This window comes from Haliotis rufescens, unplaced genomic scaffold (genome assembly GCF_023055435.1).
Source record: "Haliotis rufescens isolate VD_foot unplaced genomic scaffold, xgHalRufe1.0.p SCAF_18, whole genome shotgun sequence".
Classification (NCBI taxonomy): Eukaryota; Metazoa; Mollusca; class Gastropoda; order Lepetellida; family Haliotidae; genus Haliotis; species Haliotis rufescens.
Genome location: NW_025963868.1, coordinates 14,052,404 through 14,113,351, shown reverse-complemented (window position 1 = coordinate 14,113,351; position 60,948 = coordinate 14,052,404). Strand labels below are relative to the sequence as shown.

The following is a 60,948-nucleotide window of genomic DNA, read 5'->3' as shown; positions in this document are numbered from 1 at the left end:
CCCAACTCCCGTCATAAAATATCCCCAAACAAAACCTATTCAAGTCCTTCACCCACAACTAGTACTGATCTCAAAATTATCCCAGAAAACTAGAAGTCAATGACAATGAAAGGTGTTGACGCAAGATACGGGAGTCGACTCAACTCGACTGCTGGATGAAGGACGTCAGATGATTCCCTGATGAGGATGGTTTGGAGATTTTACGTGCGCTTTCTACCATTATGCGTATTTCGCACACGGGCCCGCAAGGCTATTTAGAGTGGTTCGTCAAAGATATAAGGAGGTTTGTTCGAAATAAGAAGCAACCTGAGAGGGCGTTACGGTTGTTTATTTATATTTTGAAGAATTTAGAATTTAGAATTTTGCCGGAGGTGGAGGGGCGAAGGGAGATCTGAGGTGGTGTGATATGTTTTTTAAATTTTGTTTTATAGATTGGTGGTGGTGGTGGTGGTGGTGTGTGTGTGTGTGTGTGTGTGTGTGTGAGTGTGTGTGTGTGCCCTTCTTAGCGGATGTTTGTAATGTTAGGTGTGTTTTGATGAGAGAGAAAGAGAGAGAGAGAGAGAGAGAGAGAGAGAGAGAGAGTGAGATTGGGATTTTATGTGCGTTTTCCGACATAATGCGTATTTCGTACACGGTGACGATTCCCTTCCCAGGGTTGGCTGACACACGGACCATGTGACTAGGAGTACGCGGACACAACCAATGAACACGCTCCTTACATCTCGGCCCTCTCAAACATGGCTGCCGTCTAGCCGAGCATTCACGGGGCGTCTTCCCAGTCACTACGGCCGCCTGGACAAATGCTTCCACAATACACGACTTAATAGTAGGTACGACGTCAGCCGCCCATACACATTCCCTTAAATTAACCCACCCACTACGTTTCTAGTTGTATAAATTTACCCCAAAATCTCGAGTCGACCACACACATAAAGCGACATTAAAACTCATCTGTGACGCCATTCTATTGTTCGAACGCTCCATTACTTTTCAGTAATGGAGAGTTGTTTGTCAACTGTACATTATCTTGAACCAACCTCTGAATTAATTTCCACTTGGAATAGACGGTACTATTTTTTACATTTATTTACAAGTAAATAATTTCAATTTCTTTTCGAAATCGTGTCGCCAGCGGGGTTCGAAACTGCATCGTTGATTTGGAACGTGTCATCGTCAACCTCAGCTGCTGCGGCACATGAAGGAATCGTGTGAAAATAACTATTGAATATTTTCATAATTTTGCATAATGCTTAAAAGCTCAAAATAATATGAAAAAATATTGTCTTAGAGCAGGTTACCTACAACAATGTTCATATTTACAGCCATTAGATAAAACTTGGACGAGAAATACAAATTAGGTAATATATATATCCTTGTTCGGGGCTCTATATTTCCTATTATTCCCGTCAGCATGTATTGACAATATGCAAGCGATTGATAAATACTAGTTTAGGGCCCAACTAAATTATGAAGAGCCATGTACCTTGAATTGTAAATGTCAGCTCGCGACGGAACTTGGCGCACGTGCAACAGCGGCAGAGAACGCATTCCTCGTGCATCACGCAAGGGCGACTCACGCAGTATTAACACAGACAACAAAGAGTTCTGGTTTATTTTTCAAGTATTTTCCACAACAGAATATTTTGTCAACGTGTAAAAGTTCCTTAAAAATAATGGGCCTCGGCCCCTGCGGGGCTCCATTATGTAGAGGGGAATGTCCGAGTAACTCTCCATTCCTTGAAATAAAAACACATCTGTGACGTCATTCTATTGTTTGAACGCTCCATTATTTTTCAGGAATGGAGTGTTGCTTGCCAACTGTATATTATCTTGAAGCAGCATTTGAATTTTTCAAATATTTTCAACTACAGAATATTTTGTCAAAGTGTAAAAGTAGGAATGAGTAACTCCAGCGGGGCCTCTGCTCCATTAATTTAAAGGAATGGAGAGTTACTCGGACATTCCCCTCTACGTAATTCTTTCGAACGCTTTGTTGCACTGATACATGTTCACTCAGAGGCGAGAGTGTAGTTTGGACCGAGCTCATAACAGACCAGCCTCATCAGTTCAGTTTATTTCTCAAAATCCACCAGCGGTTGTGCAGGAATATATACATAGATACAACACAAGGGCGGCATACCGGCGTGAGCAGGCACTTGATAATAAGTTGTTACAGGGTCCACAGAATTACATCATGTTTTTATGCATCTAATATCTGTCGACACATTTTAAATACTTCTTTGCTTTTTGAACGGAGAAAAAACTTTTAATTGATACAGATTTGGCCAATGTGACACTTATTCTGGAAAATACAATATCCGCAATTGGTGAAGAGCTTCACCTGGAAATAGATAGTGAAACTTGTCCCCAACAGCAGGCGACTCACATAAATTACCTAAAGGTTGTAACGTTAAGTAATACTCCAGCGAACGGTTTCGGTTGACCACAGTCTTCAGCAACCCAGACTTGCCGTGAGGGGCGACTAACGGGATCGGGTGGTCAGGCTTGGTTGACGCATGTCATCGTATCCCATGGCCAATTGCGTAGATCGATGCTCATGATGTCAATCACTGGATTTCCGGTCCAGACTAGATTATGTACACACCGTCGTCATACAGCTGCGATATTTCTGTGTGCGGCGTTAAACAAGAAACAAATATACTCACACGCAAAAGAAACGCACGTCGAGTATGCAGTATACATGTTATTTGTTTTGAACAGTAAATACAAGAAATACAAATAGGGCAAGATTGACAAAAATTTGACTGAAGACAGTTTAATGGATTAAAAGGCAGATGACATAATTGTTTTGGTTTTTCAAATGTTCAGGGCTTACACAGTTTCAGGTCAATACCCAAAATGTCAGTCAATACCTGGTGCATTGATCACTGCCACACATCTCCTGTACATTGAGTGGATCAAACGATTTGTGAAGGCCCTAGGGATCCTCCTGCACACATCCAGAGCAACCGTGCGTAGTTCATCGGCAGTTGTAGGGACTGGGCGCACATTGTGCAGGCGCCTTTGAAACTCATCCCACAAGTGTTCGATGGGGTTCAGATCAGGGCTGAGGGCTGGCCACGGTAGAACAAGGATGTTGTGTTGTTGCAGGCCATGGTGGCTCTGGCAACATGGGAACGAGCGTTGTCCTGCTGGAAAATGTGTTGTTGATGTTCTGCAAAAAATGGAACAACGTGGGGTCTGATCACTTGGTCGATATACCGCTGAGCAGTGACGCCGTGTCCCCGACCTTGACCAACATTCAGAAAGCACATGGGTCCAAGACTCGCATTAAGTCCAATCCCTGCCCATATCATGACGCTAGGTCCACCCCATGGATCCCTTTCCACAACGTTTCTGTCAGCGAAACGATCACCTCGACGCCGCCAAATTCTGACTCTTCCGTCTGCATGGGAGACACAAAAGCGACTTTCATCAGAGAAGATGACACGCTTCCACTCACGATGACGCCAATTGCGATGACCCTCTGCCCAATGAAGTCGTGCTTGTCGATGCCGTGGTTGGAGAACAGGACGACGTGCGGGTCGGCGACATCTGAGGTTGTTGGAACGGAGACGTCGGATTTGTCCCGGCAAATGTGTCGATTATGTGTTCCTATGGTCTGTCGAGCACTTTCACTTGCAGTTAGGAACGGATGTCGCTGGTGTTGACGGGTATTCTGCCGATCTTGTCGAGGTGTGGTGACCCTAGGACGACAGCTCCGAGGAAGGTCATCTGTGGTCTGTGTAGCATTGTATCGATGCAGGAGACGGTAAATTATGGCTATGTTAACATTGAAATGACGGGCAACATCTTGGACAGACTCTCCAGGTCCAAACGTCCGATAGCCTGATTTCTCTGAATTTGAGTTAGGCGTGGTATTGTTGACCAAGGAGTGGTATGTCCAAGAATCGGCCACAGTTTTATACCCGCTACAGTTCATGACAGTTCGATTTCGCGAGAAATGTGTGCATGATACCCACATATTCATTGAAATGGTGCGTTTTGGCGATTCGTTTTTTATGTTGCGTTTTTACTTGGGGCTTCCAAAATGCAACCAAAAATATTGATAACACCATCAGGCTTCACTACATGCTAAAACTCGTATCAATTTATGGTTCCGTGTTTGTTACCTAATTGCTTAAAACAACTTGCGTTTCTTTTGCGTGTGAGTATAAATACACATACACACACACACACACACACACACACACACACACAGCCGTATTTCCAGTACGCACACCCACACCAGAAAACCTTCAGAAACTGAGATTTTATCAAAGTAAAAATATACATTATGTCAGAAACTATGCATTCCATTAAAGTAACAAAATCATTGGAAATCTTATACTTTCTACCTTTAGGAAAACAAGATGTGTAAATAAATATGATGTCCTGGCAATTTACTCGCATGCTGATCTATAATGGATTTCTAGATAGTTAACTTTGCATATTTAAAAAAATGTGGGAATTTAAAATTGTAAAGTGCCGATCAAACGAATGTGTACGTTGTTAGATTGTGATTAGGTTTCAGTACTTGGGCTAAAGGAAACTGAATTCAGGCTGGAAACGATTGCCCAAACACAACCAACATCATTTGATGTGAGAAGTCCGTGCATTGTGAGAAACATGATCTTTCGTGAATTTTGTAATCAATTTTTTAATGAGTGAGTGAATAAGTGAGTGAGAGTGAGCGAGTGCGTGAGTATGGTTTGACGTCGCTTTTAGCAATATTCCATCAATGTCATGACCGGGGACACCAGAAATGGGCTTCGCACATTGTACCCATGTGCTGTGTTTGTGTATGATAGCACGAGATGAAAATGCATAGTGTTTATAAAAATAGTTGGATCTAAAGTTATCAGCAGACCTGAGAGAGGGAACGCAGGTTCATAGCTATAGAACTCTCGGGGCAGTAGTTTCATTCGACGCCTACTGTCACTGGTGATTTGCAAGTCGTGGTTTCGAGGGAAATAATTGATTTTCCATTGTACTGAGACCAAATTTAACCGAAAAGCCCCTGGATATTGAATCAACTAAATGCAACAAAAGAAGATCCATTTCCAGTTTAGATTTGTTTATCTTATTCTACGCTACTTCTGCCTTTTACGAAATATCCATTTCCTGGTGATTCGTTATATTAAGCCACTTTTATGTACTGAACTGACCCCAAACTACGGGATCACTCTAAGTAGTCGTTCAGATAATGGTCACCACTATGGAATCCATTGCAGCAGATCGAGACTAATTGCTCTCTGGCGTTGACGTTTTAGATTTAACGAAACAGACATTATAAAAGTAAAGAAATACAACATATGACGGATGCAGTCATGTCAGTTTTATCTGTTGGCGTACTGTCTTTATTTCCGCAGCATCTCGAGCATCGAGAACACCCACTGCGTCCATAAGATGTAGATTACAACAATGGCGCCCCTTGGAGATTCTAGGTTTACATCGGTCCCCAGCAACCACATGCTCACAGGTGGCCCAGTCGTCTAAGGCACCACGATTTGCTGTGCAGAGTTGCGTCCCTTGGGCACGCCAGCAACATATGATTGTGGGTTCGAATCCCGGATCGCCTCGATTATGTTTCTAGGTTTGTAAGCACCATTGGTCGTTTCACCGAAGTGGTAAACGTCTGAGACCTGCATCACTTCGGGCTTTCCCCGAGCTGACACGCCGTGATATAACTGGAATAATATTAAAAGTGGCGTTAAACCCAACTCACTCACTCACTCACTCCCAAAGAATAACCACTCTCAAAAATCTCGGTAGATGATAATATCATAATAAATACAAGACATGACACTATTTTTAAAACACCAATAATTAATTAGCACAAACATTATTGAAAAGATCCTGTTAAGAAGGTGAATGATAACAACTGATAAGCAGGATTGGGGGAACGCAATTCGGTAACGTATGGAAGAAAAGATTTAATATGGCGTTGCTTTAAGGATCATCAAAACAACATAGAGGCTATCAACAGGAGGTGTTCGAAAGGCACCAAGACATTGGCCAAGCCCTTGGTGGTGGTTTGTTTGTTATTTCTTAATTACTATGCATGGTCCAGCATACACACTGGAGCAATAGTTCAATTCATGATCGATGTAAGTGAAGGATCCATTCCAAACTTTAAATTTTAGACCACTTCCAACAAATATAGATCCTCTAGGCATTTTGTCTTTAGATATTAAATATGTGCAAACATGTCAAATGATGGTCGAAAATGTATATCCCAAGCTTTGGCTTCTTTACATTGGGATGTACTCATGAGATGGCTCAGTGCATTGTAGTTGCAAAATGAATGACGTCTCGCTATTTTTTATGAATGAAAAAGGTAGTCCCGGTGTCACAGAGGTCACGGTTATCCAATCAAAACGAATTAAACAAGGTCAACCTTGGACGACACACGTTTGACGTACGGAATAAGTATCTTACCACATGTTTCTTCACCACGTGGATAATAAATGGTTTTGCAAACGCAGCTGTCAATGAAATTGGTCTATAATTTGATGGATGCGCATGATCTCGTCCATGATGACAGAAAGTTTCCATGTGTCCATATTTCGTCAACATTTATAGAAGGGTTTTTAAACATGTTTCTGATAAGTGTTTTAAGAGCTCATGTTATCTGTATGTTATCAGCCCTGTATGAAGGGCTGTATGAAGCATAAAATTTGAAAATATTTCATTATAATCTTCCCCATTATCTGATTTAAGTTAATAGTTTTCGTTTCTTGCTGCTTTGATACTTTTTAAATTGAGGTACATAGTTAGATGAGGAAGAATGTTTAGCCAAAGTGTCACCAGGGCTACATGGGTCTTAAACTCCGGAAATAAGGACATGAAAAGCTATGAAAACTAAAAGAATTATTGTCAGGCTGGTTCGGCCAATGACGATATTTCCAAGAACCACAGATTTCAGAGTTCTGTATCACCAGATTGGCCCAAGAGCCACCGTTTACTGGCAATGTTGCTGCAAAATGGTGCCAAGGTCTTGCAAATTCTGTGGTTGGTTCTGGAGAGTGCGCAGACTTCTGCCAAGAGCATACCAGACGTGTCCGATGGGATTGAGGTCGGGAGACCTTGACGGCCAGTCCATGACGTTGACTCCCGCATTCTGAAGGAAATTCCTTGTCAAAATTGCTGTGTTGGCACGTTCACGTTGCACATTTGAAAGGCGTGGCATGACAAATGTCCGTAAAGACTTTTGTTTTCTTGTGTTTTTCTTTTTTTGTTAATGACTGCTAACAAGTATGGCTGAAAACACGTGCGGTATTATGGCCACATGACCAGTTGCACGTGAAAAAACACTTTTGCCACTATAGTGCTGTGCACATGATTTTGATCGATTCACCTGCACAAAAACGGGTGTTATCTGAAGACAATACGTGGCCATTACTGTTTAAATACACAATAAGGGCCCACAATGATAACTGGTCAAAATGTTATAATTTTAGGATTGTGAAGTTTTTAATTTGGTTCAGTATATATGTTTTCAACTGTAATATACTTTACTGTTTAACTGTCCTTTGTCGATTGATATCTCATTCACTCACTCACTCACGCACTCACTCAATAACACATCACACAGACCATTTCTTGAAAGGAGCGTAACTTTCTGTGTTATGTATGAAACTCTAAAACATGAAAAGGAACTGTTGTGAAGCAACAAAACCTGTATCTATTTTATGTGTGTTTTTGTATTCTAAACCATGTCTCATTCTAATCATCTTGTGTTCAGCCCAGCAAAAATGTACAAGAAATGAAAATTGCAACATACGTTTATTTCGGCATAGAGTAGCGTCAGCATAGAACAGTCACACTTTACAACAGATGGTATTGATAGTTCTGTGTTTTCTTGTTCATGTGTTCTGATTGTTAACATTGTGAAGATTTTTAAATCACAACAATAAACATGTTCGTAATCTTGTACATGTGTTCTGTATCAAGTTGACACCATGAACACGTGACACGTGTTTGTTGAGATTTCAAGACTGAAGCTTATGCTTTGACCATCTTTATCATAAGGTTGGGTGGAACTAAATGGAAGAGCTATTGCATTTCAAATTCACTGTATCATGAACACAGCACTAAAACAGCAATAGTTTCCAAGTCTGAGAATGGGGATTCTAGGAGATTACTATATTTGATAATATATATTTGATATTTGACATAAGATAACATGATTTCCAACTCATAGGTATTGACATAAAGCGCACACTAACCACCATCTTTTTCAAAATACTTTGTAATCTTTATGTAACGTTTTCTTTTCATTAGTGGTCACGCCTAATATATATATCACCCAGCAATCAAACATGTCCACGGTATTTAAATATAATTGATAACTGTCCACGCAAAAGCTGACAATAGCAGTACCTTTAGCACATGAATACACAAAACAAGATAATGGATAAATAACGAGAGAAGAAAACTACAACAGATGTCAAAGAAGCAGGGGAGGGGAAACCAGGCGCTCCTAAAGGTATCGGGGGGAACATTTCCAAACTAACGTTCAGCTGGGTGTGGGTGTGAATAGGGATGTGAGTGTGGATGTGAGTGGATGTGGGTGTGTGTGTGAGTGTGTGTGTGGGTGATGTTGCGAGTGTGTGTGCGTGTGAGTGTGCGTGCGTGCGTGCGCGTGTGGGTGCGTGTGTGCGTGCGTGTGTGTGTGCGTGTGTGTGTGTGTGCGTGTGTATGGGTGTGGATGTAGGTGTGGGCATGGGTGTGGATGTTGTTGTTGGTTTGGGTCTGGATGAAGGTGTAGGTGTGGATGTGACTGTGAATGTGGTTGTTCTAGTGGCTGTGGATGTAGGTGTGGGTATGGGTGCTGGCATGGATGTGGATGGGGGTAATGGCGTTGTTCTTGTGTAGGTGCAGGTGTAATCAGGTGCTTATTTTAATCATACATGGATACACACCATTTGCATTGTACAGAGGCAAAACACAATATTTATTGCAACTGAGTTCTCAATCTGATTGGTGTTTCTCACGCCTGAGATACCCTTAAAATAGTATTTAACGCAAATAGGTAGATGCAAACTGTCACAATCATATTGTGATTAGTCCAAGTCGAAGCCCTTCTTCCAATCCTTCTATCTTCCTATATGGAGTAGAGAGCATATGTCAACGCTTAAACGACCATGACACTTAGTCTGGTTGCAAGTACTAAACGTGTTACCAAGGCCTCTCAAGTCATATTGACCTACGAGCAAACTTGGTGTGCTGCTTGTCACACCATGGAGCAGATATGAGCAGCTGATGGAATTAATACCATTGATTTGTACTTGCATCATGAAAGGTCAAGGAGGAACATCTGTAGACATTTCCCCCATTTTCACACCTGTTATGTTATGCACAGTTTCTAACTGCAAGGATCCATCCTTGTTGTCCCGTCTCTCTGTTGATGAAGAGTACATCATAGTACCCGATTTTGGACAGGTTGCACTGTTTAGTACTGTATTTGTACTCGTAGGTAATACATCTATATCTCTCCGCTCTAATGCACAGGTCACAACACTCTTCTTTAGTTACACCAGTTAGTTTTTTATCATTGTGTCCGGTGATACCCAGGTTATGGTATGTCGTGAATCCGTTACCATATCTTTTGCAGCCTGGTAAACATATTTTCCCAGCATCAATATTGAAAATAACATATGGGATACATGTATACATTATATATGAATATAGATTATTGAACATAATTATCTTTTGTACACAAGACATTAATACTTTCTTGCTGCGTGGTTCAACACGTTTTCATTATGATTTTAGCGTTGTATATTATCAGTAAATTGAAGAGTGGGTGAGCGAGTGAGATTGGTTTTACGCCGCTTTTAGCAACATTCCAGCAATATCACGATTCGTGACACCAGAAAAGGGCCTCACGCATATCACCCATGTCGGGATTCGCACCCGGGTCTTCGGCGTGACGAGCGAACGCTTTAACCACTAGGCTACCCGACCGCCCCAGTAAATTGAAGATGAAACAATAGACTAACATTGATACTAAACCTATAAATGAAAGATTTGCCTTTGACTGACAAAGTTAGCTAAGACAATACGCACGTTTGAATAACACCTTGTCAAATTAGATGACCCGAAAAAAATGACTTACGTCTTTCACAGTTGTTGGTTGCAGGGTTGAAACTGTATCCCGCCACACACTTCCTGGCTGGACAATCCGTTAGGCATCTCGATTCCAAGGCGCTGATGACAGTGTGACCTGTGCATGTTAGCTGATATTTCGGGCTGACGTTTATATTAACGACACAGGAGACAGTTAAATCGGTGAGTAAATTAAACTGTTGAGTGCAATAATTTTCCTGTTCAAAATAAGTTAAAACGGACAATACTTGATTTGTTAAAATGTTACATCCTCAACATCAGCTTACCTTCATGCCCATCTACATCCTCACCTCCAGCTTCTCCATCATCCTCAATTATATTGTCAACCTCAGTTTCACCATCACACTCATTTGCACTTTGAGCCCCATCAACAGACTCAGCTTACCCTTAATCCTCGTCATCCAACCATCACCCAAAGATACATTCTTAACCTCAACTTCAAAGATCACCCTCATCCCGAGCTTGACCATCACAGTCAGCTTAAACATCACCATCAGTTTCACCCTTACCCTCACCCGCATCACCACTCTCACCCTTAGCGTCAACACCACCCTCAGCTTCATCATCACCCTTACCCTCACCCGCATCACCACTCTCACCCTTAGCGTCAACACCACCCTCAGCTTCATCATCACCCTCACCCGCATCACCACTCTCACCCTTAGCATCAACACCACCCTTAGCTTCATCATCACCCTCACCCGCATCACCACTCTCACCCTTAGCGTCAACACCACCCTCAGCTTCATCATCACCCTTACCCTCACCCGCATCACCACTCTCACCCTTAGCGTCAACACCACCCTCAGCTTCACCCTTACCCGCACCCGCATCACCACTCTCACCCTTAGAGTCAACACCACCCTCAGCTTCATCATCACCCACACCCTCATCCGTATCACCACTCTCACCCTTAGCATCAACACCACCCTCAGCTTCATCATCACCCTCACCCTCACCTGCATCACCACTCTCACCCTCAGCGTCAACACCACCCTCAGCTTCATCATCACCCTTACCCGCACTCGCATCACCACTCTCACCCTTAGCATCAACACCACCCTCAGCTTCATCATCACCCTTACCCTCACCCGCATCACCACTCTCACCCTTAGCGTCAACACCACCCTCAGCTTCATCATCACCCTTACCCTCACCCGCATCACCACTCTCACCCTTAGAGTCAACACCACCCTCAGCTTCATCATCACCCTCACCCGCATCACCACTCTCACCCTTAGCGTCAACACCACCTTTAGCTTCATCATCACCCTCACCATCACCCGCATCACCACTCTCACCCTTAGCGTCAACACCACCCTCAGCTTCACCCTTATCCTCACCCGCATCACCACTCTCACCCTTAGCATCAACACCACCCTCAGCTTCATCATCACCCTCACCATCACCCGCATCACCACTCTCACCCTTAGCGCCAACACCACCCTCAGCTTCACCCTTAACCTCACCCGCATCACCACTCTCACCCTCAGCGTCAACACCACCCTCAACTTCATCATCACCCTCACCCGCATCACCACTCTCAACCTTAGCGCCAACACCACCCTCAACTTCATCATCACCCTTACCCTCATCCGCATCACCACTCTCACCCTCAGCGTCAACACCACCCTCAACTTCATCATCACCCTCACCCGCATCACCACTCTCAACCTTAGCGCCAACACCACCCTCAGCTTCACCCTTACCCTCACCCGCATCAACACTCTCACCCTTAGCGCCAACACCACCCTCAACTTCACCCTTACCCTCACCCGCATCACCACTCTCAACCTTAGCATCAACACCACCCTCAGCTTCATCATCACCCACACCCTCACCCGCATCACCACTCTCACCCTTAGCGTCAACACCACCCTCAGCTTCACCCTTACCCTCACCCGCATCACCACTCTCACCCTTAGCGTCAACACCACCCTCAGCTTCATCATCACCCTTACCCTCACCCGCATCACCACTCTCACCCTTAGCGTCAACACCACCCTCAGCTTCATCATCACCCACACCCTCACCCGCATCACCACTCTCACCCTTAGCGTCAACACCACCCTCAGCTTCACCCTTACCCTCACCCGCATCACCACTCTCACCCTTAGCGTCAACACCACCCTCAGCTTCATCATCACCCTTACCCGCACCTGCATCACCACTCTCACCTTAAGCGTCAACACCACCCTCAGCTTCATCATCACCCTTACCCTCATCCGCATCACCACTCTCACCCTTAGCGTCAACACCACCCTCAGCTTCACCCTTATCCTCACCCGCATCACCACTCTCACCCTTAGCGTCAACACCACCCTCAGCTTCATCATCACCCTTACCCGCACCCGCATCACCACTCTCACCTTAAGCGTCAACACCACCCTCAGCTTCATCATCACCCTTACCCTCATCCGCATCACCACTCTCACCCTTAGCGTCAACACCACCCTCAGCTTCATCATCACCCTTACCCGCACCCGCATCACCACTCTCACCCTTAGCGTCAACACCACCCTCAGCTTCATCATCACCCACACCCTCACCCGCATCACCACTCTCACCCTTAGCATCAACACCACCCTCAGCTTCATCATCACCCTCACCATCACCTTTGCCATGACTCTCTACACATTCAAACTCATCTTTGCCATCATATCCAGTTTCACCACCACCTTCAACTTTACCATCGCAATCAGCTTCAGCATCACCTTAACCCTCAGCTTGTCTCAACATCAGCTTTATCACCAGACACAGCTTCTTCACCACATACAATTTTACGTTCACCCTCAGCTTCAGCTTCAACCTCACTTCACCCTCACCTCAGTTTCGTCATCACCCTCAGATACACTCTCACCAACGGCTTCACCATAACCCTCAGACCGCCTCCGTGATCAAGTAGTAGAGCGTCCGCCCGGAGAGCGGAAGGTCCGGGGTTCGATCCCCGGCCGCGTCATACCAAAAGACGTTGAAAGATGGTACTACTTGTTACCCTTTCTGGCGCTCGGCATTGAGGGGCTAAAACAAGGACTGGTCGGCTCGGAGTCAGTATACGGTGTCTGAGCGGGGTATTCGTGTTAAACTGCGGTATGGTATCTCAGTGGGCTAGCACTATAAATCGGCATCAGTCCGGACTAGCATAAACAGACACACACACGCACGCACGCACGCACGCACGCACGCACGCACGCACGCATAGAAACACACGTCACAATATAAGTGTTATAATCTTGGACGCGACGTTGAACCCCATTTCACCTCACCTCATCATCATCTCAGCTGCACTCTCACCTGGGATTCAAGGTTTTGAGGGTTATTTTTTACGTTAAATCATCTCCTTCCCTTGGGATAACTTATATCATTATATTATTATCATCGTCATTGCCATTGACACTAGTCACCAAACAGTGTTGACACTGATACTGTAAAAATCACAGTCGGACATTGCAAACATCTACGCAGTGACACAGAGTCCGGATTGTGTGTTTCCTAAGAACTTTCAACTAAATTCAAGAAACTGTTGATCTGTTGATCTGAAATTATACCCAAAGCGGCAATGCTATCAGCTGATTGCAAACATATGTGTCTCTTGCTCTTGGACTTAAAAAACCTAAATGTTCATTCACTCTTACACGAATGCTTGTCAAGACTATTCAGTCGACAGTCGACAGTCGGGCAAAAAGCATTATCAGACAGAGCACATCCTATTTTAATAATCCAATAATGATAAGGTCTTAACTTGGTAAAAAAACGCCTTACCCTCAACGCAGGCTGCGCCACCACGACGTGTCTCCACACAGCGAGTTTTCCATTTACAGTTCATGAGGGAGCACGCACCTGCTGAAAACTAAAACAAACATATCATAAAATCATTCCCAGTAATGATAAGGATCTGATGTGGCTTTTAAGGGAGGCGAAGCATGGAAATACCATGTTTTTTTAATATAACCTTTCATTTCATAATTCTGATTTTTAAAAAGGAATATTTGAATACCGCATGTAATGTGGACTATTATGGATGCAATTTAGCACACATGAAGTTCCATATAATCATTGAATCATTCCTGTGGCAAACAAGACGATGAATGAATAAAAAGTGCATAAACATGATTAAAATTACACACATGTGCAACATCACAACATTTGGAGAAGCAGTATACTGTCTTTCTACATCATCAACCACTCCATTACCTTGTGATTTGTTATATATTCAACTTTTAGCTGCCCTGCAGTAAACATTTGGTTATATATGCACAAATGAGAGTCATATTGTAGTGCTAGACATCCTATTGCAGTGCTAGACATCCTATTGTAGTGCCAGACATCCTATTGTAGTGCTAGACATCCTATTGTAGTGCAAGACATCATATTGTAGTGCCAGACATCCTATTGTAGTGCCAGACATCCTATTGTAGTGCAAGACATCCTATTGTAGTGCTAGACATCCTATTGTAGTGCCAGACATCCTATTGTAGTGCTAGACATCCTACTGTAGTGCAAGACATCCTATTGTAGTGCCAGACATCCTATTGTGGTGCAAGACATCCTATTGTAGTGCCAGACATCCTATTGTAGTGCTAGACATCCTACTGTAGTGCAAGACATCCTATTGTAGTGCCAGACATCCTATTGTGGTGCTAGACATCCTATTGTAGTGCCAGACATCCTATTGTAGTGCCAGACATCCTATTGTAGTGCTAGACATCCTACTGTAGTGCAAGACATCCTATTGTAGTGCCAGACATCCTATTGTGGTGCAAGACATCCTATTGTAGTGCCAGACATCCTATTGTAGTGCTAGACATCCTACTGTAGTGCAAGACATCCTATTGTAGTGCCAGACATCCTATTGTGGTGCTAGACATCCTATTGTAGTGCCAGACATCCTATTGTAGTGCTAGACATCCTATTGTAGTGCCAGACATCCTATTGTAGTGCCAGACATCCTATTGTAGTGCCAGACATCCTATTGTGGTGCAAGACATCCTATTGTAGTGCCAGACATCCTATTGTAGTGCTAGACATCCTACTGTAGTGCAAGACGTCCTATTGTAGTGCCAGACATCCTATTGTGGTGCTAGACATCCTATTGTAGTGCCAGACATCCTATTGTAGTGCTAGACATCCTATTGTAGTGCAAGACATCCTATTGTAGTGCCAGACATCCTATTGTAGTGCCAGACATCCTATTGTAGTGCTAGACATCCTACTGTAGTGCAAGACATCCTATTGTAGTGCCAGACATCCTATTGTAGTGCTAGACATCCTACTGTAATGCTAGACATCCTATTGTAGTGCCAGACATCCTATTGTAGTGCCAGACATCCTATTGTAGTGCTAGACATCCTATTGTAGTGCCAGACATCCTTTTGTTCTGCTTGACACCCATTTATAGTTTCAGGAGGAAAGTCGGAAGGACGGAGATACAACAGAAAACACATCTGATGAATTGATAATTAAGATCTTATCTGTCTGAATAAAGAGTTGGAAGATAATGAGATCTGCCTTGCTAACTAAAAATCATATTTCATCTCCTAATTTCACATATTGGGCTTACAATATGAATGTCGCATGATTTTAACTACCATTAAAAGTACATTGATTTCACACATTGATACATCAATGAGGATAACGCTCCTCACATCAAAATAAACGTTTTACTTTGTTTCTGTGCTTTGGATGAACACTGTTTCCCTCTTTCACTGTCCAATGTGTGCAAAAGATGACACGCAAGTCTGTCAATGTTGTATGCAAAACTCATACAGTCTTGTCTTTTAATACCTTTTGCATAGCTTTATTCCAATACCATAAACCACTTCCTGGTCTGTCGCTTGTCAACTTCAGTTGTACATGGATGTAATCAACAATTCCTTGGATGACTTAAAAAGACAATGAGATGGCCCTTGATGTCCTAAATCCCAGATGTAATATGACAGCTCCCAGGGTGTCTCGATGGATGCAAACCACTGGTACCTTAGTCTCATAGTATACAAGAGCCCCTTTGATGACCAAATGAAGCAAGTTGGTGGAGCTTGACGTCAGAGAAGCCTGTTGTACTTTAGTCACAGAATGGATGAAAGCTCCCTGGATGTCTTGATGGATGCAAGCTGCAGGCGCTTAACGTCAGAGAAGCCAGTTGTGCTTTAGTCTCAGAATGGATGAATGCTCCCTGGATGTCTCGATGGGTGCAAGGTGGAGGCGCTTGACGTCAGAGAAGCCAGTTGTTCTTTAGTCTCAGAATGGATGAAAGCTCCCTGGATGTCTCGATGGATGCAAGCTGCAGGCGCTTTATGTCAGAGAAGCCAGTTGTACTTTAGTCTCAGACTGGATGAAAGCTCCCTGGATGTCTGGATGGATGTGAGTTGGTGGCGCTTGATGTCAGAGAAGCCAGTTGTACTTTAGTCTCAGAATGGATGAAAGCTCCCTGGATGTCTGGATGGATGCAAGCTGGTGGTGCTTGATGTCAGAGAAGCCAGTTGTACTTTAGTCTCAGAATGGATGAAAGCTCCCTGGATGTCTGGATGGATGCAAGCTGGTGGTGCTTGATGTCAGAGAAGCCAGTTGTACTTTAGTCTCAGAATGGATAAAAGCTTCCTGGATGTCTCGATTGATGCGAGTTGGTGGCGCTTGACGTCAGTGAAGCCAGTTGTACTTTAGTCTCAGACTGGATGAAAGCTCCCTGGATGTCTTGATGGATGCAAGCTGGTGGCGCTTGGTGTTAGGGAAGCCAGTTGTACTTTAGTCCGAGAATGTATGAAAGCCTCGATAGTGCAAGCTGATGGCGCTTGATGTCCTGCAGCCCAGATATATTTCAGTTGGTAGCGCTTGACGTCAGAGAAGCTAGTTGTGCTTTAGTCTAAAAATGTATGAAAGCTCCCTGGATGTCTGGATGGATGTGAGTTGGTGGCGCTTGATGTCAGAGATGCCAGTTTTGCTTTAGTCTCAGAATAGGATGAAAGCTCCCTGGATGTCTCGATGGATGGAAGCTGGTGGCGCTTGATGTCAGAGATGCCAGTTTTGCTTTAGTCTCAGAATGTATGAAAGCTCCTTGAAAGTCTGGATGGATGGAAGCTGGTGGCGCTTGATGTCAGAGATGCCAGTTTTGCTTTAGTCTCAGAATGTATGAAAGCTCCCTGAAAGTCTGGATGGATGCGAGTTGGTGGCGCTTGACGTCAGAGAAGCCAGTTGTACTTTAGTCTCAGACTGGATGAAAGCTCCCTGGATGTCTGGGTGGATGGAAGTTGGTGGCGCTTAATATCAGAGATGCCAGTTGTACTTTAGTCTCACAATGTATGAAAGCTCCTAGGATGTATCGATGGATGCGAGTTGGTGGCGCTTGACGTCAGAGAAGCCAGTTGTGCTTTAGTCTCAGAATGGATGAATGCTCCTAGGATGTCTGGATGGATGCAAGCTGGTGGCGCTTGATGTCAGAGAAGCCAGTTGTACTTTAGTCTCAGAATGGATGAAAACTCCCTGGATGTCTGGATGGATGCAAGCTGGTGGTGCTTAATGTCAGAGAAGCCAGTTGTGTTTTAGTCTCAGAATGAATGAAAGCTCCCTGGATGTCTCGATGGGTGCAAGGTGGAGGCGCTTGACGTCAGAGAAGCCAGTTGTACTTTAGTCTCAGAATGGATGAAAGCTCCCTGGATGTCTCGATGGATGCAAGCTGCAGGCGCTTTATGTCAGAGAAGCCAGTTGTACTTTAGTCTCAGACTGGATGAAAGCTCCCTGGATGTCTGGATGGATGTGAGTTGGTGGCGCTTGATGTCAGAGAAGCCAGTTGTACTTTAGTCTCAGAATGGATGAAAGCTCCTAGGATGTCTCAATGGATGCGAGTTGGTGGCGCTTGATGTCAGAGAAGCCAGTTGTACTTTAGTCTCAGAATGGATGAAAGCTCCTAGGATGTATCGATGGATGCGAGTTGGTGGCGCTTGACGTCAGAGAAGCCAGTTTTGCTTTAGTCTCAGAATGGATGAAAGCTCCTAGGATGTCTTGATAGATGCAAGCTGGTGGCGCTTGATGTCAGAGAAGCCAGTTGTACTTTAGTCTCAGAATGGATGAAAGCTCCCTGGATGTCTGGATGGATGCAAGCTGGTGGCGCTTCATGTCAGAGACGCCAGTTGTACTTTAGTCTCAGAATGTATGAAAGCTCCCTGAAAGTCTGGATGGATGCGAGTTGGTGGCGCTTGACGTCAGAGAAGCCAGTTGTGCTTTAGTCTCAGAATGTATGAAAGCTCCCTGAAAGTCTGGATGGATGCGAGTTGGTGGCGCTTGACGTCAGAGAAGCCAGTTGTGCTTTAGTCTCAGAATGGATGAAAGCTCCCTGGATGCCTCGATGGATGGAAGCTGGTGGCGCTTGATGTCAGAGATGCCAGTTTTGCTTTAGTCTCAGAATGTATGAAAGCTCCCTGGATGTCTGGATGGATGCAAGCTGTTGGCGCTTGATATCAGAGAAGCCAGGTGTACTTTAGTCTCAGAATGTATGAAAGCTCCTAGGATGTATCGATGGATGCGAGTTGGTGGCGCTTGACGTCAGAGAAGCCAGTTGTACTTTAGTCTCAGAATGTATGAGAGCTCCTAGGATGTATCGATGGATGCGAGTTGGTGGCGCTTGACGTCAGAGAAGCCAGTTGTGCTTTAGTCTCAGAATGGATGAAAGCTCCTAGGATGTCTGGATGGATGCAAGCTGGTGGTGCTTGATGTCAGAGAAGCCAGTTGTACTTTAGTCTCACAATGTATGAAAGCTCCCTGGATGTCTCAATGGATGCGAGTTGGTGGCGCTTGATGTCAGAGAAGCCAGTTGTACTTTAGTCTCAGAATGGATGAAAGCTCCCTGGATGTCTGGATGGATGCAAGCTGGTGGTGCTTGATGTCAGAGAAGCCAGTTGTACTTTAGTCTCAGAATGGATGAAAGCTTCCTGGATGTCTCGATTGATGCGAGTTGGTGGCGCTTGACGTCAGTGAAGCCAGTTGTACTTTAGTCTCAGACTTGATGAAAGCTCCCTGGATGTCTTGATGGATGCAAGCTGGTGGCGCTTGGTGTTAGGGAAGCCAGTTGTACTTTAGTCCGAGAATGTATGAAAGCCTCGATAGTGCAAGCTGATGGCGCTTGATGTCCTGCAGCCCAGATATATTTCAGCCCCAGAATGTATATGAGTCTTTGGATGGTGCAATGAATAGAAAGTTAATGACCCTGGTGTCAGTTAACCCAGATGCACCTCAGTCTCTGAATGTATCCAAGCTCTTTGAAATACTTTGGATGAATAAAGGCAAGATAGTTGCTCTCGATGCTCAACAACCCAGTTAGCCTACCTTCACAATATGTCTCTGGCCACCAAATGTGGCTCTTTTATACCATGATATGATGTGGCTTGGTTAAAGTATCTTCTTACTTTTAAGAGAGTTCATTGGGTGGCTTAATGCCAAGTTAATAAGTGGTTTCAGTTTGCCTATGTTTGTACGTCAATATAATGGATCAATTTACCCCTTATACATACCTACATGTAAATATTATTACCTAAACCTATGATTGATTTATATGTTTGGACGTTGAAAGGTTTGATTCAATGTTTTCAGTATTTTAGCATTAAGCGTTAATATATTTCCTTTCCTGGGCATTTCATATATCACGCGAAGCCATTGCCACTGATGATGACACCGAAACAACAACACAGTGAGGACACTGATGCAATTGTAATTAATGCCGGAGACAGCGAAAATTAAATTCTACTATACTGATCGGACCTGCTCCCTCGACAGAATCCGCACTAGACCCGGGTAGAAAAGGTCTTCAACAACCCATGCTTGTCGTAAAAGATGACTATGCTTGTCGTAGGCGACTAACGGGATCGGGCGGTCAGGCTCGCTGACTTGGTTGATGCTTATCATCGTAGTCCAATTGTGTGGATCGATGCTCATGATGTCAATCACTGGATTGCCTGGTCAAGACTCGATTATTTACAGGCTGCCGTCATGTAAACTCTTTAAATTGTCGATCCTCAAAAGAAGTTGTATTGTGGTAGGCATCGGAATGACCAATGCGATTAGACGGTTAGATTGGGTACGGTGGCAGCGCGTCAGTGGTTTAATTTACGTTCCTTTTAGAACATTCATTTTAAATTACTATTTTCACTACAAACATGCATGTTAATTATCACAATATTTGGATTGGTATCTGAGCCGCAAGATACTGTAAATTCACAACACAGCTTTACCTTGTGGTTCCTAATATACAGACTCTTCAATAAAGGAGTTAAACTTTGCGTATATGCCATGCACAATATGAGTCCTAATTTTTGTGCTAGAGATCCATTTATAGTTTCAAGACAAAGGTCTTAGGGATGGCGAGACAACGAAAAATACACCTTGTGACTTATAGCGTAAGATGTATAAATAAAAGGAAATAATAATAATTAAACAATTAAGTTCTAAGCTGTCTGAATAAAGAAAAAAGAAGGTAAAGAATCTGCCTTGATAACTCAAAATCAAGTTTCACCTCCTAATTTCAAATATTTGTTTCAAAACAGGAATTGTGCATGATTTAATCCCTGTTCAATTGCTTGATTTTACACACTGATACCTCAATAAGGACTATTATCTTCACATCAAATTAAAGTATTACTTGGTTTCCTTGTTTAGGGAGAATAATACATCCCTCCTTCACGGTCCACTTCCTTGCATCCATGTGCAAAAGATGACACGCTAGTCTGTCAATGGAGTATGCAAAACTCACACATGAGCCACATTCGATACACTTTTGGTTGCATAGCTTGATTCCAACATCATACACAACTTCTTCTTCGGCCGCGTGACCACGTGAGTAATACATGCGCGTAAATAACACAAATAGTAGTAACATCTTCCCAAAATTCCTAGGTTCAAGACAGAATGTACGAGGGCAGCTTGGATTAATCAAAAGAAGCAAGCCAGCATTCCTTGATGTCACACAACCAAGAAAGATATACTTGTCTCAGAATCTATCCAAGCTCTTTGAAAGACTCTTGATCAACTTGGGTAAGATGATGCTCCGCCACCTAGCTGCCTGTTCTCCCACCACCCAGATATACTTCAGTCTTAGAATGTATCCAAACTCTTTGAAAAAAATGATGTGGTTGAGACTGCTCTTGGTTCTCCACATTCCAGATTGTCTACCTTCACAGTTTGTTATAGATCTCCTTATATGGCGCGATGGAAAGTCAGTTTTATGTAGCTCCAGGCAAGTCAGCAATGGAATGTCTATAACATACTCAGAACTGGCATGACAGCCCAGTGGAAACACACCGATATCTACCCCAAAGCCATTTAGTGATGGGTGTCAGTATTCAGATAAATTCGTAACGCTATGATTTATGAACGTGATCAATACATTCTACTTACACCGCTTAAACATATCTCCATAATTCAAACTCCGTTCATGTATGGGAGACAGATAGTCATAGTTTGCATAAGATGCCACTATATACACTCGTAAAAAACAAAACGCACAGGTAGATTTTTAGTAAGTTTATTGTATCTAATCAAGTCGATATGTTTAATTTATTATCATAGATACAAATAAGAAAGTTTGGAGCTCGATAGTCATATGTTGTCGTGGTACTGAAAACTTTCATTGTCATGTCATATAAGGACACAAGGCATCTCGTGTGACCGCCCCGGGCAGCAATCACGGCTCTGCATCTCCTCGGCACTGACTGGATACGAATTCTTTCCTCGGAATTCTTTGCCATTCACCTTGTAACGCGTTGATGTACACGTCGATCGAGTTCATTCCAGAGGTGTTCGATTGGGTTGAGATCTGGAGATCTCGACGGCCAGGGCAAAGCGTTGATGCTGGCATTATGAAAGTAGTCTACCGCAACACGAGCCCTGTGCGGTAGAGCCTTGTCCTGTTGAAACAGCTCCCTCTGGCGGTCAATGATTGGAAGAAGTTGATATGATTCATGTAGCAATTGCTGTCAAATGTCTCTGAACCACAACCACGTCAGATCTCGTGGTGTAGGATATGGCCCACCATACCATAACACTACCGCCACCGAAATTGTCGAATTCACGTACACAATGTGGGGCAAAACGCTCATTTCGACGACGATGAACACGTTGTCTTCCATTTCGCCGGTGAGAAAGAAATCGTGTTAAATCGCTAGACCACGCCCGTCTCCAGTTTCTCAAATTCCAAGGCTGTAGTGAGTGAGTGAGTGAGTATGGTTTTACGCCGCTTTTAGCAATATTCCAGCAATATCACGGCGGGGGACACCAGAAATGGGCTTCACACATTGAACCCATGTCGGGAATCGAACCCGGGTCTTCGGCGTGACGAGCGAACGCTTTAACTAAGCTACCCGACCGCCCCTCCAAGGCTGTAGAGTAGGGCACCAACGGAAGCGTCGCTGCCGATGGGTATTTTGCAAAACAGGGACGATAATTGGTCTTCTGGGTCGGATTCCAGCCTCGCGAAGATGGTTCCTGACAGTCTGGTCCCATATCCTCCTCAAACCAGGGCTCCGTAGCTGTGGCATTGCGATGACGTAGGTAGAACAGTCGCGTGAAGCGATCCTGTGCAGGGGTCGGCCGGTTCTCGGACGGTCTGCAGTGGAATTCATCTATGTGTATAGGTCACAAAGGCATAAAATCGTGCTGTGGTGGACGTTGAAGTGGCGTGCAACAGAAGACTGCGATTCCGCTGTTTCGATACGTCCTATGGCGATGTTCCGATCGGCAGCGCTGAGGTTGGCATTTTCGAACTTGAAACATGTTGACAATTGAATGACAAATGATTGGCTTATGCTTGCTTTTTTTTTAGCCACTACCACGAGTTACTTGCACGTGCATTTTGCTTAACTGTTTTCCTCCATGACATTTTTGAACAAGTGTGAAAACAATGCCGTTTGAGACATTGCAAATCGACAATGGCTGCGTTTTGACGCACGGTTTGTCGAAGATGAGGCCACCAACATTTTCCAATAACATCTATCAAATTTATATACAGGATTTTTGTGTAGTCATGGTTAATGATCAACATACTACCTGTGCATTTCTTTTTTGGAAGAGTGTAGGTGTTCACTACCTTATCAACAGTTTGATGTGGACCTTATTTTTTTCTGCAATATCACGAGTTTGATTTAACACGTGGACACAAAAAAGGGAAATATGAAGACACAGCTCAATACTTTTCGAGTTCACAATATTGTTACGTGTCGATTCCTATATTGATTCCTACAGTATGTTAACCCAGAAATCATGAACTTTGTGTGAAACCCACCAACAGCCAACAGGCGGTTTACAATCAACAAATGCATTACACAATTCACTAAATTTACAAATCAAGGCAAATAACAACACAACAATTACAATGGCAGTACACAATAGAATGGAAGTACATAATTCAATGACAGTGTTTAATATGATGGCAAAGGTCAGTATACAAATACAGTGGTGATAACAAAATTTAGTGATAATACTATATTCAACCAGCGGCGACAGTTTTAAAGCTTCCTAGATGAGCCAAGGCAGTGAATCCGGGGTGATGAATGATCTCCACATGAAAGCTGGTCTTGATGCAATGAAATGTGTGAGAAATACGAGAGGTGCGCTCTTGTCCTCTTATATACAGTCTAACCAGCTACAGTGCTCTCACAACATAAACTATTCTACACGTTTCTCTATCACAGTTCATGGTATTCCGGAAGTTTACATCTCACACTAGCATCTAAATATAGTAAGTTCTTTAAAACTGCTAACATTAAATACTACTACTTTCCTGAGATCTAATTATTGTCCAAATACAATGCAATGAGCTTCTACCGAATCTCAACAGAAACAATGAAATACAGTTCCAGTCAAGGTTTAACAAGAAAATACACTTCCATATAACAATAAGTATAATTCACACAAGTTGGACGTAAGACACCTTGAAGACTCAGGTTAGAATTTGTCTTTAGCAACACATGCTTGTCATAAGAGGCGACTAACGGTATCGCGTGGTCAGACTCGCAGACTTGGTTGATGCATGAAATTGAATCGCAAGTGCGCAGATGGATGCTAATGTCGAGGTAGGGTGCTTTCCCCTTGGTGATAAGAAACCCAGATAGTCTTCTTCAGTGTGTTTCAGATGTCCTTATATGGCTGAACGGAAACACTTTGATAAGTACCTCGAGACCAGTCAGGAAAATCTATCGTCTATGCTATATTAAGCACTTGTATGAGAGCTTATTGGATGGTTCAGTGAAAACACTATGGTATGAGTCCACACGTCTTGAATTTTCCACTTAAATACATAATACATACGCCATTATTGCACGGGAGACAGATTGGATATTTCAAAATGAGCCACTTTCTCGGTGTTTACTCTATTATTCAAAGCATCCCAGTTAGTATCTGCTAAGAGTATGATACGGATGATGAATAAATGATGTTTGCTGAAACGTTTCCAAAAGTCAACTTTCTCTTTACGTCGAGCAATATTGCAGCTGCTTCAGCATTTCAAAACTTTTGAGGTACTTGAGAATGTTCTACGAATATTTCAAAGAGCGTCATATAACCCTTGCTCAAAAGTTCTTTAGATCAGGGTTACAACATTCAAGGCCTCAGTAAAGCTTTCAAAAGTCTGATGGTAGACACGTGGAGGACATTTCAAATATGACGCAGGATACCACCACCTGAATTCATAAACACATGCTTATAATGTAGTCGGAATCGTATTATGGACTCTGTTTTGGGCAGAGGTTTATCGGTTTTTGTTTACACACATGGAGTTTCTTTAACTGTGACTTGTCACTCAAAGGATATAAGTGATCATTCAAGAACATGACCGTGTTTCACAAATGGCAGTCTCTGTGTAGATGTAAAGACGGGTTAAATTGCATGCCTCTAAATTGGTGTTCAAATGAGCGATGTGCGATATCATTAGGTGAGTTCTTCCTGCTGTGTTTGGATATAGGGTAGATCAACAACAAAACACATTGCCATATAATGATATAGGGTAGATCAACAACAAAACACATTGCCATATAATGATATAGAGTAGATCAACCACAAAACACATTGCCATATAATGATATAGGGTAGTTCAACAACAAAGCACATTGCCATATAATGATATAGGGTAGATCAACAAGAAAACACATTGCCATATAATGATATAGGGTAGATCAACAACAAAGCACATTGCCATATAATGATATAGGGTAGATCAACAACAAAACACATTGCCATATAATGATATGGCGGTCGGGTAGCCTAGTGGTAAAAGCGTTCGATCGCCACGCCGAAGACCCGGGTTCGATTCCCGACATGGGTACAATGTGTGAAGCCCATTTCTGGTGTCCCCCGCCGTAATATTGCTGGAATATTGCTAAAAGCGGCGTAAAACCATACTCACTCACATACTATATAAAAGCATGTGTTCTTCTCTGTTCTTGTATATTCATCACAAACTGAAATGTGCAATCGCATTAGACAGAAACGCTCAGGCGCTCGTTGCTTCAGTCTTTGGAAGCATGGTTGCAATTGTAATTGAGTAGGCGGAAAAAAGCTAGCGATATTTGTTTTTTGATGAAATTTGACATATCGTCTCAATTTGTGTTGGCATATGCGGTCATAGGGTCTTTGAGCAGGATTACGCACTACCCGTATTCCTTGGTAATGCTTAGGGGTGTGCATCCTCAGCGAGTCGTGTTGTAACCAACGAAAGACAGTAACACATGGCAAGCTACCACTAATTATGTAACTGACATAAAAAGATCAAAGTTCACAGTTATTTATAATTAAAATGAGGTCAAGTGATGTTGAATAGATGCGCGTGATAGACCAGGAAGGTGACTGTGTGATGTCAGTTTCGTCAAGTCGTTCTCCAACAGCGAAGGTATGTAACAGCTTGTCCCGTTGTGTTTCTTGGGCAGAGATGTAAACCGCATGTCCCCATGCGTTCTAACATATTTATTATATGTATAAATTGTAATTATTATTTGTTTTATAAACAGAAAAAATGGTATTTTAATTTCAAACGAATATCCATATGTTGTAGCGCTCTTTTCAGTTGCACATTTTTGTTAATGCTCTTGAACCGTTTGTGATAGTACTGGGATGAATGTAGGTGAGGTGAGGTGAAATTGGGTTTAACGTCGCGTCCAAGATTATTGCACTTACATAGCGACGTGCATGCACGTGTGTGTTTGTGTGTGGCTGCTTGTACTAGGCCGGACTGATGCCGATTATAGTACTAGCTCACTGAGATACCATGCCGCAGTTTAACATGAATACCCCACTCAGACACAGTATACTGACTCCGAGCCGACCAGTCCTTGTTTTAGCCCCTTAATGCGGAGCGCAAGACAGGGTCACAACAAGTACCATCTTTTAACGTCTTTTGGTATATATAATTATTAACTCCTCGGCCTCGAAGGGTTGGATTTTTTTATCAACTCTTATTTATAAATATAATATCATAACGCACTCGGGATAAATTTTGTATTTATTAAAGCCTGATCTCTACCATTATTAACGAGGAGCGGTGGGGTAGCATTGTGGTTAAAGTGCTTTTGGTATGAATGCAAATCAAAGTGAAACCAAAATAATGACATTCCTCTTCGCGAATATAGGAAGTGATATATCAAGAACAAAATGTGTATAGAAATTTATGTGTGTTTGTTTCCTGTTTATTCTCTGGAATCCACCACATGTTTGTTTCACTGTTCAAGCGCATAATGTATACATGTCCCTGCATCATTATCATCAAAGGAAATATGGAAATATTACAATATACCGTATTCGACGTAATAAGCGCCCCGCTCCAATAAGCGCCCACGGCGATATTTGCTAATATATTGGCTAGTGAACAATCCCAATTAGCACCCCTTCCGATTGATCAATGTTCACAAGACTTTTTTGTTCGTGTATAATACGCACTCGTGTGTTATATGCACCCTTAATTATGGCCAATTAAATTCTGGAAATATATATCTGTCGTATATAAACATTTCAGGCTGTCAGCATAAACCACGAACTTTCAACTCTGTTTTTTTTCACCAAAATAATATTCTAAGAAGAGCCCCCTATTTCTAATTTTGAGACCGCCCTGGGTGCCTATGACGTCGAATACGGTATGTACATTTGTTATAAGGTAGGTGTACCTAAATTGTACCTTGTGCCTAAATGCTGAATATATTCTGTTTATCCGCCTGGTAATTGGCATGTCGATCCGTGTTGGGTGCAGAGGGTGTGTGCATTTTAAATGTGTCTCGATAAATATACCAATATGTCCCAATTAAAAATGTAATGTTTTCCTTAACTTCACTGTTGAAGACATTTAGTAACTTTTCTTTTCAGATGTTCTGTTCTAAACCGAGAAGGTTATTGGTGTATGGAACCGTGCTGCTGTGTCTGGTGGTGATATTGCCATGTTGTACGTAATGTAACGTTCTTTATTGGAATGCCTTCTATCAATTTTATATGCAAAAATTAGTTTATATTTCATGTTAGGATATTTTTCACTTAATTATATACTTTAAAACCATTTAAACAAATATCAACGACAGCATGACATTGAAGTACATGTATGTCAGTAATACAAAAGAATAAACATGTTTACAAAGAACAGAAACACAGCTACTTAAACAAGTCTGGTCAGGTCCACACAGAACAGGGACACCGTTATTTACACACTGTCTGGTCAGGTCCACACAGAACAGGGACACCGTTATTTACACACTGTCTGGTCAGGTCCACACAGAACAGGGACACCGTTATTTACACACTGTCTCGTCATGTCTACACAGAACAGGGACACAGTTATTTATACACTGTCTGGTCAGGTCCACACAGAACAGGGACACTGTTATTTACACACTGTCTGGTCAGGTCCACACAGAACAGGGACACCGTTATTTACACACTGTCTGGTCATGTCCACACAGAACAGGGACACCGTTATTTACACACTGTCTGGTCAGGTCCACACAGAACAGGGACACCGTTATTTACACACTGTCTGGTCAGATCCACACAGAACAGGGACTCCGTTATTTACACACTGTCTGGTCATGTCCACACAGAACAGGGACACCGTTATTTACACACTGTCTGGTCAGGTCCACACAGAACAGGAACACCGTTATTTACACACTGTCTGGTCAGGTCCACACAGAACAGGAACACCGTTATTTACACACTGTCTCGTCATGTCCACACAGAACAGGGACACCGTTATTTACACACTGTCTCGTCATGTCTACACAGAACAGGGACACCGTTATTTACACACTGTCTGGTCAGGTCCACACAGAACAGGGACACCGTTATTTACACACTGTCTCGTCATGTCTACACAGAACAGGGACACCGTTATTTACACACTGTCTGGTCAGGTCCACACAGAACAGGGACACCGTTATTTACACACTGTCTGGCCATGTCTACACAGAACAGGGACACCGTTATTTATACACTGTCTGGTCAGGTCCACACAGAACAGGGACACCGTTATTTACACACTGTCTGGTCAGGTCCACACAGAACAACAGGGACACCGTTATTTATACACTGTCTGGTCAGGTCCACACAGAACAGGGACACCGTTATTTATACACTGTCTGGTCAGGTCCACACAGAACAGGGACACCGTTATTTATACACTGTCTGGTCAGGTCCACACAGAACAGGGACACCGTTATTTACACACTGTCTGGTCAGGTCCACACAGAACAGGGACACCGTTATTTACACACTGTCTCGTCATGTCTACACAGAACAGGGACACCGTTATTTACACACTGTCTGGTCATGTCTACACAGAACAGGGACACAGTTATTTACACACTGTCTGGTCATGTCCACACAGAACAGGGACACCGTTATTTATACACTGTCTGATCAGGTCCACACAGAACAGGGACACCGTTATTTACACACTGTCTCGTCATGTCTACACAGAACAGGGACACCGTTATTTACACACTGTCTGATCATGTCTACACAGAACAGGGACACCGTTATTTACACACTGTCTGGTCATGTCTACACAGAACAGGGACACTGTTATTTACACACTGTCTGGTCATGTCTACACAGAACAGGGACACAGTTATTTATACACTGTCTGGCCATGTCTACACAGAACAGGGACACCGTTATTTACACACTGTCTGGTCATGTCTACACAGAACAGGGACACCGTTATTTACACACTGTCTGGTCATGTCTACACAGAACAGGGACACAGTTATTTATACACTGTCTGGCCATGTCTACACAGAACAGGGACACCGTTATTTATACACTGTCTGGCCATGTCTACACAAAACAGGGACACTGTTATTTACACAATGTCTGGTCATGTTTACACAGAACAGGGACATTGTTATTTACACACTGTCTGATCATGTTTATACAGAACAGGGACACTCTTATTTACACACTGTCTTGTCATGTTGATACAGAACAGGGACACTGTTATTTACACACTGTCTGATCATGTTGATACAGAACAGGGACACTGCTATTTACACACTGTCTGTCGATGTTTATACAGAACAGGGACACTGCTATTTACACAATGTCTGGTCATGTTTATACAGAACAGGGACACTGCTATTTACACACTGTCTGTCCATGTTTATACAGAACAGGGACACTGCTATTTACACAATGTCTGGTCATGTTTATACAGAACAGGGACACTGCTATTTACATTATGTTTAACCATGTCTACATCGATTATGTACTATGCTATTTACACACTGTCTGGTCATGTCTACACAGAACAGGGACACTGTTAATTACACACTGTCTGATCATGTCTACACAGAACAGGGACACTGTTATTTACACACTGTCTGATCATGTCCACACAGAACAGGGACACTGCTATTTACACACTGTCTGACCATGTCTACACAGAACAGGGACACTGTTAATTACACACTATCTGATCATGTCTACACAGAACAGGGGCACTGCTATTTACACACTGTCTGACCATGTCTACACAGAACAGGGACACTGCTATTTACGCACTGTCTGATCATGTTTATACAGAACAGGGACACTGCTATCTACACACTTTCTGACCATGTCTACACAGAACAGGGACACTGCTATATACACAATGTCTGATTATGTTTATGCAGTACAGGGACACTGTTATGTACACACTGTCTGATCATGATTATACAGAACAGGGACACTGTTATTTACAAACTGTCTGATCATGTTTATACAGAACAGGGACACTGCTATTTACACACTGTCTGATCATGTCTACACAGAACAGGGACACTGTTAATTACCCACTGTCTGACAATGTCTACACAGAACAGGGGCACTGCTATTTACACACTGTCTGATCATGTTTATACAGAACAGGGACACTGTTAATTACACACTGTCTGACCATGTCTACACAGAACAGGGACACTGTTATTTACACACTGTCTGATCATGTTTATACAGAACAGGGACACTGTTAATTACACACTGTCTGACCATGTCTACACAGAACAGGGACACTGCTATTTACACACTGTCTGATCATGTTTATACAGAACAGGGACACTGCTATTTACACACTGTCTGATCATGTCTACACAGAACAGGGACACTGCTATTTACACACTGTCTGATCATGTTTATACAGAACAGGGACACTGCTATTTACATAATGTGTAACCATGTCTACATGGAATATGTACCCTGCTATTTCGTAATGTTTCACTATGTGTGCAATGAACAGAATCACCCCTCCGGTGTGTGTCCATGACTACCATGCCTACTATAACGACTTGCTGCAGGTGCTGGAGACTTCATTTGTCCCGAGGTCACGGAACTTGGCTCCCCTGTCAATCTGACGTGTATTCAAGCAAGCGGCACACGTGCTCATTCCTACTCAACTCCCAGTGGAACTACTGCTGCGTCTTGTCATTTGTCAGACAGAAAATGCATACCACTTGGTGATTTTTCAGCATCTGTCCTGAATGAGTCCTGCAGTGTCCTCGCTATACCACACCTACTGCAGACACACGCTGGTGACTGGAAATGTGTTGTAGATGCAAATGACCCAGACCCAGAGACGTGTCATATAAGTGTTGAAAGTAAGCAGTCTGTTATCATTAACGGATATTTCCGATCAATTATCACTCTCATGACGTCTCCATCTTCACCGTAATTCCATTGAATGATGGCAAGTTTCCAATGTTAATGTTAAACTGTACCAGGTCAAATGTGTTGGAGATGTTGCTGGGGGCACGGGTGGCCCAGTCGTCAAACGAGCGGCGTTTCGCTGTGCAGAGTTGCATCCCTTAGGCACGCCAGAAACCTATGATTGAGGGTTCGAATCCCGTTTCGCCCCGGTTATGTTTCTTGGTTTGTCAGCTCCATACCCGTGCTCGTGGGTTTCACCGAAGTGGTAAACGTCTGAGACCTGCATCACTTCGGGCTTTCCTCCCATATTAAGCTGATACGCCGTGATATAATTGGAATATTGTTAAAAGCGGCGTTAACCCAACTCACTCACTCACTCACTCACTGGAGATGTTGTGAAGTAGTTGTACACATTGTACATAACGCCTAACTGTAAACTTTAATACTTCCAGAAACATTTGTAAAGATATCTGTATTGCACCAACCCCTTGCTTGAAGACCCTCATAAGCAATATACGAAATGAAATGTCCCATTTCAAATTGCAAAGCAATTATTCCGTATACAGTAAAACATATCTAACCTAGCTACAATGGAAATATACAAGAGCTGACATCTGGACCCCAGTCAGCGTAATCCTAGATCCCCCACACGTGTCCACCCGTCTCGAATTTAAGTCATGTCAAAGTATGTATTTTTTCAGAGAGTCCATCATGTCGTATACTGAGCCACAACAACATGAGAACACACCGAGTTGGTGAAGAACTATCACTGACAGTCAACGTGACGGGATATTACTGCTCTGAGTCTGTCCTCGTTCAACTGAAGACGGGCGATATCACAAGTTCTCTTCTCAATGAAACCGTTACCATGGTGAAGGACAGCACTGTCAATATAACATTTAACATGACAGCATCCCACTTTGGCGACGTGGTCCTTGTATTTTCCTGTGGCAGCAACAGTCGGCACGTGCTCTGTGAGGGACTACAGGCGCTGGATCAGAGTAAGAGTCAATACTACACATTCAGACGATGTAGATGTACATATCGACAGAATTAACAGATAATCAATATGTCATATCTTTTAGTTTTGTAATTTAAACAGAGCTAGTGTATGTACAAACGTCATGAACGTTTCAGTAAGCCATGTTAGGCCTTTAATGGGTATAATATAAACACAAACACTCCTTTAATCTCATTAAAAGACAAAGGGGTAGAATAGGTCTTCAGCAACCCATGCTTGTCGTAAAAGGCGACTACCGGGATCGGGTGGTCAGGCTCGCTGACTTGGTTGATGTATGTCATCGATCTCAATTGCGTGGATCGGTGTTCATGATGTCAATCACTGGATTGTCTGGTCCAGACTAGACTATTTACAGACCGCCGTTATATAGCTGGAATAATGCTGAGTGCGGCGTAAAAGAAACCAACCAACCAACCATTAAGAAAAACAACACACGTTTCTTTGTGTAAAGTCATACATCAGTTTCACTTTACCGTATTTTGTACTGTGTACTTAACCAGCCTTATGACCGTCCCGCAGGTATTTCTACAGTTCCAACCACCCAAACAGCCGTCACAAACAGAACCACAACGCAGAGAGCGTCATCTGATGATGATCAAACAACTGTCGTCATTGTGGTGATTTGTGTCATTACAATCATCATCCTGATGATCATCCTAGTATTTTTGTGGAGGAGACTATGGATCAACAAGACGTCTCAATCATCAAAGAAGTATGTTGACGTTCACTACGTGTCGAAAGAAGAGTACGAAGATGCTGGGAGGACCAAGCGCGAGGCAGACCCTCGGGTAGACGAAGATGCTGGGAGGACCAAGCGCGAGGCAGACCCTCGGGTAGATGAAGATGCTGGGAAGGCCTAGCACGAGGCCGACCCTCAGGTAGACGAAGATGCTGGGAGGACCAAGCGCGAGGCAGACCCTCGGGTAGATGAAGATGCTGGGAAGGCCTAGCGCGAGGCAGACCCTCGGGTAGACGAAGATGCTGGGAGAACCAAGCGCGAGGCAGACCCTCGGGTAGACGAAGATGCTGGGAGAACCAAGCGCGAGGCAGACCCTCGGGTAGACGAAGATGCTGGGAAGGCCTAGCACGAGGCCGACCCTCAGGTAGACAGGGATGCTGAGGGTTAGAAAGACGTAAAAGCAGCAAACCCTTTGCTGTCAAAGATGATGCCTAAACGACTTATCCATACTGTTAGACACAAGAGGTGCGTAGAATAGCCACCTATAGACTGAATTATCCTGAATACAATTTTTTTTGTGATGCATGGTTAAACTGTATATATTTGTTTACAAAGACAACAATCTTGTGGTTCGCAGTTATACTTGCAGAAGTTGTAAATATTCAGAATTTATCATCCAAAGCTGGCCTCCTCAGCAGAAATGGCTTATTTGAGATCATGATCAAGCGATGAAATTGCATCTCACTGCTTTGAGGCCAGTCGGTTACCATGACGCCACTACGAAATGACATCATTAATACTCGTATCTGTGCCACAAAAAGCAGGTTGTATGGTTTAAACTCAAGACATCAGTTTTTGCTATTAACAAACTGAACAGGTTGTCGCATTGATTTTGTATGATAAATAATTAGAATCTTTTAGTATGAATACATGTGTATGTGTATAAAATTATTAGGTGAGGTGAATTTGGGTTTAACGTCGCGTCCAAGATTATTGCAATAATATAGCGACGTGCATGCACGTGTGTGTGTGGCTGCTTGTACTAAGCCAGACTGATGCCGATTTATAGTGCAAGCTCACTGAGATGCCATGCCGCAGTTTAACATGAATACCCCACTAAGACACAGTATACTGACTCCTAGCCGACCAGTCCTTGTTTTAGCCCCTTAATGCGGAGCGCAAGACAGGGTCACAACAAGTACCATCTTTTAACGTCTTTTGTTATATATAATTATTAACTCCTCGGCCTCGAAGGGTTGAAACTTTTATCAACTCTTATTTATAAATATAATATCATAACGCACTCGGGATAAATTCTGTATTCATTAAAGCCTGATCTTTACCATTATTAACGAGGAGCGGTGGGGTAGCATTGTAGTTAAAGTGCTTACTCGTCACGCCGAAGACCCGTGTTCGATTCTCCACATGGGTACAATGTGTGAAGCCCATTTCTGGTGTCCACCGTCGGGATATTGCTGGAATATTGCTTAGCATCACACAAGTCTTTTCATGTGAGTGCTATATCTGTAATTACAGCATTCCATTTTTACGCTGTCGGACAATATTACGCTGTTTGAGACAACATAGTATTTTCCCTATTAATGTGCCATTGATGACGGCTTACTAACTCGCGTTTTAAACAGATAGTTGAAACAATGTTTGGCTTCAGCAAACTCCCCCAGGGAGAGATTGACTAAATGTAAATAATTTTATTCATTTTGAATCTTAAATTTGGTAAGTTGTGTGACATGCGTGTTCACTTACAGTGAAACGTCATTAATTCGTTGGAGGAATCGACCATATATTGAATTATTTGAAGCGCCTCCAAATTATTAGTAATGGCGGGTGGGGATTTTGTCGTACACTCACATCGTCTTACTTTGTAGTCGATGTATGGAGTTGGCATGGCTGCTCTTTATGTGATGCGAGAACGGTCATCGTGACTGCGGTGAAATAAGTATGCGTCATGTTCATGAGACAATGTGGCTTTCCACTTTACTCACTGGAAAGTTCCATTACTTTTATCTATAAATAATACATCCTCTGATATCTCGTGACACGGAAATCTTTATCCCGTGCACGGAAACAGATGTAATGTGCTTCGGATTTGCCAGTGAATAGTTTCTAAATAAATTTCATATACCGTATTCGACGTAATAAGCGCCCAAGGCGCTCTCAAAATTAGAAATAGGGGGCGCTTATTTGAATATTATTTTGAGTTGAAAGATCGTAAATTTCGTGGTTTATGCTAACAGCCTGAAATGTTTACATACGACAGATATGTTTCCAGAATTTAATTGCCCATAATTAAGGGTGATATAACACACGAGTGTGTATTATACACGAATAAATAAGTCCTGTGTACATTGATCAATCGGAAGGGGTGCTGATTGGGATTGTTCACTAGCCAATATATTAGCAAATATCGCCGTGGGCGCTTATTAGAGCGGGGCGCTTATTACGTCGAATACGGTATGTTCACCATACATTTGTATATGATACATTACTGGGTACACGAAAAAGTACTCTTTTTAGTTTCACCCTTGAATGAGTCTAGTTTGTTTATGATGAAGTCAGCAATGTAACTGCTGTATGTCAGTGGTTGACACGTTATCGGATTACAATAGTCACACAGTCAGCCGGATCAAACATATCGCATGACCAGGAAGTTCTAGTCGTTTTAACGTGTAATGCACACAAGGAAATAACACAACGGAATACCCGTGAATTCAGCAAATCAACTAATTTATTGAATGAAACAAATTTAATAAAAAGCATTTTTGCATTATAAAGAGCGTTTAAAATAGAATTCAATACTCCTGGCAACAACCTAGTGATCGCACAATGGTGATAACTGGTTTAAAGTGGGTTGATAAAGAGCCCTTGCTGACCACAGTATTACAGACCAGAGCATAAGTAGTATTACAGACCAGAGCATAAGTACTATTACAGACCAGAACACAAGTAGTATTACAGACCAGAGCATAAGTAGTATTACAGACCAGAGCATAAATACTATTACAGACCAGAACATAAGTAGTATTACAGACCAGAACATAAGTAGTATTACAGACCAGAACATAAGTAGTATTACAGACCAGAACATAAGTAGTATTACAGACCAGAACGTAAGTAGTATTACAGACCAGAACACAAGTAGTATTACAGACCAGAACACAAGTAGTATTACAGACCAGAACATAAGTAGTATTACAGACCAGAACATAAGTAGTATTACAGACCAGAACGTAAGTAGTATTACAGACCAGAACACAAGTAGTATTACAGAGCAGAACATAAGTAGTATTACAGACCAGAGCATAAGTACTATTACAGACCAGAACATAAGTAGTATTACAGACCAGAGCATAAGTAGTATTACAGACCAGAGCATAAGTACTATTACAGACCAGAGCATAAGTAGTATTACAGACCAGAACGTAAGTAGTATTACAGACCAGAACAAAAGTACTATTACATGCCAGAGCATAAGTAGTATTACAGACCAGAGCATAAGAAGTATTACAGACCAGAACATAAGTAGTATTACAGACCAGAGCATAAGTAGTATTACAGACCAGAGCATAAGTACTATTACAGGCCAGAACATAAGTAGTATTACAGACCAGAGCATAAGTAGTATTACAGACCAGAACAAAAGTACTATTACAGGCCAGAACACAAATACTATTACAGACCAGAACATAAGTAGTATTACAGACCAGAGCATAAGTAGTATTACAGACAAGAACAAAAGTACTATTTCAGGCCAGAACACAAATACTATTACAGACCAGAACATAAGTAGTATTACAGACCAGAGCATAAGTAGTATTACAGACAAGAACAAAAGTACTATTACAGGCCAGAACACAAATACTATTACAGACAAGAACACAAGTACTATTACAAGCCAGAACACAAGTACTATTACAGACCAAAACATAAGTAGTATTACAGACCACAGCATAAGTAGTATTACAGACCAGAACACACAGGTACTATTACAGACCAGAACATAAGTAGTATATAGCACGGGTATGGTGCTAACAAACCTAGAAACATAATCGGGGCGAACCGGGATTCGAACCCACAATCATAGGTTTCTGGCGTGCCCAAGGGACGCAACTCTGCACAGCGAATCGCGGCGCCCTAGACGACTGAGCCACCCGTGCCCCCCCTCCCCCCCCCCCCCCCCGGACCCAACAGAGCACCATTATGATCAAAACGTGTATTCGTGTCAGTAAACACACATTTACTCGGGTAAATAAGATAAGACTGAATAAAAAATAATAAAATAATACATCAAAACAAGCCACCTATTTACATCTATCTATGACAGTCCAGTGTTCGTGCATTTAGCAACTAATCGTGGATCCTCGATGAAAACGTTATAGGTTACTACAATTCCCTTTCTGTCTGATCTAGACACGCACGTGTTGCGGTATGTTAGATCACTGGGATATTAATACCCCTATACTAAACAATAAATCCTGGACAAATAGAGGGATTTTCATGAGTACATCGCACTATACGCGCATACTCCTGAAGGAGTGCAACACAGATATATATCACATGCGTTGGTCTATGTCAACTTACGGTGCTTTAATGAAGCATCTCAGGTCGTAGTTCAGCCAGTGGAACGTGATTAATGTGTAAACATCACGTCACAGAAAAGGAAACAGTCACGGTACAACAATGTTACCTCGATCTGCCATCATTGATTTCATGTCAATGTTCAGCCATATCACGATCTTCCGGTTTGTTAACAGATGTTGATAACATATTATCTAAAGTACTCACGAAAATGAAAAAACCCTGTTTTTTCGATCTCAGATTTTAAATAAATACAGTTAATATACAAAATTTATAAATATTCAAACAACTCAATTAGTACTAATTGGGCCTTGGCACACATACAGCGTATCAAAGGTTTTAATGTCTTTTTACACGTAAAAGTGTGTAAAAATATGAACAAAACAGACTATTGTGAAACTGAGCATAATCAGTTGTTAGTAGATCAAGGTGAATGTCCATGACCTATGACACCTTGACGAGAGGTGAAAACAGGTGCTTGAAACCCACGTGCATGTGATTTGTCAGTGGTTAGTGATTTGTGAGTGGCATTGTTGTATAGTGAATCATTGTCAAAATATCAGAACGTAAAGGTAACATATTCCCTTCTCAAACAACAACTTACATGTATTATGTACATAAACATAGCTGTTATTTTTATTGTTGTTTTGATAACTTATTTCCAGGCTAATGTGCATAATGCCTATAGCCTGTCTCTGCCATGTCAATTTGGACTTAGTTTCATTTTTGAATGTTGAAAGTGCCTACAAATTACCTCCTGTAAAGTACATTTTGTATTGAGCACTGAGATAAAACTAGCAAATCCAGACTAGTACTTTTCCAGTTGTTTTGTTATTTCGTATTTACATCTACGTAATGCTTTGTGTCGATTATTAAATCCAGCAAAACAGTTTTTTTTTATTTCCATGAGTACTTTAGTTCGACAGGTGATGGAGACGGTTGCAGCACTACCGTTGGTTCTTTACACAAACATTTCCTTCTCAGGACGAAGATAACGCCGATGATAACAGCTATGATGATAACAGCTATGATGATAACAGCTATGATAACAACAGCTATGATGATAACAGCTATGATGATAACAGCTATGATAACTGCAATGGTGATAACAGCTATGATGATAACAGCTATGATAATAACGGCTATGATGATAACAGCTATGATGATATCAGCTATGATAACTGCAATGATGATAACAGCTTTGATAACAACAGCTATGATGATAACAGCTATGATGATAACAGCTATGATAAGAACAGCTATGATGATAACAGCTATGATGATAACAGCTATGATAACTGCAATGATGATAACAGCTATGATGATAACAGCTATGATGATAACTGCAATGATGATAACAGCTATGATGATAACAGCTATGATAACTGCAATGATGATAACAGCTATGATGATAACTGCAATGATGATAACAGCTATGATGATAACAGCTATGATGATAACAGCTATGATAACTGCAATGATAAGAACAGCTATGATGATAACAGCTATGATGATAACAGCTATGATAACTGCAATGATGATAACAGCTATGATGATAACAGCTATGATGATAACAGCAATGATGATAACAGCTGTGATGATAACAGGAACTGGGTTCATAACAATAAGAGGCGTAGAACTTAACACTAAGAACTTTGTATTGTAACTGATGGAAATATCCATAATGACATACACAAATAATACTTAATGACATAATGACGAAGCCAACTATTTACGTTTTCAACAGATATAAACCTTCATGTTCAGCATATTAAGTCTTATTTCAGCCAATGGAACGTGATAAATGTCTAACCATCCACGAGACAGAAGGGGCAGAGGAAACAGGCGCGCCCGGTACAATGTTACCTCAATCTGTCAACAATGAGTCCATTTCAATGTTCGTCAATATCAAGAGTTCCATCTTCAGCTTTGTTAACAGACGTTGTTAACATTGAAACTGTATCGTGAGATGGTGGAGGCTGATTATTCTCTCGCGTTGGCTTCTTACGTTTCTTTCTTAGGAAGAGGATCACAAAGATGATAACTACGACGATGACGAAAATAATGGCAACTGTGATCCCAACACTAACCCCCGTATGGCTGTCAGACTCCTCTGTGTCCCGTCCATCTGATGTGGGAGGAACACTGAATTGTGTTGAGGATGTCGTGATGTTAGACCGTGCGTCTGCAGGACAGTGATAGGGAAAAACTTAAAACCTCCCTAAACAATGATTATGTACTTACTTAGGATGATTTAATATTATTGTGACATATCAGCTGATCAATATACGTGTATATGCTATTGAGAAATGTCCAGTTGAAGATGCAGTGCTACACATGTAAGCATACAAAATCATCGTAAACAAAATGAAAAGCATGATACCAAACTGGAATGGTTCATGATAGACTAAGACAATAACAGCAAAGTTGCAGACACCTGTGGTTCCTGCCCTGTGATAGTATGATAGCATTTTGTTCTTACCCTGTGCCAGTCGATGTACACCCTCACAGGACACGTTCCAGCTGCTGCCACCACAAGCGTACATCAGACTGACCTCCCCAAAGTGTGGGCCTGTTACAAGGAACTCTGTGGTCCATACTGTGGTATTAACAACTGTGTGGTTGGTGAGGGTGATGTTGACGCTTCCAGTTGTCAGCGTAACTAGAAACGGCTCAGAGCAGTAGCCTCTTGAAAGGTGCACAGACAGTGCTAGTTTGTCGCCCTCGTTGAGCGAGCTGATGTTCTTGTCGCTGGTTACGTCACACGTTGGTATCTCTGAAAGTTATGATGCACATAATGGACAATGATAACAAAAACCTGACACAGAAAAACAAATATACTGATTTCTTTACCCATTGATTGAGAATCTACTTAATATCTTCACAGTTTTGTACCCTTTTCCAGGAATTCAGCTGTGCGTTAGTGGTGAGTTGGTATTTGGGATGTAACACGTGACGATTTAAGTTAGTGAGTTGGGTTTAACGCCGCTTTCAACAGTATTCCAGTTTTATCACGACGTGTAGCTTAATGTGGGAGGAAAGCCCGAGGTAATGCAGGTCTCAGACGTTTACCACTTCGGTGAAACCCACGAGCAGGGGTATGATGCTGACAAACCTAGAAAACATAATCGGGGCGAACCGGGATTCGAACCCACAATCATAGGTTTCTGGCGTGCCCAAGGGACGCAACTCTGCACGGCGAATCGCGGCACCTTAGACGACTGGGCCACCCGTGCCCCCCGATTTAAGAAAATGTTCGTCATTACGAGTAGCATTTGCGTGATCCGGATATGCTGGTTCTTGTGATGCTTTTATTTATGTCCGGACCTAAAGATTCAGTTATGTATTTACATTTTTGTATTTTAATAATACTTGTGATAATGTGCAACACTTATCGGACATCATATTAAGCTTGGACTAAGGTTAGGTTTATACTTAGGCGCCAAAGTGACTTAGATCAACTGTTCATATTTACCAACAACAGTCACGTGACAAGTCTCAGGGTATGGATCATCTGCATCGTCGACACATTTCCAAACACCCCCATGTGACCGCCGTGTCTTGGGTACAGTGAGAACACTGCACGTCGTGTTGATGACTGATGCCGCGAAGTTACCCACTGGTATACACCTTCCGCCTGCCAGATCACACGACGCGGCAGTGGTTCTTCTCGGTGTTGCGTAGGAGTGAGCTTTTGCAGCAGCGTCAACGTAACATGTCAGAATCATTGACGAGCCCAGTTCAACCATTTGAGGACAGTGAAATTTGGATGTGCCTTTGAGAAAAACATCACAAAAAATGACATCATTGACATGAACTATTTTGAGACATTATTATCCTGACAACGTATGGAGTACACTGAACAGAGCAGAAGAATATGATTGATTTTACCCAGCCAAATATCACACTTCCCAAATACAAACTTTATGAACAAAGTCGTCTACCACTATGTATATCGTAATCAGGTATTCTGTGCTTTACCTTTGTCCTTAAAGGGGGCACGGGTGGCCCAGTCGTCTAAGGCGCCGCGATTCGTTGTACAGAGTTGCGTCCCTTGGGCACGCCAGAAACCTATGATTGTGGGTTCGAATCCCGGTTCGAACCGATTATGTTTCTTGGTCAGCATCATACCCCCTACTCGTGGGTTTCACCGAAGTGGTTAACGTCTGAGACCTGCATCACTTCGGGCTTTCCTCCCACATTAAGTTGACACGCCGCGATATAACTGGAATACTGTTACAAGCGGCGTTTAACCCAACACACTCACTTTGTCCTTAAATAACTCTGGATATATGATAAATAATGAGGTTAGTAAATGATAAATATGTAATGAAAGAAGAATATAACCTACAGTAGACGGTTGTCATGAAAACTAAAATAAAGATGGTAGATCGCCGGTACCAAGTACATCGACTGCCTCTCTGGGGGACTGGCATCTGTAAACACGTACATGGAGATCAGTTGTCACATATTCAAAGGTGAGGTTAAATGGTTTCAAGGTCGTGTTCAAATTCATTGCAATTATATAGCGACGTGCATGCACGTGTGTGTGGCTTGTGTTTCCGGACGTATGCGTGTTTCAAAGTGCTTGCCCACTTGGATAGCATGCACAGTACATATGTACTGACTATGGTGGTCGATAGGGGGGACATCGCTTTCTCGCTCTATCGCTTTCTCGCTCAATCACTTTCTCGCCCTATCGCTTTGTCGCTTTCTCGCGGGAAGACAATATCCCCTCTTGACCCCTAAAAGCGGCGTAAAACCATACTGATCACTCACTAAACATAATTAAACTGTACAAACGAAGGTGGTTTTAAAACAATCCACGGATGTCTGCGTAAAATGCAATTGTTTGTTTTATGGCCCTATTTAGGTTTATGTGATCATGACGCCGATGGTGCCGCCAAAGCGCGTGGCGGGTCATGGTAATACGCTCTAAATTAATCAGTTTAAAATATATATATTTCAAAAGAACTCTATAGTTAATCAGTCATGGCCCTTTGTTTTGCAAAATACCATCTTATAATTGTGAGTGTTCTTTAACTTGTTTTGAGTAGAATAATATGATGCTACATTGTGTCATACTATTGTACGTAAATATTCCTTTTGACATTTGATTTATGATCAACTTGTGTTGTGGCTCTTGTCTTGTGCAAATCTACAAGAATATTCCCTTGCACATAATAATTTGATTAACACCACAGTTAACGTTGATAACAATATGAATGCACAACTGTGATTATCTATGACGCGTGTAAAATCAGCTATCATTCTAATATTTCATGTATATATATTTTGAATATAGTTTTGTCAAAATCAGATACAGTAAACTATGGTTATAACGAACTCAAAGGGACCACTAAGTTTAGTTCGTTATAACCGTAGCTCGTTATAAGCATATATAAGCATAACGACAGTAAATAGTCGGGACAAAAAAGTAGGTTCGTTATATCCGTCAGTTCGTTATATGTGGGTTTCTGTATGTGGGTTGGTGGCCTGGGTTGGTGCGTGTGCGTGCGTGTGTGCGTGCGTGTGTGCGTGCGTGCGCGTGCGTGCGTGCGTGCGTGCGTGCGTGCGTGCGTGCGTGTGTGCGTGCGTGCGTGCATATATGTCTGACTCACTGTCTGTGTTCCTGGTGTATATATGATAGAAGATTACATAACTCACCCCAGAACGCACAATTGATAACAACCATACAGTTCAATAGCTAGAGAATTGTTAAATAAATATAAATATTCCTGCTTGACCAAAGAGAGCAAATCTCGTCTCACCAGGTGGGAAAGTTAAACTCTATTTAACAAGCACATTAGCATGAAATGTCATTCCCGGAGACAGTTTGATCGAAAGGAATTATAAGAAACGAGTTGTTTTTAAATATTATGTACAACGCATTATATTTCTATTGTCCAAGGAATGAGGTTAAGGGTTAATAACGCTCTCAAATGTCGTGACTTAAAGTAAAGACTTATATCTAATCGATCTATATTTTTAAGGGAAACATAACTGTGTACATGTATAGCTTTTGTCTGCATAATGTACATGCATCTTCATCAATATAATTGTCATCCCTTAATCGGACAAGCACATATTCGACTTCAATCCAAATCTGTTGACCTTCAAAACAATTCATAAGACAATGCAAACAATACAAACAGTGGCTGATAATACGGACAATGATCTGAATGTAATTCATTGTTTGTTGCAGTTCAATGTATCTTTTAAAGCTTCATTTTTAAGATTGATGGAAGAATGGGGTGGCATTATGCATACAATCAACATATGAATAACGACTATTCTGTTGTAGTCTGTGAATCTTGCTAATTTACTACACCACAAGAAAATAAACACATACTTGTATACAAACTAAACTTGAGATACCACACTCTATTTATGTCTACCATATTTATGTTCTACAAAATTTGAAAAATGCTAGGTATAAGGGTCAAAATAGCGGTGAGAATTATAGGCATGGATCAGTGAATATCAGCAAAAAATAATTAATTTACGACATTATGGGAAATATCGCTTTCTCACTTTCATATGAAAGACTCGGTTGTTTTTTAACGTCTTCTGAATAGTATGTACTGTAAATCTTGAAATTAAGTAAGGATAAGAATTTATGGATGAACAACAGTTACTTCTTTATTACAATTAAGAGCGACGTTTCGGTGTAGGTTCTGACAACGTTATCAAGCAAGTGAGTTAATTAAATGCAAAAATGCGACTAGACTAATTTAACTTTGCATTCATGTCTCAGAAATGACTTTTGATAAGACGGCCTTCCTGCACACATTTCCACATTACGGTTTATTGAGAACAATATGTCACTCAAACATTAGAAAATACATACTGGACATCCGATGAGTTAGCATTGCTGGGGTGAGGACTTCCTGTTTGATGACATCTTTGCTTTTAGGAAAACACTATTGTTTGTAGGGAAGTACACTACACAGCGCTATCAGGCAGTGTTATTTGCTGATTGTATTGATTACTGGGTCTTACACAGATCTGTGGATTGTTGTAAAAGTACCTACGTCTGTACAGTTAAATTATGTTTAAGTAGATAGTGAGAACATTTCGACATTCCCTCCATATACATAATTTGAAATGCGAAATATCTCAGCTCTATTTTATGATCTGAGTAAGGATACGATATATGGATGAACAACTTCTTTATTGCAATTGGGAGCGACGTTTCGGTGTCGGTTCTGACACCGTTATCAAGAAAGTGATGTACAGAGTGTGGTTGACAAGTATATGTACAGGTAGGGGGCAGTGTTTATACAGTTGGGTAGATTAAGTTGGAGTGGAGAAGCATGTTATGTACACAAAAAGGTGAAGCCTCTATTGCGATTAAAACCCACTTCAGCCTGTTTTTGGCAGAGCGACAATGCGACAACGTGACAATTTCCCTTCTAGGATTCCATAGTTATGGTACGGAGAGCATGGCGTAATAAACAAACAACTGCATGACATGTTATAATCGTCTACATATGGACGTTAAAAGAGCAGCACAAGTAAGTAAGTGAATGACTTCTGGTTGAACGCGTCTTTGAGAGAGTAAATTTGGTTTAACGCTGCCTTTGACCAGAAGTCCAGTTATATCACGGCGTGTCAGCTGGATGTGGGAGAAAAGCCTGAAGGGATGAAAAACTCAGACGTTTACTTTGGTGAAACCCACGAGCCCGGGTATGGTGCTGACAACTGGGATTCAAACTCACGATCATAGGTTTCTGGTGTGCCCAGGGGATGCAACTCTGCACAGCGAATTGCGGCGCCAACCTTGCCCCCTGTTATATCCGTTCACCTTTTCAGTTTTTGATAGTGATTCGTACAAAAGTCTACTAGGAGATATTTGCTTGATCTCGTACAACAGATATCTCCCATGTCAGTCAGCGTAGAATGACAGACAGACCACGAGCCAAGCTTATCCCCAGGAGTTCAGTAAATACAGCAGAAAGGTTAGTTGTAAATAATGGAAACATAACGAAATATATACATACGTTAGTCGTCAAAGGTGGCAATACTCGGATTCCTGAACCAGCAAACTGCAAACATCGGGTAAACTAATATATCGTGATAATCTACTTCGTCATGTACAGATTTGTAAACCAATTGCACAGTTTCTCTTATCAGCTGATCCTGGTTTCTGTTTATTGTTACTGTTACAGTATGCACTGCTTTATTTACGAGTGCTACATTCATCAAATCAATACACGCATAAAAGATAGTGAGAATGAACACATTCAATACAGATGTAATATATTTGAATGAACTGTGTTTGTCACTTGTTCGTTTGCTGGTGTTGTGCACAATGTCATGGAAAAGAAATTAAAAGCAGAATGCACGTGCAGTGATGATGACTATGAACGGTGAAACGGCAGTCAACATTTGTCACACGTTTGGCGACGTATTGGAAGTGGGAAAATGTCGTCACTTAAAGCTGCCCATTGCCACATCGCCGAAGGACGTCTTGAAGATGGCGAGTCCCAGTCCGCAGTTGCACGACATTTCAACGTACACCCGAGCACAATATCCCGTTTATGGGATCGGTATACCCGCCTCAATTCAAACCAAGATCTCGTCCTAGAAGTGGTAGACCAATAGTCACCGCCCCTGCACATGATAACTAGGAGATACGAAACTTCTTGAGACTGAAAGGATCACTCATGCATACCCAGTTTCAACCAGTTTCTATCTAGTTTTAATACAGACTGATTGTCTATTACACTGGTCTGAGTTTGCAATCGGTTGGGTGAATCAACGTGCGTGCGTGCGTGCGTGCGCGCGCGTGTCCAGTTCTTCTTGTATCCCCTAATTCCGGTATGGTGGCAACACGCACATTAGTACAACACTTTCACAGCCAGGCATGGAACCACCGACCTCCAAATCTCACAGCTAATGCTTTATCCTCAAGATCCCGCACACACCGTGTTGACCATGTACTTATATAAACCTTCTGGCTATTTGTGTAACTCGATATGGAGTTTTTGAAATTGTGGCAACACCTTGTAACACCTCGTAGGAATTTTACAGAATTTCGGAAACAACCGCTTTCTGATCTTCACTTTCACGCTTGTACACACGCACGGCTTCGCTACGATGCCCAGTTTGGTCACAAATGGTCTGCTCGTCCATGTTAGCTTGGTCGAGACGAGTGGCAGCAGTCGCGCGAAGCGAGTGGTTAGTTTTCTTCCCAACGATGCCAGCCTTGACACACAGCTTCTTGATTGTACCCCCTAACGTGTTGTGGCCAACCGGCATACTATGGTACAACTGCGAGTCGCTCGGCATCCTCAGGGGTGTCAAGTTAAAGCATCCCTTTCCTCTGGGAGAGTTTTCGGGCTAAAATAGATTAAAATAACACGGAGACATAAAGATAAAATAAAATAAACCATTAAGAATGTACAACTTAGGATTTAACTTAATACTTTACGTGACAAAGCGATCAAAGTTAAGACATTTAATTTCAATATTGGTAGCATTTGAAGTTTTTTCTGAATTCATAAAGATTTTTATTCAACAGGTTGGGGCTACCCCTGAAATGAAGGAAATGGACCCACCTGAGTGAAACACCCCCAATTGAGTGAATACACGCACCCACAAACCCCTATAAAAAGGTGAAAAATCCACATGCACCTTGCGGCGTCTGAACAAAACGTCGCAAGATGGTAAGTCACTTTTGATCAGTACGGTACTACATTCTCCACTATGCGACACATGCCGACATGAACACGTGCCTCGGTACATGCGTTGATAAACATTTAGAAACAGACATTCACGCGTTTACAACAACTCAGACCTGTCACATCGCTATAACGCTACGATACAACTCACAATTTACACAAGAACGGCATTAATATCCCCTCTCAACACACACTAACCTGCCGGAAACGATGGCCGCTCATGTCACTCGCCAACTGCGAAAGAGCACTCATCGTCAGAGATGTGGTCAGGAACTGTGGTGAACCGAAAGGGACACAATTCGAACCCATTTACAAGAGAGTAAACCCTGCACGCATGTCATCATTTAGGGATGTAAAATCACTAAATTGCATAGGAAAACAGTTATTTACATGAAGAGATATATAACATCATTCAGCTGCAACTACATGAAAATAAATTATTGCCACATTCAAAATAAAACATTGTTTCTGAATGTAAAAGTAAAGTAAAGTGCAGATGAAAACAAAAAGTAAGAGAACAACATGGAAAAAGACAAGTGTCCAAAAGTCCTCCACATCAAAAGGTCCCCACACGGGCCCTAGAGGACAAGCAATCATTGAAGACCCCAAGGACAGGGCCAAAAGCTTTTCCAAGCGGAAACTAACTCTGATTAAAATGGTAATTTATTCAGTATACAAAATGTGTTTACCGTCATAAGGAGCGGCGCATTCCATGGCAGCTTCCACATCCAGCAGGTCTTTATAAAAGACCATTATTTTAGCCTTTGTACCGGAGCGGATTGCCTTCCATTGACGACGCATGTCATCTGCCTGAAACAAGTACGATATTAATATACACAAAACAATATGAATTCAAAACATACCAAAGAATACAAAAGTTAGGGTAATCTATGAACAAAACGATTATTACTATGTTATCAAATGTTCACTTTTCATACCTGTACATGTTGCAATGTGACCTCCACCAAGGTCATTAGTTCGTCTTTTGTGCGGTTCTCTATTTTCAGTGATTCCTCTCCGTCTGCAGTGGTCACCATGATCTTTGATAAGGGTGTTCCCTTACGGGAAAAATCACCGCAAATGGCCTTATCCCTGTTTAAATTAAAAGCGCATACAGTGTTACAGGATAAATAGTGATGCAAATACAATGAAATGTGTAAATACCAATTGCTAGTGTACGTATTACAAGTTTCAAGAAATGTAGAAGGATGGGTACAATGGGTGAAGATCAATGCTGGTGTCCCCCGCCGTTATATTGATGAAATATTGCAAAAAGTGTCCGAAAGCCATACACAGTGAAGCACAGTATAAGAAATAAGTACTAACTTATTAATAATATACACACCTGTATATTTGTCGGTTTTGCTGACACTGTCGCACACAATTAACAAGGTCTGCATCAAGATGGAGGCTCTGGTCAAGGCCAACATGCGGACGATTACTTTCAGGGTTTTGAAAGTAATGCAAGTGCCTCAACCATCCTGTTATTTCAGCAGCCACAAAGATAAGTGTGTGACAGTTGAAAAGTCATGGCTGACTGTCATGCCTGCAGCGTCGAACATGGCTGATTTCAACTATGAGAAAAGAAATAATGACAATTATGATACACTCTTCAAATGAACAGACAATACGTCAAACCTAATATTAATGTATATTATCATGTATGTATGTCCAATTTATAACAAACAGGTCAAAGAGTTCATAACGACCACTGGAGCAGATGTGTACCTGGAGTTTTGTGCCGATGGGGGTGGGGCCCATTTCTATATGGCCACGCCCTTTTTTGAGGAAAAATACGGTGTATGTATACCGATGTTACTTCTTACAATATAGATAAATAACCACTTGGTGATAGAAATGGCATATGGAGGTTATATTGCATACCTAAATACACTATTATGAATGGATTCCCTGATCAATTTGATATGCATTCACTATTTTAACACTAGTGTTATTGGAAAACTAATAATATAACGTCTTATGCAGAAACCCGATGGAGCAGAAGCTGTTCACCAGAAAACTATCACAATCCCCAAACCAACCCACATTATCACCCAGACACCTGATCAGCCATCATCACCACAACCATCCACATCTGCCACATCACCTTCTCATTGTATGGAACCGTCCATTTCCATGAAAACATCAGACCCGCCCATTCAAGAAAAAACATCAACATCACCCGCCAAAACGACAGCCCCTTCCAGCCGACCCAAGAGAAAGGCCACTAAAAAAGTTTATGAACATTGTAAGTCCTCTAAATTCAAACTGTCACAATTTGCAGCTTTTGTCAGAAGGAATATACCCCAGACGATCAGAGACTAAATGAATGGGTGGGATGTGAACACAAGTGTCAGCCCGAATGTTCATTTTGGTGTCACATTGGCTGCATGGGTGTTCATATTAAATCAACCAAAGACCTCAAACCTTTAACTATTTACTGTCCTGCCCATAATCCATCATTAAAGTCATAACATTAATCACGTGGTGGTTGTTTGTTGAATTAATGTATTGTTTATTGTGCAAGGATGCGGGACCGCCACCGTATACTGGTATTGCTTCATATGAAGTATATCATAGGTTTCGATGTGTTTTATGCATATTTTAAGCCGTAACTATATACACGTGTGGGCATGTATTCTATACTATCCACATAAAGAAACTGTGCACGGAGAAAATATATTCTGGATTGAAATACAACACAGCAAGAACAAAATGATGCAGACGCTGTAGCAGCTGAATGATCGGACCATAAGAAAATGTCAACGGGACCTGAACAACATCTGTAACGATGACGTCAGAAGATCAAAATGGAGTAGGGGGTCAAACGACCAAGTCACAAAGTCAAAAACGGGTATGACCACCCTGTGCGTGAATCACAGCAGTGCATCGGCGACGCATGGAGTCCACCAAATGGGCATGGAAGGCCTGGGGAATGGCCTGCCATATCCTCCTCAAATCTGGAGGATGTGGAAGACGACGCAGACGGCGCTCCATATCATCCCACACATGCTCTATTGGGGAGAGATCTGGAGAATTTGCAGGCCATGGCAGTAACATGACATTGTTATGGTGAAGGAAATCCATTGCGACCCTAGCCGTGTGAGGACGAGCGTTGTCTTGTTGAAATGTCAATCCCGGGCCATGACGTTGCAGGAAAGGAATGACCACAGGCCTCAGAATCTGATCTCTGTAGCCAACACCGGTGAGATTGCCCTGAACAACCACCAAAGGGGTTCGGTGCCGTGCTGTTATCCCACCCCAAATCATCACAGAGCCACCTCATAAAAACGATTCCTCTCCACAATACAGTTGCGTGCATAACGTTCTCCCAAACGCCGGTAGACACGTTGGCGCCCGTCACTGTGGGAAATGTTGAACCTCGAGTCATCTGTAAAGACAACATTTCTCCACCATATTCGAGGTTCGCGAACATGATTTCTACACCATCTTAGACGGTTGACTCGATGATGGTGTGTCAGGATGGAACGTATGGCAGGGCGTCGTGGTCGAATCCCGTACTGACGTAAACGATTCCGGACAGTGTTGGGATGGATACGGCGCAGTCCAGGAATTGTCTGGGACGTCGTTACTGCCGTTTGGAACTTGTGTCGGAGATGTGTAACTCGAATCCATCTGTCCTGTCTTGGCGTCGTTACTCGGGGACGTCCTGAACGTGGGTGGTCGGCAACGTCATTTGTGTTCTGATAACGCCTCACCAATGCCGATATCGTGTTACGATGGCATTGGAAATGTGTTGCCACCTGTTGTTGCCTCATTCCCGCTCGGATCATTCCAATGGCTTCATGACGCTGTGCAGCTGTCAATCTTGGCATGATTTGCTTGTGATATGCTTGTGTCTGCGCCTGAGAAGTTTTGAATTTTTGAATGATCACAGATCATGCTTTCCAAAGTGACAGCGAATTTTGAGTTGCACATGCTGTGTACAGCTGCACAGGATGCACGTGCAGTAACACATTGCACGTCCATAGGCCCCATCAATGACGTCATATTGCATGGCACGTGCATGAGCGTTTGAATGTCTCCAATAATTGCTGTGTTCAAACCTATATTTCACACATCGACGGTGTGCCCTTATATCTATATTTCTCCGTGCACAGTTTCTTAATGTGGCTAGTATATATAAATCATTTTCATATAGTACGAAATGTGATGGTTCACATCATATTCATATTACATAATATGTTAATGTTTGTAAAGAATGGTATTGCAGTAAAGTGTGTTAAGAAACAACTTATACTCCTGAGAGTGACATTGTACCACACTATTGTTTGCCTACTCCGACGTCCGCGCCTCACATATTTAAGCCGGAGAAATATTACAGAAGTCAGTCAGTGGTCACTTGGCTGGATTGAATAACACGTGAGTTGAAATATTGCTTGTAAAATAAGTCCTATACACTATCAGTTCCTTTCATAGTCACTTTATATGAACGTCGTCAAAATTACATCATATGTTAGTACAGATGATATATACCTATAGGCTTTTTACCTTTTCTAATCTGTGAAGATTGCGACAACTACAGAGCCAGCCGTTTTCTGTTGGTAGGCCTGGTGGTATCCGCATTTTTATTTTTCCTGTTCAGGCTTAAAGGACGAAATCCCCTCCTTCCCCTTTGCTCGGGGGACCAGACTGAGATAGAACTTCACTGTGATGAAGAAATTCGGTTACCTCCGGATGGTGACTTCATCACGAAATTCAGTCTGCTGATACATGGTAAAGTGGTCGTTATGTATTTGGAGGCCAATATGACACGGCTGTTGTTTCTACGAACAGAGGCACGAAACATGAAGAGGGGAATGACGAATGTCTTCAAAACTTCCCAGGCAAAGATGTGGTTTGGATTTTTACATTTTGATAGCCAGTGGAGACATCCCTCAATGCTGAACTTTGTGTTGTTGACAATGCATTGACGAACATAAGGTATGATCAATTCGTCGATTGTCCCATACAGAAATATCAACACAAACTGCCAAGACTTGTGATTCTGTGCTGCTTGTGCATAGGCCAGCGCATGTGGTGTACGAAACCCTGTCATAATTGCCATGTGTTTAAGAAAGGGATGCCATAGTTACTTAAAAATTGAACGTACCATGTTCATTTCATAATGACCAAATCCAGGCACTAACAACACATTGGGATACTTCATACATGTGTCTACATTAATGTCATTCCTGTCAAGTTGACTTTGCAGATGTTTGCTCAATTGTTCCTTGCCCCCTCTACATTCATGTTGACACAGAGGACAAATGTACCATTTGTTTATGATATTGGTCACAATGTTGTACGGACATCCATCACATCCAACAGCTATCCATGTGCGAATATCACCTGTGCCAGTTTGCTGATGTAGCTCATGCAGTCCCCTGTCTACATTGTCATAGCTGTTTGGGTTTGTCAACACAGGATCGCCCAAGGTGACAGTGGGTTGTTGGGTTGCATGTCGACTTTCTATGATCATAGGGATCATGGGATTGTTTGAATGAACAGGTGTCAATGAGTGGATGATCCCTATCAACATTGTCTGACAGAGTACCATCCTGTGAGGGGGCTGACCCTTCGCAACTTCATGTAGCCTGTGCTCAAGGGAGTCATGAACAAGACTTGTCATGATGTGTTGACTTTCAGTGGCCATTTCATCTAATAGTGGTGAAATAACATCTTTTAGGTTGACTGAATGCAGCCATACATATGGTGACAACTGTGGGGCTGGGTCATTTATGTAAATGATGTTTGTTGTACTGCTGCATTTAGTTTTGTAATTTAAGGTGACACGCCAATTCCGTTCAATCTTTTGGCGACGTTTTGTTCAGACGCCGCAAGGTGTATTTTTCACCTTTCTATAGGGGTTTGAGGGTGCGTGTATTCACTCAGCTGGGGTTGTTTCACTCAGGTGGGTCCATTTCCTTCATTTCAGGGTTATCCCCAACCTGTTCAAAGATACTTTCGACTCACCAAAGTGACTAATACTTCTCGTACAGTCTGACGAAACTGCGATCAGGTCTCTCCTTGTTCTCATACGCTCTCACGTCCCTAAGTTTGACCTTGCGTTGCTGGATTCCACCGGGGTTCGTTTTAGAGATGTTTTCACACTAACGTAGGTAACGTCGAGGTTGGTTAAACATCCTCAAATTGCGGTGCTCCTCTCCTCCCCGCAATGCAAAATTGAGACCTAAAACAAATTTCAAATTAACCACTCAATTTTATTTCAATAAATAAATACATATTCGAAATTGACAGACAAAATTTTAGAGAATACATCATATTTTCGACTCAACTGAGCAGAGATGTTCGATGCCCTTTAGAACGATATAAACACTCACCAGTTAGGTACAAAACTGTATCCAGTAGTGTCTGGGGGGTAGAGTCTCCAAGCATCCCCTTCTCCAACAATTGCTGTTCCTCTTCCTCGGACATAACTTCTGTCGACTTGCGTGTTGACGCGCCGAATCCCTGACCACTCCTTTCTTTCATTACTGCATCGAGCGATTTTCTCGCTTCTTTAAATTCGTCGTCATCAAAAAGGTTGCAGAATGCAGAATTTTCTTTCAGAATTGACGCAAAGGCTGCATATATTCCATATAACGTCGTGAATGGATAAACTTCCCTGTTCTGCTTCCTGGCGTCAAACGAAAAGTATGTCAACGCAGTGTCCAAGTCCCGTTTTCCATATCCTGCAAACGCTGGGAGGCAACTGGGAGGCAAACGAAGATTCAAAAATAACTCTGTCTCGCTGTCAGACATCCTCTTTCGTCACTGGCTGTACAATGAATGAGCGTCAGTCAAAGCAAAACGTGTAATTGTCTCAGCCTACGAGACGCACGTGCAGATTTCGTGCCATTGCGAGACGCACGTGCAGATTTCGCACCGTTGCGAAACCCACGTGCTAAGGTCACCGGTTTCACTGAACCGAGTTCACGACTGCAGGCGATATTTCATCTCCGATACAGGTTATACACTTGAGAGTTTTTATTACAGTTATTTAATTAAAAACGTTGTCTATGCGATGAGTCGGTTTATAAGTTGAACAAACCATTTCTCCTCGCCCCCTCGGTATGTCACCTCAAGTCAGGGTTTACAATCGCTGGTAATCCCTCGTAGAAATGGTTACTCCTATACTGACATCATGAGCATCAATTCACGCAATTGGGATACGATGACATGCATCAACCAAGTCAGCGAGCCTGACCACCCGATCCTGTTAGTCGCCTCTTACCACAAGCATAGTCACCTTGTACTTCAAACATGTACAGTGGTTGCTGGGTCCTTAATATATAAATACATTATAAATTAGCAGTAATCGGTTGCAATTTTCAGAAAAGGAATAAACCTAATCAATCTCACGATTGTCATACAGAATGAGTCATCCATGGCTTGGTAAAGACCACGTGTATGCCAGTACACAGCACTGTGAAACTATTCGAAATCTGGTCTAGCAATGAAAGTCTTCATATGAGCGAACTTCGCCTAAAAGCCATCACGACATTTATACTTGTTGTGACGTATGGTTTTTGTCTGGAAACTTAATCAGGCTTAAAAATTTAAAATTTGGCGCTCTTACAGTGTGACCTGATGAAGTCATCAAGTCACACATAGCTAGGTCTGTTTACTGTGCACTCATTTTCTGTTTCCTTCATTACGGTGAAGCGTATGTTTGGAATATAGTATCGATTGGTGTATGTTCACTCATATGTGGAAGGGATTTTTGAAAGTAATGGAGCACAATTTAATTACATGCAATTTTATTTTCATTTGTATTATTTGTGACGTGGGTTTGTGTCAGTAAAGTGATTTTATGTTAGACAGATGTCCTTTAAACTCCCTGCTTAAGATGATTGGTTGGTCAGCATCATATCTTGATGAAAGCTGAGAATTCAAAATACATGCAAATTGATCCGAAAGAGGAGGGTAAAAATTATCGTTGTTTTATCGTTATCAATATAATGATTTTGTATATTTTCATATAAGGGACAGTATTATCGATGCGATTAACCCGTCCGATACACTTGTTTAAGTATGCAAATGGGATCACCTTCTAGGAACTACTTTCAATATCCATACATCGATTCAAAGTCTGCTTTCTCAATAACCTACTAACATTCCCAATGCGTTTACAAAGGTGGGGGGAGGTGAAATGGGGTTTCACCTCAAGGTTATTGCACTTATGTAGCGAGATGCTTGCACGTGTGTTTGTGTGTGTCTGCTTGTGCTAGTCCGGACTAATGCCGATTTTATAGTGCTAGCCCACTGAGATACCATGCCGCAGTTTGACATGAATACCCCACTCATACACAGTTTACTGACCCCTAGACGACCAGTCCTTGTTTTAACCCCTTCATGCCGAGCGCCAGGCAGGGAAACAACAAATATCATCTTTTAACGACGTTTTGATATGAGGCGGTCGGGGATCGAATCCCGGACCTTCCGATCTCAGGGCAGACGCTCTACCCCTGGACTATAGTGGCGGTCCGTTTACAAAGGTGTTTTCCGATTTGCGGGTGATTCTGGCTGAAAATCAATTGGCACTATATGATAAATGGGGCGGTTCACGCGAACACTGCATTCCTACGCGGTTTCTTAAAATACTTCAATGAGCGAAATTACTACGTCAACATCAAATTATTTTAAAATTGACTATTTTTGTCGTCAAGGGCTCGCATAATAGAATTTGTATTTCTTCAGATGGTATTTTAGAAACGGGAACAGATTCAGCGAATAATTTATATTTATAAAATGTAAGACTTAGTATATTCATGGAAGAATGATGAAAGTATATTCATGGGAGAATGGCCCGTTTATGTTCTGGTAAGTGTTACTTCAACCTGTGTATAATTACATTTTATATGCTGTCAGAACCAACAGCACCTGTGTCACCTTCAGATCCAATATCCATGAATAAAACCTGATGGTATAGTAATTACACACCGCCGCACAGATGGGAAGCTTCAACCGCCTCGTTTATCGATCCCCATGTTATGTACCTTTCCAACAGATACGATATCTAACCCAGCGTCGTGCTCACTGCATCTCAAAATTCAACCTCCCCCACACCCCCTGCCGTCTCCATCAACCCGTGAAAAGACACGCGGCCTCAAATGTCCGTTGCCATGGTCACGGGTGGAGGAAGGACCTACAGTATGCGCGTTGTCCGACAGGTAGTTTTAAAATGAGGTAGTGGCGAACCTGTCGGGTGTCATATTTCATTTCACCAAGCAGTTACTCGTGATGGCGGTGTTCCACCTGTCCCTTAGCGTAACGACAGTGCCGATCATTGTTGATGGTGGCAAGAACCGAAGCAGACTGGATTGGATTATGAGCGTCAACGATTGAGTGTTTGTCACAAGCACAAAGCCACTGTGCACAGGCCCCAGCATATCTCGGCGACCGACACGAGCTTGTATACGACTGGGGTATATACTTGTGACGTCACTGATGATCCTACAGCCATGTATAAGCGCAAAGGGAAACAGTGTTTTCTAGCAGGTAAGAAACATGATTGTATTCTTATTCATTCTTTTTGTCGTGAGACGGGGTATATTTTTTCCTGTTCTCGCGAGAGCCAGTCAGCTTCTTGTTTGTTCAAGCTGAAGGAGCAGGTCAATGCAGCAGGTCGTGACTGTCACGTGGACGATGTTTTATCAGCTGCTTTGTACGTGACTCCCCTTAAACAACTGCCCATCAACATTGTCATGACTCACCTGAAAAACAAAACAATACACGCTTCGGAAGATTGACGTTTCGGTGTCGGTCACTGACTTCACCGATGATTGTCATCACTACCCTTGTGTGTACATACAGGCTTCTCTGCACCAGTATAACAATATCTACCCTACTGTATAAACATTGCCTCCTACCTGTACATATACTTGTCAACCACACTCTGTGTAGTGTAGTGCTCAGAAAACCACTAGCCAAACCTAAAATCCTACACCCCTCAAAAAAAATTGACAGATTAATTACAAAACTCCAAACAGGACACACGAACCTAAATAACCACCTAAAACAACTTAAAAGACACACCACAGGCAACTGCCCCCACTGCAAACAACCCGAAACCACAGAACACGCACTCATCCACTGCACCCACTACCAAACACACAGAACCACACTACAAACCAACCTCAATCTAAATAAGGTTCCTACTCTAGATGAAATACTAAACCCTCAAAATAAACTAGAAAACTTCAAGGCCCTAGGCGTATTCCTAATCAAAACAGGCCTAATCAAGCGCATCTAAAAACTAATTAATCTACCAATCCAAAATCCAATAAACATACATACACCCACCTCACCCAGCTCCCTTAGTTCCCTCCTCCACCCACCTCGGCATTGATTCCAAATTTTTAAATTTCAAAAAATTGATATAAGCAACCCCTAAAAGCCCCCTCTTGTGTTGCACACACCACTTTCACCCTTCTCGGAATACACTTAATGGTCTGGCCAGGCCCGTGTGCGAAATACGCTGCAGTCGGAAAGCGCACGTTAAATCTTCTTTATCATTCAGACTCTGTGTATCACTTGCTTGATAACGGTGTCAGAACCTACACCGAAAGGTCGCTCTTAATTGTAATAAAGAAGTTTTTCATCCATAAATTCTTATCCTTACTCACACAAGGCCACTGTTATAATTTGTATAAACATATTCTCTGAAATGAGGATGATTTTAGGTAACTGTATTGACCTCCATCGCGGTGTACATAATAATGTCTTGCTAGTCAACTTATTTATGTCATAGCTTGTGAATGGGAAAGTTCGGTGTGGCAGAGGATCTCCTTTTTTAAATATTTGTAGGAAGAAGGCCTAGGTAAAGCTTCGTGGTTTAATTGTATAATCCCGCCCTTCAACGTCGGCATCGGCTCTGTACACAACTTATGTATCACTGCAAACACAACGTTCGTCCCAGTTTATTGATCTAGGTCGACACAGGACGCGGAACTCCATGCTAGTGACAGGCGCCGGCTAAAATGTAATCGCGTTGTAACAATGTATCACCTGGAGAAGCAACAATGCCTGTCATTGTGATCTGATGGAGTTGATAGTTGCTCGTAGTATCAACCACTGGTTTCCAATAGAGATGGGTTTTTTTCTATTGCGTAAATCCACAAATCCAGGTACACTGTGGCTTTTAACAGGAACTGACTTACGGTAGTGTCGCTGCGCTGGACAGTCGATGTCATACATAGTTGAAGGGACACTGGGGTGGCCCAATGGTTAAAGCGATCGATCATCACTTCGAAGGCCCGGTTTCGATTCCCCTCATGGTACAATGTGTGAAGTCGATTTCTAGTGTCCCCAGCCGTGATATTTCTAGTTCTGACGTGACCCGTTTTGCGGCAGCGAGAACTTATAATTAGATCTGATTTTGATGAGATTGCCCGAGTGATCCTGCTAAAACTTATACCGGTAGTAACCCTAACCCCCATGGTTATACAGAGTTCTACAGACTGAACAAAGTCTTCTTGGTAAACCAGAAAGAGGGCATGGTGAACGTTTGGGAAATGTCACGAGCAATGTGGAGTACTATGATACGTTCCCGCCTATCAGATAAGGGATTCTAGCGACCTCAAATTACCTGCGCTGAAGGGGCCGTAGATACCACGACACCGACGCACTAGGTGACCCTACGCCCGCCGATATCCGGTTGTCGCGGACGATAACAATCCATCCCTGGACGCCCTCGATCAGCTGTGCGGTTACCTCTCATTCTGCCTCCAGCTCACTCTACCTTCCTTTTATCGTCACTTTATACGTTAAAGTAGGGGATTATATAGTTCCACATGACTGAATTCCTACTGAACGCCGTCTTTACCTTCCCATAATAGACTCGTCGTTTTAACCCACATTATAAAGAGTAGTATACAGAGAAATGTGAACATACATCAGCCTGTCTTGATACGTAACATACACGAGAACTAGCTTCTGACATATGCTGAAGTTAAATTTAATTTGAATTGGGGCTTGACTTATTTTACGTCAATATGATTAATATGAACCCAAGTGTATTTATGATGTGGTATCATGTATATGATAATGATGTTATGTTATCATTAATGAATTATGATGAATGCAATACAAATGACAGACACAATTTGTAACGTATTATGTCACTGACACTTTTCCTGGAAACTGGAGATTTACATAGTTTGGGGGTCAAACGTTGTTAGCATTTTAGCTTGTGTCAGTGCCCGTTATGGTGTTTTAAGTGTGGAACATGAGGACGGTCTGCAACAATTGTTGCATGTGTTAAACAGTTGGTGTGTAATCTCCAACTGTACGCTTTATAACGCCCTCTGTACGACCATTTGATATTCCAGGGATTTTGTTTTCAGCTTCAGCTGCAAAACCAGATATTATTTAATTTTGCATAAGACAGTGAGCCTAAATATTTCTTTCTAAAGTTTATTTTCAATGTATCCTACTGACATTTACAAGGTACATTTCTTATGTCCCTCTCGAATTGCCGAACTGTTGTCATCACATTTACAACATACCAACCACAATTTTTTATCCCGATTTAATGATGTAAGACTCCATTCTTACGGATATATGCGATATTTTCTGCATGAACTAGATCTAGGAAAATAAAATATGTCTTTCTAAAAAACACATTGCAGCAATCAGAGACCATATTCGGTATATGGTCTCTGCAGCAATGTATTATCTGTGGCCGGCAATGTCTTTTTCCCCAAAAGAGTAATTATTTTGTCAATAGATTTCGGGGACAATATTTCTTTTTCGATACCTCCACACACCCACACCAGAATTTCAAATTGTGGGCCTGTAAAAAGGTGATGGGTGTGTGTGATGGTTATACATATCGTAGTCTGTTTCTAAATGGGTATTAAAACTCAGTAAAATCGGCTAATTACAGCCCTTTTGTCCTTGGTTTTTAAATCTAAGACAATGGGAGCCTGTTTAAGGTGTAGGACACGATGCTTTGGCCTATTTCAGATGACGTTGCAGCAGCCTGGGTTTGAACGATGTCTCTAGTGTTACCGCGGTCAATAAGCATGGAATGTAGCGATTATGGGTGAGGTAGTGAGGTAGGGTGCCCTTGTGCGCACTTATGTCTGTGTACATGTATAATTTAAGGGTTGATGTGGGGAAGGGCTTTTTGGTGATTGTATACAAATATGTACCTATCTTGCTTTTATGCATGAAATGACCTGTAAAATAATAAATTCTTACATTATCCTGTGTGTGATAGTATTTCGAGTGCCTCGCATGGTCCGTATTTTTCTGTTAACTGTGTATGTATGTATGTATGTATGTATGCATGCATCATTTATGTACACCATCTGTGACATCTCTTTATAAACACTCAGTCATCATTGTTAGACGGCGGATGTCAAATAGCGCTTCTCGTATAGATATGACGGGGTTTAATTGTGCGAACGATTTTGCCTTGACCTCAAAAAGATGTAATTGGAAATTCAGGATTTATTAAATGCTCATTCTACACTATTTTACAAGCCGTGATGATTGTGTAGTTCAGCAAACGCTGTCTTAAGATTTTATTATATAAAATGTTTGAATGTTTTAAAGAAGAATGGAACAAGAATTTGCACAGAGAAAAAATAAATAGAGAGGGTAAAAATAAATTACGTACTTTTTGAATTAGATTATTGTACTGAATTTTATACGAATTGTAAACTGACCAGAAGCCAGAGAAGCGCATT

The 60,948-nt window shown here is 42.2% G+C and overlaps 6 protein-coding genes across 7 annotated transcripts in view; 4 read left to right on the top strand and 2 right to left on the bottom strand.

Annotated features, from left to right (window-relative positions):
• Nucleotides 1-8,727: 8,727 nt before the first annotated feature.
• Nucleotides 8,728-12,316, top strand: LOC124112975 (vegetative cell wall protein gp1-like). Its single transcript, XM_048397930.1, has 4 exons — nt 8,728-8,857; nt 9,368-9,477; nt 10,396-10,963; nt 11,004-12,316. Exons 1-4 carry the CDS (start codon nt 8,728-8,730, stop codon nt 12,314-12,316), a joined length of 2,121 nt encoding a protein of 706 aa, XP_048253887.1.
• LOC125381409 (spore wall protein 2-like) lies at nt 12,313-13,960 on the bottom strand. The gene is made up of 3 exons (XM_048397929.1): nt 13,897-13,960; nt 12,546-12,836; nt 12,313-12,503 (listed from the first exon to the last, which is right to left on the bottom strand). Exons 1-3 carry the CDS (start codon nt 13,958-13,960, stop codon nt 12,313-12,315), a joined length of 546 nt encoding a protein of 181 aa, XP_048253886.1.
• Nucleotides 13,961-25,927: 11,967 nt separating this feature from the next.
• Nucleotides 25,928-33,547, top strand: LOC124112978. The gene is made up of 5 exons (XM_048397928.1): nt 25,928-25,996; nt 27,460-27,535; nt 30,918-31,217; nt 31,968-32,267; nt 32,807-33,547. The coding sequence occupies exons 1-5, from the start codon at nt 25,928-25,930 to the stop codon at nt 33,145-33,147; spliced, it is 1,086 nt and encodes a 361-aa protein (XP_048253885.1). The 3' UTR covers nt 33,148-33,547.
• A 1,257-nt stretch (nt 33,548-34,804) lies between these two features.
• LOC124112979 (probable serine/threonine-protein kinase clkA) lies at nt 34,805-39,206 on the top strand. The gene is made up of 2 exons (XM_046473190.2): nt 34,805-34,825; nt 38,547-39,206. Exons 1-2 carry the CDS (start codon nt 34,805-34,807, stop codon nt 39,204-39,206), a joined length of 681 nt encoding a protein of 226 aa, XP_046329146.2.
• Nucleotides 38,402-46,596, bottom strand: LOC124112999. The gene is made up of 5 exons (XM_046473218.2): nt 45,566-46,596; nt 41,914-41,998; nt 41,038-41,337; nt 40,045-40,338; nt 38,402-39,747 (listed from the first exon to the last, which is right to left on the bottom strand). Exons 2-5 carry the CDS (start codon nt 41,996-41,998, stop codon nt 39,455-39,457), a joined length of 972 nt encoding a protein of 323 aa, XP_046329174.2. The 5' UTR covers nt 45,566-46,596; the 3' UTR covers nt 38,402-39,454.
• A 9,650-nt stretch (nt 46,597-56,246) lies between these two features.
• Nucleotides 56,247-60,948, top strand: part of LOC124113000 — a 15,520-nt gene continuing 10,818 nt past the window's right edge. For both annotated transcript variants that reach the window (XM_046473220.2, XM_046473219.2), the window contains exon 1: nt 56,247-56,752. In XM_046473220.2, coding sequence (XP_046329176.2) covers nt 56,716-56,752 — 37 coding nt within the window. In that variant the 5' untranslated portion in view covers nt 56,247-56,715. The remainder of the gene's footprint in view (nt 56,753-60,948) is intronic.

Excerpts from the sequence above, each read along its gene's own strand:
- LOC124112999 (XM_046473218.2), bottom strand. The coding sequence starts at position 41,998 with ATGCCAGTCCCCCAGAGAGGCAGTCGATGTACTTGGTACCGGCGATCT. Across the intron at positions 41,338-41,913 it reads TTTCATGACAACCGTCTACT|GCACATCCAAATTTCACTGT; the intron begins GTAGGTTATATT and ends TTTTTCTCAAAG. Across the intron at positions 40,339-41,037 it reads TTGTCACGTGACTGTTGTTG|AGATACCAACGTGTGACGTA; the intron begins GTAAATATGAAC and ends CATAACTTTCAG.
- LOC125381409 (XM_048397929.1), bottom strand. The coding sequence starts at position 13,960 with ATGAACTGTAAATGGAAAACTCGCTGTGTGGAGACACGTCGTGGTGGC. Across the intron at positions 12,837-13,896 it reads TGGCGCAGCCTGCGTTGAGG|CTGATTGCGATGGTAAAGTT; the intron begins GTAAGGCGTTTT and ends GTGATGCTGAAG. Across the intron at positions 12,504-12,545 it reads GAGTGGTGATGCGGATGAGG|GTGAGAGTGGTGATGCGGGT; the intron begins GTAAGGGTGATG and ends TTGACGCTTAAG.
- LOC124112978 (XM_048397928.1), top strand. The coding sequence starts at position 25,928 with ATGCGCGTGATAGACCAGGAAGGTGACTGTGTGATGTCAGTTTCGTCA. Across the intron at positions 25,997-27,459 it reads GTCGTTCTCCAACAGCGAAG|ATGTTCTGTTCTAAACCGAG; the intron begins GTATGTAACAGC and ends TTTTCTTTTCAG. Across the intron at positions 31,218-31,967 it reads GTGTCATATAAGTGTTGAAA|AGAGTCCATCATGTCGTATA; the intron begins GTAAGCAGTCTG and ends GTATTTTTTCAG.
- LOC124112975 (XM_048397930.1), top strand. The coding sequence starts at position 8,728 with ATGGGTGTGGATGTTGTTGTTGGTTTGGGTCTGGATGAAGGTGTAGGT. Across the intron at positions 9,478-10,395 it reads TTAGTACTGTATTTGTACTC|CTTACCTTCATGCCCATCTA; the intron begins GTAGGTAATACA and ends CCTCAACATCAG. Across the intron at positions 10,964-11,003 it reads CTTCACCCTTACCCGCACCC|CTTCATCATCACCCACACCC; the intron begins GCATCACCACTC and ends CACCACCCTCAG.
- LOC124112979 (XM_046473190.2), top strand. The coding sequence starts at position 34,805 with ATGGCGGGTGGGGATTTTGTC. Across the intron at positions 34,826-38,546 it reads TGGCGGGTGGGGATTTTGTC|GACGAAGATAACGCCGATGA; the intron begins GTACACTCACAT and ends TTTCCTTCTCAG.